The sequence below is a fragment of the Pistacia vera genome, unplaced genomic scaffold (assembly GCF_008641045.1).
Source record: "Pistacia vera cultivar Batoury unplaced genomic scaffold, PisVer_v2 Contig1101, whole genome shotgun sequence".
NCBI classification, from domain to species: Eukaryota; Viridiplantae; Streptophyta; class Magnoliopsida; order Sapindales; family Anacardiaceae; genus Pistacia; species Pistacia vera.
The window spans coordinates 1-64,066 of NW_022195140.1; the positions used below are offsets into that span (position 1 = coordinate 1).

The following is a 64,066-nucleotide window of genomic DNA, read 5'->3' on the forward strand; positions in this document are numbered from 1 at the left end:
TTTCTTGGACTCAAGCAAATTGTAGTAGAGCATTGAAACAATTAGAGGGTGGAGTTACAGTGTTGTAGAACATGGAGTGTTTTACATTGTTTTACTTAACTTAAACTATGTAATTGACTTGCAAGTAATTTCTATAGTGTTTGATCTGGAAGTGGTCCCGTGGATGTAGGGCTATTGACCGAACCACGTAAAAATCCTTGAGTGCTTTACTTTTGGTTCATTCATGATATTGTGTTGATGTTGAATGACCATTCCTCCGAGCACTAATGAACATAATCAACCTATTTCGCAAATGTTTAATGAACTAGATTAAACACAAACTTTCATGTCAAATAGAATATTTTCTGTTTTTTAACTTCCTTTTCATTTATATAATGTGAAGAGTTGTGGCTTGCAATAGCCTGAGCATTGAAGTAATGCTTCCAAAACTATATAAAACAACTTTGAATGGAAGCTAGATTTTGAACCACAACCTGTTTCGTGATTTTAGGAGTAATTTTATATATTATCATTTCTTTAATTTATTCAATTATATTTTTAGTTTGTTCAGATTCCTTGACTTGGCATATGGAAATTCAAGAGGAATCACTAGCTGTTCGTTCATCTGACCACCTCTTCATAGTCATTAAATTGTATATATCGAGCTCTAATGGTGTTTTCTTTTTCTTCTTTGTTAATTCTTTTTAATTTAATTCTCGATCTCACTACTAATATCTTATTTCCAAATTAACATAGTTTGTGGAAATTGATATTAGGCTTACTCTTTTGTTGATGCGTGATTTTGACACCAACTAAACACACGTGTGAAATATTGAGCTGACTCAGAGAACACACGCGATTGGGGGTATGATAATGGATAAAAGATGGAAAACGGTGTTTAAAGTGGTTCGGATGCTTCAACAAGCGATTCCTACATTCACTGATATTGTATTAATATACTGAGGTCAGGTCGCGCTTAGCGAGCTGACATACAAATGATTACAAAGAGAAAATAAGTAAACTATTACAGAGAGAAATTAGCTAATCCCACAAACGGGAGAGGAGCCCTCTATTTATAGTGGGATGAAATCACGTAATGATTACTAAATCTGTGAATGGGTCAGATTATTGTGCAAATCCTTCCTTGCGCCCCGTTATTCACCTGCTCGAGTAATTCACTCGAGTTTTGCAGAGATTGGACACGTGGATCACCTCTAGCCTTTCGCTAGCCTGACGCACACCTACTGCACTGGCATGAGCACGCCTCTTGTATCAGCGCGCGACGTGACTGCACCTGAACGGCACCTGGACTTACCTAAGCTTTGACCACTTGCGCTGATAGGGTCCTGTGTCAACCCTACTTTTCCAGGCATAACATCTTTAAAGCCCTATCCTTCATAAGTTGAAACCATAAGAGTAGTAAATAAAGTCTACGATTGATGCATATGAATCACTTGTAGCTTCTAATTTGAGCTCCGAAATGTATCACTTATGGTATTTTGCTAAGGGAAAATAATACAGCCATTGACGGTAGTGCACCGAATTTGTGTTTCGAATGACGTGGCAAAATCATGACCGTTGATTAATTTTAACTTAATATTAATCAACAGTCATAATTTTGTCACGTCATTCGGTGCACAAATTCGTTGCACTACCTCGGTGCACTACCTTCGGTGGCTGTAGCATTACTCTTTGCTAAGTTATTCTAATATTTTATATTGTTGAACATTAGTTCTCTCTTACGGATGTCTCAATTTTCTTAAAAGACCAAACCAAAACAAAAAACGTAGATTTCAGATGCTAAAAATTTGACTTTCAATTTGTCTGTTAGTGCTTCCTATTGTCAAGAATGTATGTTCAAATTTTCATTCAAAAATAAATAAGAATGTTTGCACTTGTTAATTTTCATATTGCTAAACTATCTTAATATGTCAATACACGTGGACATAAAATTTGCGGTTTTAATTGATATATTAGTAAATGGAAAATGCAGGTCATCAAAATGTATATTGCTAAGATTATGAGGGATCGATGGCTCCAAGAAGGTCAGGATGAGTTTATTTATTGCTTTTTTTAATTGATGTTAATTATTTAATTCAATACCTTCCACAACTTATTGGGTCTCATAATTGTGCATTCTTCCCTTGGCTTCACATTGCCATTAGGACTATCAACTATATGTTCATTTCACAATGCTTCAAACTTTTTTTTTTTTTTTTTTTAATCAAGGTGTTCAGACCAGTTTACATGTATCTCGACTAATCCTCTAGGGAAACTAGCATAGTAATCCACTGTCACGACCTCCTATTTAAATCGAGGATGCTCAGACGGGGAATCAAACTTGAGACTGTACGTTTATCTACACTATCTTCAATTTTCTCTAACCATCTGGGTTACCCCCAGATGTGTACGCTTTACATTGTTGTTTATACTCACTTTCCCATCTTTAGAAATCAATAATTTGATATATAATTTTATTGATCATGACAAGGATATGGTGGCAGCATATTTAATATTTTTCCCTATAGACAACTTAGGTTCTTTTAATATACATTTAAATTTGTTGATGGCTTGTAGAAGTAAATAGTAGATACAATTTTATTATTGGAAATTTTTGTGTGTATTTTCACCATTTAGCAAATACGGCAATTTAAGTTATTTTAAATGCAATTGGTAAATTAAAACATCCACATATCTTAATTATTATAATGCTCATGGCCTTCTAGTCTAAGGAATTTGGAAAAATTAAACCTCTTAGGCACAAAGAGATTTGTCAAGAGATATTAGAAAAATGTGGAGCCTGAAATTTATATACGATTGCACAATCTTGATTCATTGACTGAAATTTATTTATGATTGCATTATTCTATCACCTTTCTTAGCATGGAGGAATAGATGGGTTTTCAAGAACATGTAGTGTGATACTAGAGTTTGTTCATTTACAAAAATCATTTTGTGTTTCGTGATACTTGTAGACGTAAAAATCTACCTGTACGGGGGTCTGATCCCGTAAGGTTGAGGCCACTAGCAATCTGCTACACCTGCACACGTAGAGAAACACACGCGTGAAGCGAACGAAAAACACCGAGGTGATGTTTGCCATAGGCGCTCCGACGCTCAAGTCAGCAAGGCTGAGAGAGGCTAATATAGTGAGGGCTAGGGAGTAAAGGTTACCAGAAGTCTAGTCGGGGACTGTGACTAAGGCGATGATCTGAAGCTCTCAAGTCAGAGCTTTTAGTGTGAAGGTATAATGTAGTGTCCTTTGTGAGAGGGCTGGCCTCTGTTTATATAGTAACTGTCTGGTCTCCCAATCCTGGTGGGAGTAGGAGTCCTAATGTCACTCTGATGCAAACCCTAGAAGAATTAGGGCTGTGGTAAACCGTCTTACCAGTGTCCGGATAGGAAAGTGATTCTGATCAGGAAAGTAACTTCGAGTAGGAAAGTGTTCTGAACAAGAAAATGACTTCGAGTAGGAGATTGATCAAGAACAGGAATATGATCAGTGGGTCGTGGACTCGGAACTTGCCTATAGGCCCAGGAAGTGAACTGGAACTAGGAGGCCCGTGCCCAGATGGTTTGGGTAGGCCGTATCTCATGTCGAATGGGACTAATCTGGCTTGGGCCTCTTTGGGTTTCAAGCCTGGTCTTCTCTTCACAAATGGTCCTGCTTTCCTATTTGGGCCGAGGACGATTTTTGGCCCTAACAGTTTGTCCCCCACTCTCTGAGTTAAGAGTTTCTTAAGTCAGAGAGTAGGTAGCGATAGAGGCGAGCTCGGTCTTTCTTCGTGGATGAATGATTGTTGGCGTGGATAAACTGATTATTGCAGGTAGACTCCTGGTCGGGTGTCTTTCGGTATCCGTACATGATCCGAAGCAGGCCATCATTGCAAGGTGGTGTGCCAGATCGGTGTGAGGGGCCGAAGGGTAAGAGAACCAAGTTCCGGAGCTCACGGGATCATTCGGTACGTCCGACCAATTGGAGAGGAGAGATCATTCTATAGCCTGGATGCTCGCTTGGCATGCCGGGTTGAGTGAGGTAGGGAGTTTATTTATCTAAAAACATTCGCTCGGTCGGTATGCGTGGACGATCAAGTGGAAAGAATATGCGAGCCTCGACCTTTAGCTGTCCGTTCGTCCACTATGGAGGGATGAAAGGGCGAGGCCTCCTGCCTTTTCAATGTAGGGAGTTCGGGCCGGGTCATCCCAAGCTGGTTGACCAGGCCGGAGCAGTATGCTGGCTCGGTCAGGAAGATAGGGCGATTGAGTATGGCTCTCGTACGACATCGCGATCTCCTAGGTGCCACGGATGTTTGCCACGTGTTCGGTGGGGATTGACTCCTTGTTTTCGAGGCGGGAAAACGAAGAGTTGCTTTGACAATCAATCAATCGCGAGACACCACGTGTCTTTATCTGTCAGATTTCCCTTTAAAAAACGGAATAGCAGGCCGTTCTTCTCCCATTTGCATTTTTTCTCTGTTTTTCTGCAGAACAAAAGTTTTTTCTTCTGCGTTCAGAGTTTCTTCTCAACGACGATAGTTTTATCACGACAGACTTTGGCTCTTTTCACGGTAAATGTTTTATTTTCGTGATTGTTTCTACATTTCTTTGTGTCTATTTAGGTAAGTTTTGCTACTTTTTTAGAAAATCGGCTAAAGTTCGTGCAGTTTTGATCGGGTTTTGAGGTGTTTGGGGGTGTTGGGGTTCTGGTTTCGTAGAATAGGCTTGGATTTTTGGATTTTTTGGTGAGTTCTTGGCATCAAGACTGGTTTTTTGGTGTTTTTCCGGGTGTTTTGGATGGATTCTGGGAAGACGAAGTTGAAGTTGAGTTAGGCGTGAGTTCGTTTGTTCGGTCGGTTTGCCTGACCGAACAGGTTGCAATCTTGTTGGAATCGCAGGAGTTAGGTCGTCTGGTCCCTCCGACCGAGTAGAGCCGATTTCGTGCGGAGCGGAGTGAAGGAGTGGTCGGTCGTCCAGATCGAGAGGGTGACTTTGAGTTGATAGGTCGGTGAACAAAAGCGAGTAGACTATAGGTTGATCTTGAGGACGAGTCGGTCGTCCTAGGCGAGCGAGTGGGTACTTTGATCAGGGATTGGCTAAGTCGGTCACCCAGGGCGAGCCAAGGAAGGCTTGAATCTACAGCCGGGTCGGTCGACCTGGAGGGTCGACCAAGGTTTAGGGGAAATTGTTTCCGGATAGGTAGACCGATACTGAGGGGCGAGTGATAACTCTGTTTCTGATCTTGTTCGATCGGTGTCTCGGGTCGGGTAGTTACTTGACACTTAGCATTTTGGCAGCTAGGAGCGAGACTTAGGTCGATCTGTCGGGTTGGGCGATCAAGCCAACATGTCAGATTCTGAATTGGCTAGTTCGAGCGGGATTGTGGCAAACCCAGGGGATGAGTACGAGCATGCCCTGACTATAGTGATGATGCCTGAGAGGGGCGTTCCGGTGGGCGTGCCGACTGGAGTTAGTATAGCCGCTCCAGGGTTGAGTGAGGCTGGCCCGAGTGGCTCAGGCAGGCATGAGAGAAGTGGGGAAGACTCCGGAGGGGCCGGTAATCCATCTTCGCCCAGTAGTAGCTCTAAGGAAAAGCCGAGCCAGCTGGGTAGTGGGATTTTGACTAGAGATTACCCTCCCGTGCTGAAGGATAGTGATGTGTGGCGTATCCAGACCTTGTATCATATCCCCGGTTCAGTTGATATCCGGACGCCACGATCGTATGAGCGGGTTGACTGGGAGGCCCAGGGCTGGATTTGTGTTTATGAGAAGTGGTTTCACGACGGGTTGAGGTTGCCTGTGCCTCGCCTCGTCTGGGAGGTGCTGAACCACTTCATGATTGCCCCTTCCCAGGTTATGCCGAATGCTTGGAGATTGCTAATGGCCCTGGAGGATTTGTGTGTTCGGAACCAAGTTAGGTTCGGGTTGCATGAGCTACTGTACTCGTACTTCCTGAAGGAGAATGTTAAGGAGAAAGGTCGGTACTTGTTGAACTTGAGGCACGATCGGTCTCACCTGGTGACCGACCTGCAGTCCAGTGATAAGAATTGGAAAGACTGCTACTTCTTCCTGAGGGGTTAGGCCTTTTTTGGAGAGAGAGGGCAGGACGAGATCCCGGGCCGTTTGCGAGCCACTGGTGAGAATTTAGTAGTTTCTTTTGCGCTTTGATTACTAAATCTTGATTGTGTTTTTTGTTTGCAGAGCTTGAGTATAATCGGGCTGGGCAGAGCAGAGACGGCCTGGACGTTGCGACCTAGAGGGTGTTGGCCATTTCGTCGGAGCGGAGGGACTGGCGAGTGGTGCTGGCTGAGTCAAATTTGAGGACTAGCATTCTTTGGGCCGATGTAGAGGCGATCCAGCGAGGTACTCCCTTCCCGTCGTTGAAGCAGACTTGGGACGTTCTCCTGAGTCGATACTGCAATCAGCTGATTTTTGGTGAGTCCAGGCTGAACCCACTAACCGTTGGAGAGTTTGCACTTGCAGAGTCACTGATGAAGAAGTTGAGTGTCCCGAGTGAGAGCGACTCCATCGCCCGGCGTCGCAGGAAGAGGAAGAGGAAGAGGAAGAGGGAGTCGTTGGCCAGGGCGGACGTGAGGGTGGAGGATGTGTTGACGAAACCGCCAAGTCAGCAGCCTGCAGCCGGAGCCAGGTCGTCCCATGCTACAGTTGTGGATGACGAGGCCGGGACGATTACATTTACGATTTCAGCTACTGCATCGACTTATTCCGATGCGACTTTTATGAGCAAGCTTGTCGACTCTTTCTTGTTTCCGGCGGACGAGGCACGTCTGAACCAGATGGGTGCAGTTGCTGCCGCTGATTGGGGGGTATCTCGCGCCGTTCAGGTATGACAATATTGTTCGATATTCTCGTTCTTGAATTTTGTTCTGATGGCAATGTTTTGTTGTGTAGGTACTCACTAGCAGTCTTCATCTGAAGAAGTCTGTCATGGCGCAGGAGAAGCGGATACAGGACATATCCAAGGCCAATACTAGCTTGCGCCAGAAGGAGGCAGCATCCCGGAAGGCTGAGTAAGAGAGTCAGCAGCGCCTTAGGGATAGTGAGCATGAGGTTAAGAGATTGAGGCGTGAGTTGGCCGAGAGAACTGCAGAGGTCGAGTCTCTCAGAGAGCAATGCATCTCCATTACTGATGATGCTATCATTAAGGCCCGAGGTGAGCTCATGCTGGAGTTCAAGGAAAGATAGACCTCTCATTCGGATCCAGATGAAGACATCCTGCTCATGCAGAAGTTGCTGGAAGAGGGAGGTAGTCATCCGGGGGGGTAGGACGAGGAGCAGGTGCCTGACTTCAGCCAGTCGAGGCCATCGGGTGTTGATGATGTGAGCGGCCAGGCTGCTTGGCCGAGCGCTGGCAGTACGGACATGGCGACCGATTCGGCGGTGGAGGATGAGGCTCGTGCTGAGGATACTTAGCGTTTTTCTTTATTTATGTATTTTGGGGCCTGCGATGCCCTTTTGTCTAGCGTGTGTGCCACTTTTTGTATTCTAAACTGGGCCATTTGATGCTATATATATAACATTTGACCATTTTGACTTCTGGTGTTGTCTCCTTGGATGAATGAACTGTTCGTTGTTTCTTTACTTGTAGGTGCACTATGTCGTGTATGTTACTTTAGAGTGGCCTAGTGGCTAAGGCATGTAGGCCTTATGTTGGGCTGGGTTGGTCCTTTGCTTGTCAATGGTGTAAGGACCATTCATTCGGTCTGGTCGACCGAGTGTACATTCCCCTGGATGAACGAAGTCAAACTTGAGTTTAGTTCTTGGGTTGGATCGAGCCGACTGGGTGGTGTGAATCATAAGTCGTGCTGAGTTTCGTAGACCGGGTGGGGTTAATACGAAGGTGCAACTCGTGAATCGGGCAAGGTCAATCCGAGGATGTCATTGTGAATCGAACAGGGTCGATTCAAAGGTGTAAGTACGTTGTCGATTCGGAGGTGTAAGTACGTTTATCGGGCAAGGTCGATCTAAAGGTGTCATTGTGAATCGAGCATGGTCGATTCGAAGGTGTGAGTAAGTTTATCGGGCAGGGCCAATTTGAAGGTATCAGTATGTTTATTGGGCAGGGTCAATCTGAGGTGTCATCGTGAATCAAGCAGGGTTGATTCGAATGTATACGTACGTTTATCGGGCATGGCTGATTTGAAGGTGTCAGTACGTTTATCGGGCAGGGCCGATCTGAAGGTGTCATCGTGAATCGAGCAGGGTCGATTCGAAGGTGTACGTACGTTTATCGGGCAGGGTCGATTTGAAGGTGTCAGTACTTTTATCGGGCAGGGCCGATCTGAAGGTGTCATCGTGAATCGAGCAGGGTCGATTTGAAGGTGTTAGTATGTTTATCGGGCAGGGCCGATTTGAAGGTGTCATCGTGAATCGAGCAGGGTCAATTCGAAGGTGTACGTACGTTTATCAGGCAGGGCCGATTTGAAGGTGTCATCGTGAATCGAGCAGGGTCAATTCGAAGGTGTACGTACGTTTATCAGGCAGGGCCGATTTGAAGGTGTCAGTGCGTTTATCAGGCAGGGCCGATTTAAAGGTGTCAGTCATTCATCGACTAGGGTCGGTTTGGAGACGAAAAACTTCTGAATAGTACTTCATTAAATATTTGGCCATGAGGCCGACTGTCTAAGAGGAGGTGGATAGGCCCACTCATCTTTTTTAAAATGAAAAAAAGAAAAACAAAGTTCACCTAGTGGTAGTAGCGTTTGAGGTGAATGGCATTCCAACTGTTGTTGATGTCTTTGCCCTCAGGGGTCTGGAGTTTGTAGGCGCCCTTCCCTGCTGCTTTGATTATCTTGTAGGGGCCTTCCCAGGTAGGATCGAGTTTGCCAGAGTTGATCTCCTTGGTGTTTTGGAAGACCCTGCGGAGGACCCAGTCGCCTATATTGAAAGTACGGATCCTCACATTACGATTATAATGTCGGGTGGCCTGTTGCTGGTAAACTGCATTGCAGATGCTTGCCCGTTCCCAAAGCTCGTCCACGGTGTCTAGGTTCTGGCAGAGGTTGTGACCGTTTGATTCCTCGTCCGCCCATTGGAGCCTGGTGGACGGAACTGATACTTCAGCTGGGATGACTGCTTCAGAACTGTATGTGAGGGAGAACGGGGTTTTGCCCGTTGATGAGCGAGTCGTAGTTTGGTATGACCAGAGGACTTCGGGTAGCTCGTCTTCCCATGCACCCTTAGCTTTCTGCAATCGCTTATTCAATGTCTGTATGATGGTCTTGTTTGATGACTCGGCCTGGCCGTTAGACTGGGGGTTGCGGGGTGTTGAGAAGCTTAGTTTGATTCCCCACTGGTCACAATAATCCCTGGAGCCTAAGCTAATAAACTGGGATCCATTATCAGTGACGATCTCCTTCGGTATCCCGAACCTACAAATGACATTCTTCCAGATGAAGGCTTTTACCTCTAGATCTTTGACTTGTGCGAAGGCTTCGGCTTCGATCCACTTGGTAAATTAGTCTGTCACAACCAACATGAAGACTTGTTGCCCCGGTGCAGTAGGTAGCTTTCCCACGATGTCCATTCCCCACTTCATGAATGGCCAAGGTGTGAGGATGGAATGGAGTCGCTCTGGTAGGAGGTGCGAGACATGGGCAAACCTCTGACAGTTGTCGCACTTCTTCGCGTAAGCGATTGAATCGGTGCGTATGGTCGGCCAGTAATATCCAGCGGTGATCACCCGGTGTGCAAGACGGCCCCCTGCGTGGTTGCCGCATTCGCCTTCATGGAGTTCGGCTAGAACACTTTGGGCTTCTTCTGGGCTTATGCATTTGAGATAAGGGCCCGAGAATGACTTTCTGAGGAGTTGGCCCTTATGTATGGTGAATCTAGCGGCTCTTGCTTTCAGTCGGCGTGCTTCGTTCTTGTCAGCCGGGAGTTCATCGTTTTCCAGGTATCTTACTATCGGAGTCATCCAGCAGTCGGCTTGTTCAATGCCCATGGCTTCTACGGGAGACTTGCTTGGTGGTTGTTCCTTCCAGTCGGCTGGCCACTGCATGAATAAGAGAGGAATGGATGACTGGGAGGAACGTGGGAGTGCCAAACCAAGGTTGGCGAGGGCGTCGGCATGGTAGTTCTCAGCTCTGGGGATCTGTAAGATGGAGAACTCTTCGAATTGGGCCTGCAGCTCTTTGACCATGCTCAAATAGGATGTCATATTTGAATCGCGTGCTTGATACGTGCCTTGTAGTTGATTGACTACGAGTTGGGAATAGGACTTCACTTCTAGTCTCTTGGCTCCAATTTCTCTGGCCAAGGAAAGTCCAGCTAGGAACGCTTCATATTCAACCTCGTTATTCATGCACTTGAACCCACATCGGATTGCTCGCTGGATGATGTCTCCCTCTGGTGCGATCAGTACTATTCTGAGTCCGCTTCCATTGACATTACTTGATTCATCTACTAGGAGAGTCCACTTTGAGGGTGGTGCGCCATTCATGCATAGTAACTCTCTTTCAACCTGGGTGGTGGCGCTTGGTGTGAAGTCGGCAATGAAGTCTGCTAGTGCTTGGGACTTGACGGTAGTGCGGGATTGGTAGACTATGTCGAACTCACTGAGCTCTACTGTCCATTGCATGAGTCAGCCTAATAGTTCTGGTTTGTGCAATATCTTCTTGAGTGGGAAGGAGGTGATTACAACAATGGAGTAGCACTGAAAGTACGGCTTGAGCTTCTTGGATGCATGGATGATGGTGAGGGCCAGTTTCTCCAGTTGACCGTACCGAGTTTCTGCGTCGAGGACTGACTTGCTACATAGTAGACTGGTAACTGCTTTGATTCTTCTTCTCGAACTAGCACTGCTGAGATGGCTGTCTCTGAGACCGCTAGGTAAGAGTAGAGCTTCTTCCCGTCCACAGGTTTGGAAAGAAACGGCGGTGTGGTCAGATACCTCTTCAGCTGTTGTAGGGCTTCTTCGCAGGAAGGGTTCCAGTCGAACTTCTTGGACTTCTTGAGGGCATGGAAGAATAGGTGGCACTTATCAGCTGATCTGGAGATGAAGCGGCTCAGGGCGGCCACTCGTCCTGCAAGACGCTGGATATCTCTAATGCAAGTCGAGGATGGTATGTTGAGGATCACTCTGATCTGGTCAGGGTTTGCTTCTATCCCTCGCTGAGTAACCATGTAGCCCAAGAATTTACCTGATAAGACGTCGAATGAGCACTTGGCTGGATTCAGCTTCATGTTATACTTTCGGAGGATGGCGAATGCCTGGCTAAGGTGGTCAAGGTGTTGTTCGACAATCAGGGACTTGACGAGCATGTCATCGATGTAAATCTCCATAGTCTCTCCTAAGTGGTTGGAGAACATTTTGTTGACTAGCCGTTGGTAGATGGCCCCAGCGTTCTTCAGTCCAAACGACATTACTTTGTAGCAGTAGGTTCCCCTCTCTGTGATGAAGGCCATCTTCTCTTGGTCGTCCGAATGCATCAGGATCTGGTTATATCCCGATAAGACGTCCATGAAACTAAGGAGTTCATGCCCTGCGGTCGCATCTACCATCATGTCGATATGTGAGAGTGGGAAAGAATCCTTGGGGCAAGCTTTGTTCAAGTCAGTGAAGTCGATGCAGACTCTCCACTTCCCGTTCTTTTTCTTTACGACCACGACGTTTGCTAGCCATTCGGGGTAGTGGACCTCTCTGATCATGCCGTTGCTTAGGAGCTTTTCAATCTCTTCATTGAGGATCCGGTTTCGCTCAGGTGCGAATTTCCTCCTCCTCTGCTTCACTAGTGGGTGATTCGGATCTGCCTTGAGCTGGTGGACCATTGCGTCTGGACTGATTCCGGTCATGTCAGCGTGGGACCAGGCGAAGTAGTCTTCGTTTTGTTTGAGAAATTCTATCAGCTTCTCTCTTGTGTCGGGTTTGAGGCGGGAACCTATATGTGTCTTTCTCTTTGGGTCGTCCGGATGTATCTGCACTTCATCCAACTCCTCAATAGTCAGTTGGTCAGGCTCGATCCGAGGGGTTGGATGAGACTATAATTGCTATGAAGAGTTTCCTTTGCTCTTGAAGGCGTTCTTGTAGCAGTCTCTGGAAGCTTTGGGGTCGCCCTTGATCTCTTGTACCCCCCACTTGGTTGGAAACCTGATCGTCTAGTGGAAGGTAGATGGGACTGCCCGCATGTCGTGGATCCAAGGCCGGCCCAAAATGATGTTATAGGGAGATGGGCAGTCGATCACCAAGAAGATGGTCTGTTTGTTTACTTCGCCGGCGTAGATGGGAAGGACGATCTCTCCGATGGAGTATTTCTGCTCCGAGCTGAACCCAACCAGCAGTGTCGGCCGCCTGTTGATGTTTGCTGCTTCTAGTCCCATTGCCTTTACTGCTTCGAGGAACAGGATGTTTGCTGACGAACCTCTATCTACGAAAACCCTTTTCACTAGGATGTTGGCAATCTGCAGGGAGACAACTAAAGCATCGTGATGAGGAGCAGCCAGGGTGACCGGTTCGTCATCTTCAAACTGAATTACCTGATGAGAGTGTGATCGCGAGACCGGATGGATGGACTGGACTTCATGGTGGTGGTTGGCTCTAGCATACCGCTTGGCCGATGAGTAACTTACCCCACTGATCTCTGATCCTCTGGAGATGAGCGAACAGAAACCTTTTGGTGTGGTTCCCACGGAGGGGGTGACTGTTCTTTGGAGTTTTTCTGGCTAATGGTGTTCTTCCCCTTGTCAGTAAGCAGATCATGGAGATGTCCCTTTTTCAGAAGTGCGGCAACCTCGAGCCACAAGGCAATACAGTCTGCAGTGTTGTGCCCATGGTCGCTGTGGAACTCGCACCACTTGGTTGTGTCTCTTCTTGCCTCGGGATTGAGCTTGCCAGGCCACTTGACGGTGGATCCCAATCCTTTCATTATTGCTATGACCTGGGTTGGTTCGACGTTGAGGTTGTACTCCGGTATTTTGTGTCGGTTTGATCTGAACTGCCTGTTATCATTTCTCGCCGGTTGGCGATCATAAGGTTTCTTGACTCTGTCCATATTGCGTGCTGGAGGTTGGTAGTGGTGCTTTACCGGTCCAGGCTTTGGCTTCCTGTCACTCCGCCTTGATTCATATCTAGAATGAGCAGCTCGGTTCATCTAATCTTCCTCCCATCTTATCTGGTTAACCGCCCGGGCCAGAGTGTCTTCCATTGTGGTGCAACCCAGCTTTGTAAGTTCTTTGTACAGTTCTCCGTCCGGGAGGAGGCCTTTCTTGAAAGCGTCCACAGCAGTCTCGGGGTTACATGAGGGGATAGAGATCTTTTCTCTATTGAATCTGCTAACATATTCTCTCAATGGCTTTCCCCTTCTCTGGTATATTCGGTATAGGTCGGCCGATAGTTTCTCTAGTTTTTTGCTGCTGGCGAACTGTTTCACAAAGGTGTCGGTAAGTTGGGCGAATGAATCGATGGATCCGTTCAGGAGGTTTGTGTACCACTGGAGCGCCGGGCCGGACAAACTAGAACCGAAACTTTTGCACATGCAGGCTTCCCTAAGCGGTCGGGGTATTGAGACAGTGAACATCCGCTGCTTGTACGAGGCTATGTGGTCATCTGGGTCATTGGTACCACCGTACGGTTTCATGTTAGGGATGGTGAATTTCTGGGGCATGTCGGCCAGAGCGATCTCATCCACAAATGGTGAATCAGCGTAACAATGGGGTCTATTCTTCTTGGTTGGGATCGGCATTCCTGGAATGTGCCTCATCACTGCCTCGACATCGGCCAGTCTCTTGGCCAGTACTTGTTCCATAGGAGAGGGGGATACTACCGGGTCATCCCATCTTACTGGGTCTGCTACTGCATTCGTTCTCGGCACATTCCGTTAGGTCATCCCTCGGGGGGTAATCTGATAGATCATTCCATCGTGCATTCCTTGGTAGCATGGATCTTCATTCATCCCTTCCGGTTGGATGACTCCCATTGTCACTGTTCTATTATTCCGTCCTACATGAATGATCAGGGGAGTCGACTGGTAGTCGCTCGGTTTGTCAGGATGGATGAGCTCGAGTGCTGGAGTTGGTTTGGTTTGGCCATTCAACCTGCGAGGGTGAGCCGAGCCGAATGGGGTTTATGTTTGGGTTGTTGACTGGAGGTGGAGCGGGACGGTAAGGATGGGCTGGTCTTGCGGATGTGGGCTTTCTGTTATTGGATTGTCTTGGTCACGAGATTGGGATGGGTCGGCTGGATGGTGTTCTGCTGGCATATCTTTGTCTCCATTAGTCAAAACGGAGTCGTCGAGTGCTAGTGCTCTTAACGGATGTGGCCCTTTACTGGAGACCGAGGGTCGATGCTCTGGTGTGGAAAGAGGTTGCATGGATAGGATAGGGGCGCGGAACCGATTGGGGGGTACTTGGTTGGGCAAGAATTCAAGATCATAAAATTGACTCACCTTCTCTTTTAGAAACTGGTTTTCAGTCTTAATGGATGCGTTTTCGGTCCGGATTGCATTGTTCTCGGCTTCCAGTGCGGCCACCTTGTCTGAGTTTTGTTGCATGAGAGAGGTCAAAACCTCCAGTCTGGCCTCGAGGCCGGGGTTAACGTTATCGGGATTGTCAGCCATGGAATGTTCCTCTATGTAGCAAGGTTCGTCGAGCCGAATGATTGCTAGAGGCCCCACGGTGGGCGCCAAACTGTAGACGTAAAAATCTACCTATACGGAAGGGGGGTCTGATCCCGTGAGATTGAGACCACTAGCGATCTGCTGCACCTGCACACGTTGAGAAACACACGCGTGAAGCGAACGGGGTGTTTGCCGTAGGCACTCCGACGCTTAAGTCAGCAAGGCTGAGAGAGGCTAATATAGTGAGGGCTAAGGAGTAAAGGTTACCGGAAGTCTAGTCGGGGACTGTGACTACGGCGATGATGTGAAGCTCTCAAGTCAGAGCTTTCAGTGTGAAGGTATAATGTAGTGTCCTTTGTGAGAGGGCTGGCCTCTATTTATATAGTGACTGTCTGGTCTCCCAATCCTGGTGGGAGTAGGAGTCCTAATGTGACTCTGATGCAAACCCTAGAAGAATTAGAGCCATGGTAAGCCATCTTACCAGTGTCCGGATAGGAAAGTGATTCTGATCAAGAAAGTAACTTCGAGTAGGAAAGTGTTCTAAACAGGAAAATGACTTCGAGTAGGAGATTGATCAAGAATAGGAATATGATCAGTGGGTCGTGGGCTCGGAACTTGCCTATAGGCCCACGAAGTAAACTGGAACTGGGAGGCCCGTGCCCAGATGGTTTGGGTAGGCCGTATCTCGTATCAAATGGGACTAATCTGGCTTGGGCCTCTTTGGGGTTCAGGCCTGGTCTTCTCTTCACAAATGGTCCTACTTTCCTATTTGGGCCGAGGACGATTTTTGGCCCTAACAATACTATTGAAAATATTTTTAAAGTCTTAATTTAAATTATATGTATTCATTATCAAAACAATATTTTGATAATAAATAAATAAATGAAAACGTATCCAATATGTTTGTCAAACTTAAATAGAGCTTAAACATGGATCAAACGCCAACTTTGGTATCTTATTTAACCTTTTCAAAATACTCTTTCATTTGATGTAATTTTGTTTGAAACAAAAAGAGTTAAATAATTTTAAGCGGTGATCATATTGACTTTGTAAACTCTCAAAGAGAAAAAAGTTGCAGGCTTGTGTAATAAATAATATTTTATTTATTTATTTTTCTTAGTTAACACTTCAAGTAAATGCTTACCGAACATCTGCTTCACACTTTCCTTGATTAAAAAATGGAAAATGTGAGCATGAAATCGTAATGGAACAGCCCCTAAATGATCAAGAATTAATACAATTTAGATAAAGTTAAGTATAATATTTGCATTGTCCCTTAAGGGACTCAAGTTCATTTAGGGCATATTTGGTGTATCACATGTTGTATTGTATAATATAGTATTATATAACATCATTATATATATACGTTATACTATATATAATATAATAGTGTTCGATGTATTATTGTATTGTGTCAATTTATACAACTAAGTTTTTAAAATATTTGCATTTAATAAAACGTTTAAAATCCTTAAACTTACGCTAGTAAAAATTGTATTATTTTAAATCAATAATTTTAGTTTTTAAATAAAATTTTAATTTATTAGTTATAGTCCTAATTTAGAGTGTTGCAGACTATTACTTAAATGTGGAAATCATAGCTAAAAATTGTATTATTTTAAATCAGTAATTTTTGTTTCTTGGAGAAATTGTGGCTAATTAGTGCAAATATTCCGTAGTTCTTGTGGTGTACGGAGCAAACATAAACATCTAGATTAGTTTGGAAGAGACATAATGGATATAGTTCACTGAACTTCAATATTATCAGAATGCCAAACAAGCAGAAAGGAATTAAAAAACTTTACTGTGTATTAATACAGCGTACAATACAACTATTTAAATACATACAATTACTAGAATCATAACTCCGAACCTATGAAGCAAGTAGAACAAGATAAGAATATCTTTATTACATAATTGGGAGGAGAGCTTATCTTAAACAAAAACTGCTTTTACTATTTATTAATATATTAATGGTTGCTTTAAGGCTTAAGCCACTCCATATTCTCTTAATGAAATGACAATATATATACATGACACTGAACACAAGAAGGAGAAATTTTCGATCAACTAACTTGAGACGCTGAGGTAATTTTGTTTAGTTTACAAGAATAATAAATCTGATTTCTTTTAAATGTTAAAAAGGCTGTGTTTGTTATTTCAGATGGGGTGGGGAAACATTTACATAAGACGCATCAAAGTGTACAAGCTGGCTTTCAGAGTTTTCCTGGACTACAAGGTAATTAAGGTTGCGCTTAGTACCCTATTGTAACAATATCCTCTTCCACTATCTTATCCTAAAAAATGAAAAAATGAATTTGTTTTAATATTCTTCAAAATCTAATCCTATTCTATCTAACTTAAAATATTTAACAATTATTTTTCTCAATAAAAATTTTAAAATTAACAAAAATACCCCTACCCACCCAATAATTGTCGGCAGTTGGCCACCACGTTGGACGGTGGCTAGAAGTCGTCAGAATAACACACGATCGGCTAGATCTGGTCAGTTGTACGTCGATCTGTTTGTTTTCGACTAGATCCACCATGGATCTGGCTGGAAATAGTCAGATCTACAGTCAAAGATTTGGCCATTGATGGCCAAACGACGACCATATCTTGGCAGCCAAATGATGGAAATATCTTGGCCGTCGTTTGGCTATCGTCAATGGTCGGATCTTTGATCATAAACTTGACTGAAAAAGGCCAGATCCAGTCGGTCGTGCACAATTCTGGCAATTTCTGGCCACCGTTAGGCGGTGGTGGCCGACTGCCAACAATTATTGGGTGGGTGAGGGTGTTTTTGTTAATTTATAAACTTTTATTATATGGAGTGTTTAGCTAAATTAACAAATGTAGGGGGTTAAAAATAATCTAAATATTTTCAGAAAATGAACCAAATATATTCTTAGAATCCTATCATATTTTATTAAATCCTATTTTAGAATAGAATACTATTCTAAAAAACTAAACAAACGGAGCCTAAAATTGATTTATTTGTTATTGCAGCTTAATTACTTACTACTTTGATGTGAAATCTTATTGACTTATTTGGTGTTAATGTTAACTAAAGGTTGTACAGATAAAAGCGAAATGGATTGAAAAATCTAAAAGAGATGGTTTATGGGAGGAAGCTCATAACCGAAATGGTAAGCGTATTGTGAATCTGATAACAGAGTTGAACGGTTTATGGGTGAAACTTGGACAGTACTTATCAGGGCGTGCCGATGTGCTTCCGGTGGAGTACATAACTCTTCTCAAACAATTACAAGACTCACTTCCTCAACGTCCTGTACAAGAGGTGGTTCTTCTTCTACCTTTCAACTTAAACTTGCGTAGTAGAAGATTATGGAAGTCTCAATTTGATTTTGTTAGGCTAATTTCTATGAGCAGGCTGAATACTGAAGGATTAGAGATTACTTGTTTGCCTATATTATGAATTTCCTTTTGTTCATGAAGAATTTAACCTTAGTTTAGTCTTTATATTTATTAATAGGTTAGTTGATTATTTATAAAATAAAGTAATGAATTTATAATTTCATTTTAATATAATTCTATTATATTTCAATTTTATTATCTTAATTTTAATTACTTATATTAATGATTATGATATTTATATAATTAAATATTTATTTATATGAAATTGAATGGAAATATATTAATCATTAAAGCATTAATTTTAACTAAAAATTTAGCGTTTTGATAATTATTTTCATAATATGACCAAAACTATTTAAAATTACTCTATATAATTTTTTTAGTAGAAAATTAAAATGAAATGTTTTTAGGAATATTATTATTTTTAAATTAATTAATTAGGAATATATCATTAGCTAATATACTATTAATAATAAAATTTATATAAAATATATTTAATTTAACTTATTTAATATATAATATAAAAAGAAAAAAATTTATCCCTATTAAGACAAAGAGTCACTTGCTTCTCCACGACTCTTTATCTAAATCTGAACTAAACGCGGGACTGGACTATTAAAAAAAAAAAAAAAAAATAGTCTAATCCCACCTTTGGTCCAACGTCTCGAACATAGCCTACAGTATTAACCCTTTTCACAATCCATCCTATAAAGTTATCAAATTTTGTTCTTATTTAATAAGCAAAGTTCATCAAAGTATTCCCAAATTTCATCAATTGAACTCATCTTCCAACCTTCATCAAACACAAACCCTTTTAATTGACCAATCAAATCATCAAATTTCACGGATCTTTAGAAAATATCAAACAAAAGAATAATAATAAAAATAAAAATGAAAGATAAAAAATTGGTCTGCGGTGGCCACCGCCGTTGCTTGAGCCCCCACGCAGCTGGCCAGATTTGACCGCCGCGTGGGGGCTTCACGCCGACTAAATGTGGCCGACACTAAGGCCTCCGTTTTTCTCAGTTTGGGTATGTGCATATTTTTATTACATCTTCAGAATATCTAAGAGGTAAGTTTGCTTGCACAGGTTTGTCAGACCATAGAGAAAGAGTTGGGTGAATCTATGGATGATCTCTTCATGGATTTTGTCCAAAAACCTTTAGCCACAGCATCAGTAAGAGCCTCCAACTATAATTGGTAGTATGAGCCAATGAAATAGTTAGTACGTTATGGGATTTTCATGTTTTAAACCATACAGATTGCACAAGTCCACCGTGCCAAGCTGAGTGATGGGCAGGATGTGGTTGTCAAAGTTCAACATCAGGGCATCAAGAAAATTATCTTGGAGGTTTTACATCCTTTTTTTTTATAAGTATTTGATGCAAAGAAAAACCTGCAGTGATTAAACGGTTATTGAGTATGCTATAATTTTATAGGACTTAAAGGATGCAAAATCGATTATTGACTGGATAGCTTGGGTAGAACCGTTATATGATTTCAATCCAGTTTTAGACGAATGGTGCCGAGAAGCTTCAAAAGAACTTGACTTCAATCTTGAAGCTGGTATGATAAGTTTTCACTTCATCATATTTTTGGACAAAATATTAGTTGTCTTCTGTTCCTATTAGTGGGAAATGTAATACGCATGTGAGTTTTGATGAGATAATTGTTTCTATTGTGGAATTTGAAATGACAGGAAAAAAAGTCACAGATTTTGCACTTCCTAGTATGATAAATGCTTCCATTTCTGAAGTTATTTTTCTTATTGATGTTTGTTTTGTGTTTCTAGAAAATACTAGAACTGTGTCTAGAAATCTTGGCTGCAAAAACAGAGGCGAAGACAGCAGGCCTGCCAATAAAGTGGATGTTCTTGTTCCGGAAGTTATTCAGGCATGGTTTTAACTATTATTTTAAACTTAATGTGCTTAGTTTGCAATCTGGAGTTTAGGTTACTCGGTGCTATGTTTAAATTTGAAGGATGGGAAGTTTGGAATATTTTTATTGTTACTCTTGTTTTATCATAAGTTATCCCAGAAACTAAGTGAATATCTAGTGAAACAGAAACGTTTGTCCCGAAGAAACAAGTTCAAGTTTATTACTCAATATAAAACCCTTATATTTCAGGCATACACTTTTAACAAATGGGCTAATCTTTTGGCTATAACTGTTAGATTTGTCAATGTAAGCACTTCCTCGGATCTGATATGTTGTATATATGTCCTCCTTGGTAATTATGTAATGGGGAAGGAGTGCCCCCTTTTTTTTTTCAAGTTTGGATTGATAGGTTTACCTAATTATAACTGATGCTAGACTTTGATCTACTGTTTACCTTGGAAATTGACTTTCTTAGGACGCAGAACAATGCCTTTTTGGTTTTAAATAACAAAATGTATATCTTTTTTTTTTTTTTTTTTTTTTTTTTTTTTCAAATTGACAGTCAACTGAAGCTGTCCTGATTTTAGAGTATATGGATGGGATACGTATAAATGACTCTGAATCTCTGGAAGCTTTTGGTGTTGACAAGCAAAAGATTGTAGATGAAATTATACGTGCATTTGCCCATCAAATTTATGTTGATGGATTTTTCAATGGTGACCCTCATCCTGGTACTTGTTCTTACTCATTTCTTCTTTTTATCCTTGTTGTCTTGAAAATTTGTTTGGCCTTCAGAACAAGCCATAATACTAGGTTTACAATAAAAGATGGTTTTTTTCTGATAACATAATATGCTGCTTGTGCAACAATCAATTCCCTCTTTCTATTCCAATGTTTCTTGGGTGTTTTAATGCAGGAAATTTCCTTGTTAGCAAGGAGGCTCCTCATCGTCCAATTTTGCTCGACTTTGGGCTCACAAAGAAACTATCAAACTCTGTGAAACAAGCACTAGCAAAAATGTTGTTGGCAGCTGCAGAGGTTTGGGTTAACTTTTCGTTATCTTTTTCATCATAGAATAAATATTTTACAGAATTGTAGAAATTAGAAGAATTATCTGATGACTCAATGTCTTGATTGTGTGAGTGTCTATGAGTTAATTTCTCTAGCATGAGAGAGTTGTTTCTGTTTCTACTTTAGCAGTAATCTTTTACTTTCTCTTAGCCTAAATTATTTTGATTAAATGCATCAGGCTATAGCTTTATTATTTTATGTACTTTTGTTAAGTATTCATTGTAATGTTACTAGCTTGATTTAATAGGGGAGTTCTTAATTTCAGAATTGTAAATATCAGTCTTGTAGTGTTTGAATTGGTTTACCTTTGGTTGAGCTTAAATGCTATTGTTAGTTTCTTATCTATAAGCTTAAGCTTTGGAAGAAGTGGTTGCTTAACATGCTGTTAGAGTCAAGTTGACAAAATGGTCTTTTGTTGAAATCTCTATATTTAATAAAATTACGATAAGTTGTGTTTTTGATTGTGTAAGCTCCATATGCAAGTGCATGGAAGGGGGTGGTACAGCTTAGATACCATTGTCTGACCCTTACCTAAAAGCTTAAACTTTTAGGGCAAGTGATTTCTTAACAACCTTGTTTTGAATTTGATTTCTAACCCCTTTATTTATTGTTAATTTCTTTCTAGTTTCGACATCTCTTCAAATTATTTCTCTTTCCAGATTAAGAAATAATTATTTTTGTCTTTGTCAAAGGGAGACCATGTAGCTCTTTTGTCTGCCATGGCAGAAATGGGACTTACGCTACGTCTAGACTTGCCCGAGCAGGCAATGGAGGTTACAACATTATTCTTCCGTGCTTCCTCACCAGCAGATGAAGCTTTCGTAAGTTTACTCTCAGATTGTTTTCTCAACTTAGATTTTCTTTACCTCTTGCTAATGTCCCTGTGTACAGGATACCATGAAAAATATTGTTGATCAAAAGGAAAAAAGCATGAAGCTTATTCAGGAAAAGATGAAATTTAGCCAAAAAGAAATTAAACGCTTTAATCCTGTAAGGCCATATCATCTTCTTTCCTCTATATGTTTGTCTGAGACATTCATTAAAATTTCATTCATATTTCTAACATTGTTACACACTTTGGTTCCAGTTCGATGCCTTTCCTGGTGATTTTGTAATGTTTTCAAAAGTCCTTACTCTCCTTAGAGGTATGGTATAGAGACCTCCATTCTTTACCTTGTGTAAACCAACTGTCCATTGTTATCTCATTATCTAACATTGTTCAGGGCTTTCGTCCATTATGAATGTTTGTATAGTCTACCTGGATATTTTGAGACCATTTGCTGAATCTATTTTAGAAGGGTCAGTCCATTTTAACCTTTCATTGCTTTTGTTACTGGCTCATATCTGACTACAATATGATTTAACTTCTTAGAAACATGAATAAGGGACCAGCAGCAAATCCCCGGTGGATATATGATACTCCAATCCATTCTGAAGTAGAGGCCAAGCTGAGGGAATTCTTAGTTCAGTTGGGGCATGAGGACAGAATACTTGGAATTCAGGTCTGCACCAATTTTAGTTCAGTATCTTTCCAGTTATGTCATTTTAATAGCTTCTCATATTTTTTTCACTACTTTTTGTTTCTTTCCCTTCTACCTCTGAAGCCGTTAGTTTTCCATGCTATGGGTGTTGTAGCAGTCTCAGTTAATGGGGACTAGTTGATTGAGCTTATTGATTTTGTTACAAGCCTTCATTTTTCTTTTTCCATTATGTTGGAGGTAACCAGTTATTTGATAGAAAACTATATCTGCAAATTTATTGGATTGGAGACAGATTGTTGAGCTACTTGTATTTAGTATATGACAGACTTGGTTACATGGTATTTCTGTAATTGCAGCTTCACCCTTAAATTATGTTATCAAAAGGGACTTGGTTACGTGGTATTTCTGTAATTGCAGCATCACCCTTAAATTATGTTATCAAAAGTTTGTCCTTGTAGACAATCTCCCAAACATTGTGTATGTTTTAGATGGCTTCTACTAATGATATTGCTTTTCCAAGCACATTGCAACCTCCTTATTAATGACTGAACTTGTACAACTTAAATGATACACCTTTAGATTTATGAAGCCTAAGATCATTACAATATTTTGGTCTCAAAGATCTTGCTAACTATCAGTTATTATAGGATATTCCTTTTTAGATTTTCCACATTTCTTTTTGAAAAGTGTACATTGCATTTACTTCCCTAAGTAAATATATGAATTTCATCAGAATGGTTATTACACTTGTGACATGGAAGTCAAGATTTCACGAAGTTCGACCAATGCTTGACATTAAATGAGGAAAGGAATTTTCTGCACCAAGTGGGACAATTGTCATTAGCAACATAGGACAATACTTTATCAAACTTTGAGGGGTCTTCTGTTCTGCTAGAATATCCCAAGCAATTAGACCCAAAATTGAAACTCCATACAACTTTAAAAATAAGAATACATGTTGTCTTTATATTTGGGGATTCCTTTGGGACATTATGTGTTCATCCAAGACTGCTGAAAGTTTAGGTCTTATTGACTGACTAGTACAGCTAATCTCCAAGATCTTTAAATTCCTGAAAATCACCTTTATTGCTGAGGTCCGTAACAATCGTTACTATCGGAGTTACTTTGTTTAAGATACAGCCAACAAAAGCCTTTATCTACCACTTTAAGATTAAAGTGGAGAGTGCTTAAAATAGCATGTTTATACTATTTGACATTGAGGGAAGTGTCATTTGGATTGCTATTTTTAGTGAATTTTGAACAAAGAGATGTATCGTGTCCAATAAATGAAATTAGGTGGTATCACAAAACGGAATTATTTTCTTCCAGTTTCTGTACCATTAGTTGGTTCACCTTTATTTGTTTTAACTTTTAGTTTGAAATTCATATTAACAATTTTGGATGATTAATAAGCTATTTCTCTATTTTTGAATGCCAAACTATGAAAATGCAAAACTGTGGCTATGATTATTCTTGACTTCTTATGAGATTTAATTTATGTTTTAAGGTTTGTGCGTACAAAGATGGTGAGGTCATTATAGATACTGCTGCTGGAGTGCTTGGTAGATATGATCCTCGTCCTGTTCAGCCTGATAGTCTTTTTAATGTTTTTCGGTAACCAAGGGCATCACAGCAGGCATGGTGCATTGGCTGTTGACAATGGGTAAATGTTCCTGCTTTGCTGTGCAAAAGTTCTATTTTGCCTCGTTATATGTATCCATTAATAGCTGTTCCCTGCAATTTAACAGCAAAGCTCTTCAAGTTCTAATTTAAGTTGTTGAGGTTGGCTAGACATTGTTTGGAAGTTTTAAAAATTTGAACAACATGTTATGCTGATGTTTTTGATGGTCCTCATCAACTGCATGTTAGAGGACATTGTCAAAAGGAGCACTTAATTCATTATGATCCAGCAGAATTAAATTATGAAGTGGATAGAGATTTAGCTGCATGACCTTTTTGAAAATTTGGTCATTTTCCTGTGGTTTTTTTTTTTCTCCTTTTTTGGAAATAAAGCAAATATAGTTCATTTGAATCATGGAATTTTGTAATAGTTGGACACAGCCCAAAATATTGTTCCCTGGACTCAGATTTATTCCTCTTGTTTTGGAAGAAAGTAGAATTTTTTCGGTTATGGGTAAATGAAGAACAGATGACTCGTGATATATTGGTGAGAACCTTTAAACTATTATGTTGTGCATTTGTAAAGGCCCTAACTGCATCAAACCTTGAGTTTCTTGTGACTACCTATCACTTTGGTTCGTGTAGGAAATTAAAAATTAAAGAAAAAAAAGCAAAAAGATTTGGCTACGAAAATGTCCTTGCAACCTTGCCTCTAGTTTATTGATGTTGTTACTCACAGAACTCAATATTTTAAATATATTTGTGCATTCATATCTTCTTCTTGCATAAAATAACAGAAATCATTATGTTAGCGGCACAAAGATGTGAGAGACAAGTAATACATTTTTACAAAGTGAAACAGTGGATATTCAGAAATTCTTATTCCAGTTCATAGAAAATCTAATTCAATTTTGGATTTTGGAGCTTCTTCATTATGTCCATGGTGTACTCTGAGATATTTACTTAGTTGGAGTTTAAATAATATATGCCTTAGTTCACTCATAGTTATTCAATAATACCCCTGTAGTATTTAAGAAGATTCATCAATTGTTAGATTTTAACTTAGCTGAAAGAGCAAATTGATGAATAAGATTACTAGATTAGTGGATACTTTGGTACCCCCGCAGACCATTGTGTGATCTAAGATGTCAATGTTTCTTTAACGTTTGTGCAATTTAACAAATCGAGGCGTTGTCTCGTAGAAAACTCAAGCTTGAGGGAGAATGTTGCTAAGATTTGGCCAGAATTTGGATCAAACGGAAAGATTCATAAAGGTGTAAATTATTACTATGACCTTTGAACACATCCTTTGGTTAGCCATAGTTTTATGTCAGGAACTCAATACAACTTGGTGTTTTGACTTTAGGTCATCATGTGCTTAACCATACAAGTGGTTTGCACAATGCTTTGGTTGAGTTTGGATCAGAAAATCCTATGGAAATTGGGACTGGGATGAATGTTTGAGGCAGATTGCCATGTCAAACCTGAACCTGAAACTGAATGGGCCAACAGCAAGTCTATCACTATCTGACTTTCGGCTGGCTGGTGGTGGAATATCGAGGTATTATAACATATGTTAATGTTGCTTTCAGTGATTATAAGTGGTTGACTATGATTAAAGTATGAAACTTATGAACCCTGAAATCTGTAGATGGCAAATATTTTGCCATATTTATATGGTGCTATGTCTAGGTATGCCAGGTTGATTGATTGTGAGTTGATCTTTTGCTGGCCTTCAGAAGATCAAAGAATTTGACTATATTCTCATCTTCTCTATGTACTCCCCTATCTATAAATATGTTTGGATGAAACAGCGTGCATCTGGGAAGAAATTTCAGGAGATACTTGAAGAAGCATTCATTCGACCGCTAAATATTGAAGGCGAGCTATATGTTGGAATTCCACCAGGTACTTGTCAAACTTCACTTTTTTAATATTCTCATGTCACTTAGTACAGCAAATATAAGTTTGCATGAATATGTGCACACAATCGTGTTCTATAAAAAAGAACAGAATTATGTAGTCTACTATAACTATGAACTGAAGTAGCTTCTCAAATGGAATTATCATGCCTTTCAATGGCTACCCTCCAGGTGTGGAATCTCGACTGCAACTCTTACAATAGATGAATATGATCTCAGGAGTACCAAAACAGAGTTACCATCCTGACGTACCCACTACTTACCGTCTTGACCAAATTGCAGAGCTCATCACCACCTTGCCTGTTTCTTTAACATGCTGAACATTCGGCGTGCCATCTTACTGCTACTAATGGACATTGCTCAGCCCGTGCAGTTGCACGCTACTATGCAGCCCTAGCTGATGGGGGAGTGATCCCACCCCACATTCGTCTCTATCCAAGCCAATGCTGTGTAGTCACCCCAATCCCCCAATTTCTTCAAAGGAGAAGTCAAAAAAGCCAAAGGTAGTAAAGAAAAGGAGGTAACTGCTGCTGAAAGGAAACGACAACAAACAAAGGTAAAGATGGTGTTGATGGTAACTCGACTCACAAATAATGGTAGCAAGATTTTAGTAACCCTAAAATCCTGATGTGCATCTTGGGTGTGGGTGATTATGAGAATTTGACCTTTCCAAATGGGCCATTTGGACTGGGGTTTAAGAGGAATAAAGCTGCAGATGGATCGAAATTGGTTATGGGCACTCGGGCATCGGTGGATCAACAGGTTTCTGTGACATAAAAAACAGGTTTGCTATCTCGGTGTCCTTGAACAAAATGTCATATGGTGCTACAACTGCAAAAATCGTTGACTTTGTTTGTTCAGAGCTAAATATCCCACTGCCGGTTGAGTTTTCATTTTAAGGACTTTGAGAAGCCTTCATTTCGCTGAAAATGAGTATATCATAGCCCCTTTGTATATACCATATCCAAATCATATGTCTCCATAGAGGTGAATTATCAAACATTTCATGAAGGAATTATATTGAAAATGACATGGTTTACTCCATGTCAATTTGTTAACTTTATTATTATTATTTTTTGAATTAATTATATAACAAATGATCAACGAATGTCATAAAATTCGAATCTGTATTCAGAAAATTAAATTAAATCTGCCAAATTGATAGATTGTTTATATATTTGTATTAGTATTATTCTATTAAAGCATTATTAATAGAAGTATGAATGATTAGACGAATATTTTCACCTCAAAATAATATCTGCTTGTTTATATTAATTTTCACATTTTCTCTCTTCTTATTTATATTAAATTCAAATGACTGGAAAATCAATTAATGTTTCAAATATAAATTGAGATATAGAGTAAGTTGGGCATTAAAAAAAAAAAAAAAAAAAGAATCAAAATTACAAAACTTGAACTTACCATCAAGATTTTTGGGTTTGGTGATCCGTACGCATAGAAGTCCATTTATCAGTACAAAATTATATTGCAGTGAAATACAATAATAATTTGTAATTGTGTTTATTGAGTGGTTGATAAAGTGAAAAAAGATATTAAATTTCATATTTTAATTATTGTAATAAATTAGGTTTGAAATCAAAATAAAGCATGTATAATAGTTAAAACTCAAAATACAAAAAGTAAACAGAAAATATAAAAATTAGATGAAAGTACAAAATTAGGTTACAAATACGTATTAAAAATTATGGCTTGTGTGAACCCTCCACCTGCAAAACGCAGCCCAACCTAACCCATTCTAACATCTTGAAGATTGAGTAGGGCCCAACCCAACTATACCCGCATTTTTGCCGTCCTATATCTATACACGCAATGAGGCTCAAGGGTGGTTACCCAGATTTTGAAAAAAATCGGTCCATTGCCTATAGCCCTTGGATAATCCAAGGGGCTGAGAATAAATATCTGTAAGAAAAAAATGAAAAACATTTATAATAATGAAAATGTTTTTTTTTTTTTTTCACACCCGAGTTTTAGCAAAATCTATGGGTGCATTTATCTATATTCCACCCTTAAACTAAAACATATCCTTTATTTTAACACGTTGAACGGTAAAAGAGTCAAAATACCCTGGTTTCTAGCCTAATTGCTAATTTTTGCCGTAAGTACCGACACCACCATCGGTAGCCGATTCAAGTAGATTTAGCTGGTTTTGACTGAAACTGACCAAAATCAACTCCTTGCCAGTCCAACCCTTTCCCACCTTGAATAGCGAATTCCACTGTTTTCGTGTCACCAACCATTTTTCGCTGGCCGCCTCTTGTCTTTCTAAGTCAAATTCTGGTAGCCAAAATCAATTTCCACCACCCTCTTAACGGTTGGCCTCCACTCTCAAACCTTGTCAACTGGTTTCCCTCTAAACATGATCGTGAAACGTTGCCTTCTTGTTGTTGGGTTTTGCGATTTGCTCGTTTTAGAGCTTTTTGGAGGCTATTTTTTGTAGTTTTTGTGGTTGGTTGTTGCTATTAGAGTGTTGTGTTGCGTTTGTAGTATGATTGTGGTGTTTTCTGGGTTTCCACCATCCTAAACATTCTCAACTCTCCTCTTCTGGGGGGCATACCAAGTGTCGAGGAAAAGACCCAGACAACACCTACACGAGTTGCCTCTGTGCGCTTTGCCTGCCAATGCGCCCACCTGCAACAAACACCCTTCCACTACATGACTGCACTTTAGGCTAACCGGTCGTTCCCAACGCCAAAAACTCCACCTGCCCACCATCAGCACCACTGACATCTCCTTAAGAAAACCCCCCCATCTATAGGTGATGGTGCTCACTGATCACCGTTTGCCACCCACCCCGCGGCCTCTCGTTTCCTGGTCGAATCTTGATGTTCCTTATGCTAAAACTCCACCTTCCTCCACCATCAACATCTCTTACAAAAACCCCTATCTACCGAACGGTGGTTGCTCACCATCGTCATCCCACTCAGCCTAAGTGGGTGGTTTAAGGGCGTTTGGTGATTGTAGTTGCTGCATTTGTGTCAAACCTAACAGTCCCTAGCAGTGTGTTTAAGGGTTGAAATTAGGAATATAATGCATCAAATGTATCAACTTAGGATTTGCTAAACCTTGAGTGGGAGCATGTCGTTTACTCTTTTTTATTATTATTTAAAATGCAATTTTATATCATTTCCTTCTTCACACTATTCATTCTCTCCATCGTTTTACTTTTAGATTACATTTCTCTGAACTTTCCATTAGTTAAGAAAATCGGCTTAAATTACATACTCGTGAGGTTTGGAAGGCAAAGGTAGAATTAATCGAAAAAAAAAAAAAACAAAAAAAGGGATCATTGGACGCTTGAAATAAGGATTTGAAGCTAGATTGCATTGATATGTTGTACAGGTTCTTGTCATCGTAATTTTTATTTTGATAAATCTAGATCATAAATAGGGATGTAAAAAAACCAGCCCAAACCCAGGGTAGCTCGGCCTAGGTATATATAAACCCTAAGCCTAGAAATCAGGCCCACGGTACACTAAGGCCTAGCCCGAGTAGATTATATAAGATTTAAAAATTACCATGAGCCCCCTTTGTATAAACATAAACTCCCTAAAAAGTTTATGAAAGCCCTACAATTACTTCAGCTTAGCCTGGCAAAATAATCAGGTGGGCCGAGTACGGAGGCCAGGCCCAATGGATACAGGCCGAAAAGGATCGATTCTAAATGAGTCCAATATTTGGATCGGACCTACCCTATACAGTAGGAATGGACCCTTGGATACAGGTACTGTTCACTCCAATTTTCAACTTACAGTTACATCCCCATAATTCTTGCAGTTTTCATTTTTACCAATAGCACAATCAACTACTCCAAATTCAATCAATTGAGTAATTCACCCAAAAGTTACAACCAACTCATTTTCTCATCAATTTAAGGCCAGTAAGCATATAGTCCATAGAAACAAATACATAAAACACTAAAACACAAGTACAAACATATGTAATTTAAAGAAAATCTCAAGCCCAATCTCCATCCAGGGCAGTTATAGCAAAATGCAGTTACATGGTACACTCAAAGTTAACTTACTGGATGTGAATGAATCTTGTCGTATGTTACACCTACCATCCTTATAATAGGAGTCTCAGTGCCCATAATTAACAGCAACATTTTCAACTCTCAATAGGTACCATTTTGATGACAATGAATCTTATTCATGTTAAGAATTTTAAAACCCACAAAACCACTAAAAAGTAGCACACCTAGGCATAAGATCATAAACATAGTCATCGAATACAAAATCGAAATTTCGTTTAACATTTAAGCATTGACCAATTCAATCAATCTCCAAACCACTCCCTTTATTACCACTAAAACAAAAATAACCATTGGAAACAAAAACTACAATTAAACTCAACCGTGAATTATAGATAAGGATTTTAAGTTCAACCAAGACCCCTATGATCTCTTGACAATCTATTCAACTCCTTCAAAACTACAATAGAAACAAAATATTAGAAAATTTCAACCAACCTAGCGAGATAAGCATTTGTTAACATGTAAATCCAAAAACAAGCACGGATAGGAACAAAATCACATTCAGTTACAAGTAAATAGAGCAAACCCTCCAAACATCACAATATTTACCAGAAACTCAAAGCAAATACGAAAGTCTTAAACTTTGAAGAAACCCAGATCAAAGAATACAACTTTTGTCAATTTCTAACAAACAAGAGAAGAAACATAATCAACATATTTAAACACAGTAAAATCTCTAAGTCTACAAACTCCAACATATCCCATCAAAAATACTCATAAAAGCTCATTTTTTTAGTCTAATTGAGAGTGAAAGAGAAGGAGTGCTCTCGTGTCGGCAGCGGGGGGTCTGTCTCTATGTGTTGTGTGAATGTTGATTAAAAAATAAAGAAGATTGAAAAGATGAAAAACCCTAGAAATAGAAAAGTATAAATCGTTTTTTTTTTAAATACGGTCAGTAAGTGTACCTAGACCACCCGACCAAAAAGGGGTTAGGATGGGTACAGGTAAAAAAATACGGACCCAATTTTATGGATCGTACCTTATATTTTTTTTGACAGGTACGGGTTCACCGTGGGAACATACCCGTTTTGCCAGTCTTGTTAGCTACTCTCCAATGTAAAGGTTCCAATACACCCTCTTAAATTACTCGGACCCCACCTATAAAGTAAAATTACAAAAAATCCCTTGTTGTTGATGTTAACAAAACAGCCTGGGTAAGCCCGACCGGGTTTATAAAACTCAGCTTTTTCTCAAGCCGAACTTGGATTAACAAAAAACATGGGCTAAGCGGGGGTGAGGTCGACTTGGGCTAGTGTTTTTACATCCCTAATTCATGATGTATTGTATATAGAAATAAAACTCTTATCTATTATTTCTCTTATTTATTATTTACTTGTAATAACATTAACCAAAATGAAACTCTACCTATTTCCAGATCGTGACAACCTCAACCATCAAAGCATTTCACATCATGTCACAAAAGCATAAGAGGAAACAAAAGTTGCATGTTTTACGAGATATTGCGTTCAGAGAGATAAGATCGAGCTTCTTATGAATAAACGAAAAGTTTAGTAAGGATTCTAACCATAAAACAAAAGACAAATGGTGAAGAGAACCATGATACGGTATGTATATACCTTCAAACTCCCGCGGTGGGTAGCAATGTTGTAAGACGGACCGAGCCTTACTCTGTGAAGGGGTTGGTTCTGGATCGACCGGTTCATAGGTGACATTTAAATATGATGACAACATGGCATAATAAAATTTCAAAACAACAACAATCAATCCAAAAGCTCCAACAATTAAATTCAAACGTCCAATAATCTTAAAGTAATTGTTGGAAATTAAATAGATAAAATATATCCTAACATAATCCCAAGATCATAGTCACCTTGCAATCACATTTGTATATAATGAAATACAAGAATTTAAACAGCATAAATACCTCCTTTCCCTGTCTCTGAAGCAACAAAGTATCTGGAAGAAAAACCACAAATCGTTTTCCAAATTCTAGAGAGAGAGGAGCGTATATTTTCTTGCGTTTTCTTGAATAACAGGTTCGTAACCTTTTCTAAAAGGAAAAGGTTTTCCTTTTATATGGCAGCGGTTAGAGAGAAACTGCATTTGGTAGTTTCATTCACACACGGCGCTTGGGGTAACCCATCATGGGTGTACCCCTTATCCAATATCTCCCACTCACACATGATGGGACTATCTCTTCTATGCTTCTTTAAGGTTCATACTTTAGTAAATATGCCGTGTGAACATGCATACTTCGAGAGCACGTTAGTCATATATTGTTAGGAATATATAACTTCTCGAATTGTGAAACTCAGGTTGTATGTTGTATGCAATACCCAGATTACTTATCACTTTTTCTAACAATCTCATTTACAAAAAAAAATATCCGTTGTATCATAATTATGTTCTATCTTTACATAAAAGTAAAACATAATTGGTCGACCAATGATACACGTGATTATAATGTGATAATTCAAAAAAGTAATCTTCCTCTTTCTCGATTCCTGCAACTTTTATTTGCTTGCTTTCTAGAAATGTCCCAGCAGATGATTTTATTTAATCCTTTGGTAACACTCAAGATAGCAATCATTAAATGAAGTTTTAAGAACAGAATAGAGTAATAAGGGTGATTCTTGAGATTCTATTCTTAAAAAAATCCAGGGTCTCACACAATGTTAAAGTTGAGATTTTGACTTTCATTACCTCTTTGGTCAAGTTTTGCACATGTGGTATGAATCAAACGCTACAGCATTCCTCCTTTCCATGGAGTGCATGTCTCTTTTCTTGTAAATGCTGTACAGTTTAGTTCAGACATGCCTAATGTCTAACTTGAGTTTACTTTACTTTTAATTCATCAGAATTCTAACTGACAATTAGACAGATAAAGTGATCATTTATCACTTGTGGTCACATTTCATTATGACTTATTTTAATTCTCGTTTTAGGCGACGTCAAACACATTTAAGCTTGGCTCTCTATTATCAATAGATAATAAGCTTAAAATCGTCTCATCTCCATTCCTACGAAGTAAGGAGGCGATTGCCTGTGTGAGAAGGCCAATTTTTAGCTGTCCGACATGCTTTTCAAAATAGACATATATAATATTACATAACTAATATGTATATATATGCTCCTTCATGTATGTTCCATAATAATCGAAATTGAGCACTTGACAATATTGTTATTTAATATTGATAAGACAAATGTGAACAATTTGGGAAATCTCAAAGTATGAGTACATTCAACACCTACATAAGCCTAGAGATCTAACATGTCTATTGAAAGTATCTCGGTATAGGCTTGTGAATGGATCCGCAACCATGTCATGCGTAGATATGTACTTCATGTTTACCTCCTTTTGTGCCACCAAGTCTCGCACAAAATTAATTGATATCTATGTGTTTTGTTTTACCATGATATTGGGACCTTAGTGTATGCTATTGCTGCTTGACTATCACAGTTTATTCTTACTGGTTCAATAGCAACATTAATATTCCCAGATGATTCATGAACGTCTCAACCAAACGGCTTCTTGCACTGTAGCTGAAAATGCTACAAACTCAGCCTCCATGTAGATAAGGCTATGCATGATTGTGTTTACTGCTCCAAGATATGGCCCCGCCATTAGTAAGAAAACATATCGATGAGTAGATTTCCTCTCATCTAAATCTCCTCCCCAATCAGTACGGTGTAGCCTCTCAGTGTAAATCATTTCCTTGATAACATAATGAGTAATCAGCTGTCCCTTTAGATATCTTAAGATTCTCTTCACTGCTTTCCAATGGCTTGTGGGTCGGACTGGTACTTACTACCAACCCAACAGCATAACAGATGTCGGCTCTAGTGCACATCATGGCGTACATGAGACTTCCAACAGCACTTATAAAGGAACATTCTTCATTTGTTCTTTTTCTTGTGGAGTCTTCGGACACATTTAGACTTAAAGTCCGCCTTTGCAATAGGGTTGTCTATGGGTTTACAATCTTGCATATGAATCGTTCAAGAATTTTCTTAATGTATGGTTCTTGTGAAAGAGATACTAATTTTCTTGAGCGATCTTTGAAATCTTGACTCCAAGAATATATGTAGCTTCACCTATATCTTTCATCTCAAATGAGATGATAACCATCTTTGTTTCATTGACAAATCCCTTATCATTTCAGCTATAAGTATATCATCAACATATAGATAATAAACAAATTTGTTATTGGATCTCTTTGTATATACACAATGATTCATTTATCATTTGAATCATACGACATTATCGCATTATGAAATCGAATATACCACTGTCTTGAGGACTGCTTGAGGCCATAAATTGACTTTAAAGTACACACTTTGTATTCTTGACCTTCTCTAATAAAACCTATTGGTTGATCCATATAGATCTTCTTGTAATTCTCCATTGAGAAAAGCAGTCTTTACATCCATTTGATGCAATTCAAGATCATGCTAGCAACTATAGCTAGAATAAGTCGAATTGAAGTAAACCGTACAACAGGTGAAAAGTTTCTTCATAATCTATTCCTTCTTGTTGTGTAACCCCTTCGCGACTAAGCGAGCTTTGTATCTTTCAATACTGCCATCAGCTTTACGCTTGATTTTGAGAACCCACTTGTTCCCAATGGCTTTGCGTCCTTTAGGTAAATCACAAATCCCATACTTGGTTTGATTTCATAGACTCCAATTCTTTCTCCATTGCTTTATCCATTTTTCCTTAGAAGGGCAATTGAGAGCCTCATTTACATTCCTTGGCTCTTTGTCATCTTGTGGAGTAGCTAGAAAAATTTCCCCCTCAATCTCAAATCGTCGACGTGGAACTTGTTTCCTATTTGATCGATGTATTGGAGATTGATTTGTGTTACTCCCACTTGGACCAGTATCATAGTTGATCACCAGTAGGGAATGATGGAGGATCGAAACGTATGTCTCTTTTCCATATGTCCCACTGGGATGTAGTATAACTAATGATTGCGGCAACAGAATTGCCTTGGTCTTGTGTTTTATTAGAAACAAGTCTTTACCTATTTCGCCTTCTTAGGAAAATCAGTTTCTAAAAATGTGACATCTCGTGATTCAAACTCAGTGATACTACCACTTTCTTGTTCTCCTATGAAGACGTATCCCTTTGAATGTTCTGAATATTATAAAGATACATTTCTTCCCCCTTGGACTAATTTGCCATATTTATGGGAAGGATCATGAACATAGGCAGATATCCCCATGGCTTTAAGAGACTCAAATCGGGTTTCCGATTGTGCATAACTCATTGGTGTAGTAGTAATAGATTTGGATGGTACTCGATTGAGGATATATGTGGCAGTCAATAAGGCATCACTCCAAAAGGTGATGGGCAAGTTTGCTTGTGCCATCATAGACCTACCATTCAAGTAGGGTTCTGTTTCTTGTTCTGTAACACCATTTTGTTGCGGAGTTCTGGGAATAGGTAATTGACTATTCCATTTCATCACAAAAATTTCTGAACTGATCAGATAAATATTCACGTCCTCGATCGGTTCGTAGAACTTTTACTTTATCTAATTGATTCTCAACTAAGTTTTTAAACTTTTGAAAGCATTCTAAAGCTTCTGATTTTTGAGAAATCAAGAAAACATAACCATATCGAGTGAAATCATCTATAAATGGATGAAATAAACAGCCCCATGTCTAGCCTCCATTCATTGGACCACATATGTCAGAATGAATTAGTTGCAATGGAACTTCAGCTCTTATCGCTTTTCCAAATGGTTTTCGGCTGTTTTCCAGCTAGGCAATGTTCACAAGTAGTCAAGTCTATTTGTTAAGGATCCTAACAAGCCTTTCTGCTAGTATATCATTCAGTTGTTGGCCAATATGGCCAAGCCTTGTATGCCATACATTCACATCATCATTATAGAAGATGTAATAAGAAAAAAACAAAATTACTATATTATAAGTAACTCAAGTATAAAACCATCAGAAAAATAACACAACCATAGTATGTTGTGTCAAAAATAAATGGACACCAGTACTGGAAAAATTTAATTAAAACCAAGTTTAACAGTTCTAACACGGAAATCAAATTTCGACGAATATCGGGTGCATATAACCCGTCAGTAGGTATAGGATTCGACCTCCACATGATCAATTTGCATGTGCCGATCCTTAACTTCCACTTTGAATTGTTATCTACATATCCATTTTGTTTGTGGTATTCGTCGAAATTCCACGAAAGCATCCTGTCTTTCGCTATGGGTCGTTGCTGCTAAATCTACAGTCTACAAAGGATGGAGACTCAGTTAGAAAAACAGAACTGGAAACATTTAATAACTACTTGTGCAAACAAGTAATTTATTTTGCGCTCGCTACAATCGAGAGCAAATGTCCCTGTTACCAAATTATAGCATTCACCTGTGCATATTCTCTTCCTGGAGGATGCTTTCCTTTTCCGTGTTTGAAGAACTTTCTCTTCTTCCCTTGAGCCTTTTCAGTATTGCCTTTTCTTGGGATCCACCTCGGAATTTATGTTTAAATCCCTTCCCACCCATGTGAACTGGAACCAGCCATACACATCAGTATTTGTCTTACTCGCATTAAGGCGATCTTTTCTAGTTCCAAATGGCGTATGGCATCTTCTAAATTTCTGATGCGTCATTGTGGGTAAGGTTATTTCATAGTTCCCAATTTGAGGCAATGATCTTATGACAGCTTGAACCTGTTGTTCATCTGTTAGGACATGACCTGCATCTCTTAACTCACTATTATGTTTGACAAATGCCGTAAATGTACTCTCATAGTATGTTCAGGCTTTTTCTTATATGTGTCAAACTTGATAGTGAGTGACCGGAGTTTGGTAATGGACGTACCGCCAAACTTTGTAGCAAGTGCGAACCACATGTCCTTTGCTAATTCATAATCCCGGACTTCTTCATGAGATCATTGGCCATGCTGTCAACAAAGTAATGCGAGCAGTGGAATTCTTCTTTCCATATGTCATAAGTGGCACGGTCTCGTCTATGTTGAGCCGTGACCCCTCTTCAAGCTTTTCCATGGTTGTAGTAAGAGCTTCAGAACTCTTGTTTCTAAAACATATTGGATTTTCATGCTCCATATTTCATAATTGTCGCCGTTAAATTTTCTCCTTTGTTAAGTTCGGCGCCCAATGTTCTTAGATGCAGATGCCATTTCTAAACAAAATTACACGTTGGATAGCATGTTATTCAATGCCCGGAACATACATGTCATTATTAATTATACCAATATAATTGTATATTAGATTTGGAATCAAAAGTTAACAATGTCAACAATCACCATCCAAAATTCCAATTTCCAATTATCATAGAATAATTAATTGCAATTCTAAAATATTTTTAGACACAATATATAATATAAATCAACATCAATTCACATAATTTAAATTTTAATAAACAAAATTAATTTCATTATGTAAATAGATTCAAATGTAATAAAATTAAAACAAACAAATTCCAAAACAACAGAAGGAAAAATTAAGTGTACAGCCACATTCTAAAACTGGGAAGGATCTGATAATCCTTATCTAAGGTTTTTATCTAACTTGTAATACCTAGGCAGGGGACTCCCAGTTTCTTGTGATGTCCTTTACGAGTGGAGACTCCTATAGATGCACAACTGTCTTTTTTGCACCCATCTATGTAATCTTTGATATAGTGTTGACCAAACGTCTATAATTTTTATTGTCATCTTTAAAGTTATGAACTTTCAGCTTGCTCCAAACCATATCAAGGAGACCAACGAGATTAAGGTAACCAAGAGTCTCTCTTAGAACTTGGAATTTTGACTCATCTTCCTTACTACCCTATCCAGACAATTTCCTGAATCTTTTCATTACATGAAAATGTTTATGAGTTGCACCAACATCATCCTTGTGTCTCTTAAAATCATGTGTGAGTTTGTAGAGTTCTAATCATGTTCATAACCCTTTCCTTTGAGGGGTGTTCTAGCAACCATGCACGTCTATAACGTAACATTTTTCTGTAACAAATACAAAAAAAACTATTTATTATCAATAAAGGTTGACTTATTGATAAATAAACACGTGTTTATGGTTTAATAACAAAATTAGACTGATAACAAAATACCAAGTATGCATTTTTATTCTTACATCAAAAGAAAAAAAATTTACAATACTTCCGGCCCCCACGCGCGGCAGAAGCTGTCATGCGCCCCCACGCGCCGCCAGAAGCGGCAACGCGCCAACAGGATCCCCACGCTCCACGATCGGGAGGAGCTTCCACGCGCTCACAACATAGGGTCGGGTCAACGTTCATACTAAATCGGCTCTATCCGACCCGAGTTGAACGTGACTTTTGGGTCAGGTGTGACCAAGTTTGACTGACCGTTGACTTAGGGTGGGTGTGACCAGAATTGACTGACCCGTTTGACTTTACGGGTCGGGTTTGACTAACCCGTTTGGCCATATGGGTCGGGTCCACGAGTCAATTTGACCCATTTATTTATTTGGATTATGGGTTGGGCCGGATAGGAATATAACGGGTTTGTGAATATGGTTAAAACAAAAACAGAAATGTCCAATGGTTAAAGTATTGGGTTTCCACATGGAGACTTGGGTTCAAGTCTCACCACCCAGCCTATTTCAATTTTTTCCAAAAAAACTAACAGGATAAATCATTCAAGGGGTGGATAAAAAACGACGTGTCGGTTTGTGTCGTCTTCAACCTCTGTCCGGGTCTGTAACTGGGTACCGACCCGGAAATCACCCAATCAAAACCCGAAACTTCAAGAGGCATATATAGTCATTTTAACTCCATTTTTTATGATTCAAAACCATTCTTTCATAATTTCATAAGGAATTTAATGGTCTAAGAACATTACCAAAAAGACAACTTTTTACGTACAAAAATTGGAAAAATCAGAACTGCATTTGAAAAAAATAACATGCTTCAACATTACAGTATGAATTTCAAACAATATGAACCACGGCTCTGATACCAATGTTGGAAATTAAATAGAATAACATATATCCTAACATATCCCAAGATCTAGTCACCATTGCAATCACATTTGTATATAAAGAACTACAAATGAATTTACACAGCATAAATACATTTCCCTATCTCTAAAGCAACAAAGTATCTAGAAGAAAAACACACAATTGTTTTCCAAATTTTAGAGAGAGAGGCGTATTTTTCTTGCGTTTTCTTGAATAACAGTGTTCGTAACCTTTTCTAAAGGAAAAAAGTTTTCCTTTTATATGGCAGCGGTTAGAGAGAAACTGCATTTGGCATTCATCATACACGTCGCTTGGGGTAACCCATCATGGGTGTACCCCTATCCAATAGTAATCTATCTTTTTGTTATATAACATCCCCTATATAAAATATTATATGATTCAAACGCCCCCTTGAGTAAATGCTTACCGAACATCTTCTTCACACTTTTCTTGACTAAAAAGGGAGAATGTGAAAATGAATCATAATCGAAGGCCCCTAAATGATCTAGAATACAAGTTGGATAAAGCTAAGTTTAATATTGTATTATCCTTTAAGGTACTCAAGTTCGTTTAGGGCATATTTGGTGGATCACATATTGCATTGTGCGTTGTATGATATTAGTATTATATAACGTCGTATATGTATATATATATAATAATAGTGTGTAATTTAATATATTTTACAATTAAGTTTTAAATTATTTACATTAATAATACATTTAAAAATTTTAATTTTTGTTTTACCTTTAATTTAAATTTAAATCAATTATTTAAAAAATGAAAGTAAAATTTTATTATTAATCCTTAAACTTAGCTAGTAAAAATTTTTTTAAAAAAAAAACTAATTTTATTAATATTAATTAAATCAATAATTATTTATTTTTAAATAAAATTTTTAATTTATTAATTGTAGTCCTAATTTAGAGTGTTGCAGACTATTACTTAAATGTGGAAATGGTATTTTGTTTCTTGGAGAAATTGTGGCTAATTAGTGGAAATCAATTTTTTAAGTCATCTCATATTATAATTTATCATCATCAAATGATGGATCTGTCGATAAATAGCGAGATTAGAAAAGAATTAAAAGAAAATTAATTCATGGTTTATAACAATTGTTCAGACCATATATCCAAATCTTAATCAAAGTACAATATTTAATAAAATATTGCTCAAAATAAAAGCATAGCAGTTGTGATAGACTTTCTAATCTTTATATGTCGTCATAACCAGAAAGCTACTAAAATAAAACACGCAATATTATAACATCATCTTATACCGACGCCATTGTTGCAGTAAGAGATCCCTTGGTTATTAAGTCGATTCTGTATGGGGTTCGTAGCTTTTTTCTATCTTCTTGTGTGTTTAAGGAGTAAATTAATAAGAAGTCGGATTTTATCAAAGAGAAAACATAAACATCTTGGAAGAGATATAGTTCAGTCAGGCTACTAGGAAAAGTTCAACTGAACTTCAATATTATAAGACTGCAGAGACCAAGGCAAACAAACAAGCTGAAAGGAATAATTTTTTTTACTGTGTATACTTAGCCTAATTAAACAGCGTACTGTTTAAAATTAAATATATACAAATTGGTAGGAATACTAACTTGGAAGGAACTACAACAAGAAGGTAAGAATATCTTTATTACATGATTTGGTTATCTTAAACAAAAACTACTTTACATTTACTAGTTTATTAACATATATGATAGCTTTAATTAAGGCTTAAGCCACCCCATATTCCTTAATGATGACACTCATGAAGAGAAGAAGGATAAATTTTCGTTTGATCGATCAAAACTTGAGACGTGGGTAATTTGTTTGTTTACAAGAATAATAAATCTGATTCTTTTAAATGGTAAAAAGGCTGTGTTTGTTATTTCAGATGGGGTGGGAAACATTTACATAAGACGCATCAAAGTATACAAGCTGGCTTCAAAGTTTTCCTGGACTACAAGGTAATTAAAATTATTTCTTTGTTAAATATTTACTTACTATTTGGTGTTAATGTTACTAAAGGCTTACAAATAAAGCGAAATGGACTGACAAATCTAAAAGAGATGGGTTATGGGAGAAACGTCATAACGAAATGGTAAGCGTATTGTGAATTTGATAACATAGTTGAACGGTTATAGGTGAAACTTGGACAATACTTATCGGGGCGTGCTGATGTGCGTCCTGCGGAGTACATAACTCTTCTCAAACAGTACAGGACTCACTTCCTCCTCATCCTTACAAGAGGTCTACCTTCAACTTAAATTTGTATAGTATAAGATTATGAGGTGGCTAAATTTGATTTTGTTAGGCTAATTACTATGATCATGGCTGAATATTGAAGGATTTGGGAATGTTTGTTTGCCTGCATTTGAATTTCCTCAAGTTAAGAATATAAAGGTTAAGGTTAATTAGTCTTTCTATTAATTAATAGGGTAGTTGATATTTATTAAAGAAGTAATGAATTTATAATTTTATTTTAATAATAATTCTATTATATCTCAATTTTATACCTAATTTCAATTACAATAATTTCAATTATTTATATTAATAATTATTGTTATTCCCTTTTCACATTCATCTTACAAAGTTATCAAATTTTTAATCGAAATGTTCCAACATTTCCCAACCAAGGTTTAGCAAATGCCAAGTTCCCACCCTAGTTTCATAAATTTCATTTCCACCCTTAAAGTAATACCGTTGCTTAATTTTAACTTTTACTATAGTGCGGGTGCGTTAGTAAACTATCAGTGATCGATGCTTTTTTGGCTCACGTTAGCAAGAAGCAGATCATGTTAGCATCGCCCAAACTGCAATTTTTGGTTTTTTTCGATCGATCCCGAACTCTAAAATAATTTTAGACCAATGTTAGACTCTCCACAATCCCTCTACAAAAATCATACCCCCACTTGCCGTCATCACTACATTTTAGCCACCCCACACTTGCCACCTTGTGATTTTGGGTATCTTTTCTATCATTTTTGTTTCGATCAAAGAGCAACCAGTGTCATCAGACTACACCAAGAAACTCTTCTTATGTTTTAGTTTGTGTGGGCATGCTTTTTGGGTCTTTGTCTTTCTGTTTGCCGGAAATTGAAGGCCAAAGTCAGGGCCGCCACCTGCTTGATAAAGGCTTGAGTCATTTTCCAGATTCCACATAGTTGAACAGTCATTGACGGTGTTTAATTTAGGGTGGAAATCTAGAATAAATGAAACTTAGGGAGGGAGGCTTCTATGTCCCTAAATCTTGGTGGGAACACGTTTACTCAATTTCATATTTTAAACTCATCTTCAAACTTCATCAAACACAATCGTTTTCATTAACCAACCAATAAAAATTTCATGGATCTTTAAAAATAGCAATAAAATAAAATAAATAAATAATGAAAAGATAGAACATTTGTCTGCGTGGGGGCTGCGGTGGCCACCGCCGTCGCAGATTTGACCGCCGCGTGGGGACTTATCCGGCTAAATGTGGCCGACGCTAAGGGCCCCGTATTTCTCAGTTTGGGTATGTGCGTATTTTGCTACATCTCAGGATATCTAAGTGGTAATTTGCCTGCACAGGTTTGTCAGACCATAGAGAAGAGTGGGTAAATCCATGGATGATCTCTTCATGGATTTTGTCCAAAAACCGTTGGCCACAATCAGTGATTCCTCCAACTATAATGGTTGTATGAGCTATTGAAATAGTTAGTACATTATGGGGTTTTCATCTTTAAGCTATGCAGATTGCACAAGTCCACCGTGCCAAGCTAAGTGATGGGCAGGATGTGGTTGTCAAAGTTCAACATCAGGGCATCAAGAAAATACTTGGAGGTTTACATACTTTTTTTAGTATTTGATGCAAGAAAATCCTGGAGTGATTTAACGGTTATTGAGTATGCTATAATTTTATAGGACTAAAGGATGCAAAATCGGTATTGACTGGATAGCTTGGGCAGAACGTTATATGTTTCAATCCAGTTTTGGACGAATGGTGCCGAGAAGCTCCGAAAGAACTTGACTTCAATCTTGAAGCTGGTATGATAAGTTTTTACTGTTCTTATAGTTGTATTCTGTTCCTATTGCGGGAATGTGAAATGTGATACGCACGTGAGTTTGATAAGGTAATTGGTTTGTGGTGGAATTTGAAATGACCGGAAAAAAAGTCACAGATTTTGCATTCCGTAGTATGATAAGCTTTAATTTCCGAACTTATTTTTCTCATTGATGTTTGTTTTGTGTTTGCAGAAAATACTAGAACTGTGTTAGAAATCTTGGCTGCAAAAACAGGGCGAAGACAGCAGGCCTGCCAATAAAGTGGATGTTCTTGTTCCGGAAGTTATTCAGGCCTGCTTTTAACTATTATTTTAAACTTTATGTGCTTAGTTTGCAATCTTGAGTTAGGTTACTCGTGATATGTTTAAATTTGAAGGATGGGAAGTTTGGAATATTTTATTGTTACTCGTGTTTTATCATAAGTTATCAGAGAAATCTAAGTGAATATCTAGTGAAACAGGAAATTTTGTGCCGAAGAAACAAGTTCAAGTTTATTACTCGATATGAAACCCTTATATTTCAGGATACTCTTTTAACAAATGGGCTAATCTTTTGGCTATAACTGTTAGATTTGTCAATGTAAGCACTTCCCTGGATCTGATATGTTGTATATATGTCCTCCTCCTTGGTCGTTATGTAATGGGGAAGGAGTGCCCCCCTTTTGTTTTTTTTTTTTTTTTTAAAGTTTGGATTGGTAGGTTTACCAAATGTTACTAAGCTAGACTTTGATCTACTGTTTGCCTTGGAAATTGACTTTCTTAGAATAGAGAAAACTGCCTTTTTGATTTCAAATAACAAAATTTGCATTTTTTTTTTCAAATTGACAGTCAACTGAAGCTGTCCTGATTTTAGAGTATATGGATGGGATACGTATAAATGACTCTGATCTCTGGAAGCTTTTGGTGTTGACAAGCAAAAGATTGTAGATGAAATTATACGTGCATTTGCCCATCAAATTTATGTTGATGGATTTTTCAATGGTGACCCTCATCCTGGTACTTGTTCTTACTCATTTCTTCTTTTTATCCTTGTTGTCTTGAAAATTTGTTTGGCCTTCGAAACAAGCCATAATACTAGGTTACAATAAAAGATGGTTTTTTTCTTGATAACAAATATGCTGCTTGTGCAACAATCAATTCCCTCTTTCTATTCCAATGTTCTTGGGTGTTTAATGCAGGAAATTTCCTTGTAGCAAGGAGGCTCCTCATCGTCCAATTTTGCTCGACTTTGGGCTCACAAGAAAACTATCAAACTCTGTGAAACAAGCACTAGCAAAAATGTTGTTGGCAGCTGCAGAGGTTTGGGTTAACTTTTGTTATCTTTTCATCATGAATAAATATTTTACAGAATTGTAGAAATTAGAAGAATTATCTGTGACTCAATGTCTTGATTGTGTAAGTGTCTGAGTTAATGTCTCGAGCATGAGAGAGCTGTGCCTGTTTCTACTTGGGCAGTAATCTTTTACTTTCTCTAGCCAAATTATTTTGATTAAAGCTAAGGCATCTCTTATTATTTATGTACTTAGCTTGTTAAGTATTCATCGTAATGTTACTAGCTTGATTTAATAGGGGAGTTCTTTTTTCAGAACTGTAACTATCAGTCTGTAGTGTTTGATTGGTTTTCCTCTGGTTGAGCTTAAATACTATTGTTAATTTTCTTATCATAAGCTTGAGCTTTTGAGAGAAGTGGTTGCTTAACATGCGTCAGAGTCAAGTTGACAAAATGGCCTTTTGTTGAAAACTATGATAAGTTGTGTTTTGATTGTGTATGCTCCATAATAAGGGTGAAACAAGCCGAGCCAAGCCGAGCAGAGTATATGGCCGCTTGAGCTCGGTCGGCTGCTAAAGTGTTGAACTCGAGCTCGGCCAAGAAAAGGTGAGCTTGAGCTTGGTTCGGGCTCGGGTCAAATAACACCTACTCGAGCTTGAGCCAAGATATTCCATCAAGCCACCATCTCCCAGCCACCGTCATCGTGTCCCACCATCTCCCAGCCACCATCCAACATCTCCCTCCACCTAAAATCTAGCATAACTCACAACAAAAGCCACCATAAAACCATTCTAAAACCATCATAAACTCAAAACTCACCACATTGTCGAGCAGAAACTGGCCGCTGGCATGTCACATGTGGGCAGTCAGATCTAGCCAGCCACAGGGCTACACGTTGACTAGATTTGGCCGGCATTGTAGCCACATGGCCATCCATATTTGGCCACCTTTATGGCCTTAGTCAGACATGGCAGCCATGGTAAACCAAGAAAAAAATGAAAGAGAGAGAAAAGTGAGAGAAGAAAGAATAGGGGGAGAGAAAATAAAAGAAAGAAAGGAAGAGGGAATAAAAAAAAAGAAAGGAAGATAATAGAATGAGGAGCAAAACTGGAGAAGATGAAAAAAGAAAAGACGAAGAAGAAGAAGAAGAGATGAGTGAAGAAGAGGGGTAAAAGAGAGAAAGAAGAGATAAGGGGAAAATAGTTATAATATGTCGAGCTCGGTTCGGTCACGAGCTTGTTGATGAGTACTGGCTGTGTTCGAATTCGCCTCGACACTATAGCGCGAGCGGCTCGGCTCGGCAACACCCCTACTCTTATGCAAGTGCAGGAAGGGGGATGGTACAACTTAAATACAATTGTCTGACCTTTACCTAAAAGCTTAATCTTTTAGGTAAGTGATTCTTAACAACCTTGTTTTGAATTCGATTTCTACCCTTTTATTTATGTTTATCTACTTCTAGTTCGACATCTCTTTAAATTGTTTCTCTTTCCAGATTAAGAAATAATTATTTTTGTCTTTGTCAAAGGGGGACACCGTAGCTCTTTTGTCTGCCATGGCAGAAATGGGACTTACGCTACGTCTGACTTGCCCGAGCAGGCTATGGAAGCTATAACTTTTTCTTCGTGATTCCACACCAGCAGATAAAGCTTTCGTAGGTTTACTGTCAGATTGTTTTCTCATCTTACATTTCTTTAGAGCTAATGTCCCTGTGTACAGGATATCAGGAAAAATATGTTGATCAAAAGGAAAAAGCATGAAGCTTATACAGGAAAAGATGAAATTTAGCCAAAAAGAAATTAAACGTTTTAATCCTGTAAGGCCATATCGTCTCCTATTCTCTATGTCTGTCTGAGACACATTTAAAATTTCATTTATATTCTAACATTGTTACACACTTTTGTTCCAGTTCGATGCCTTTCCTGGTGATTTTGTAATGTTCTCAAAAGTCCTTACTCTCCTTAGAGGTATGGTATAGAGACCTCCATTCTTTACCTTGTGTAAACCAACTGTCCATTTTTATCTCATTATCTAACATTTTCAGGGCTTTCGTCCATGATGAAAGTTCGTACGGTCTATCTGGATATTTTGAGACCATTTGCCGAATCTGTTTTAGAAGGGTCGGTCCATTGTAACCTTGATCTTTTGTTTCATTGCTTTTGTTACTAGCTCATATCTGACTACAATGTGATTTAACTTATTAGAAACAAGAACAAGGGACCAGCAGAAAATCCCCAGTGGATATACGATACTCCAATCCATTCTGAAGTGGAAGCCAAGCTGAGGGAATTTTTAGTTCAGCTGGGGAATGAGGACAGAATACTTGGAATTCAGGTCTGCACCAATTTTAGTTCAGTATCTTTCCAGTTATGTCATTTTAATAGCTTGTCATATTTTTTTCGTTACTTTTTGTTTCTTTCCCTTCTACCTCTGAAGCTGTTAGTTTTCCATGCTATGGGTGTTGTAGCAGTCTCAGTCAATGGGGAACTAGTTGATTGAGCTTATTGATTTTGTTAGAAGCCTTCATTTTTTTTTTCCATTATGTTGGAGGTAACCAGTTATTAGATAGAAAAATATATCTGCAAATTTATTGGATTGGAGACAGATTATTGAGCTACTTATATTTAATATATGATGGACTTGGTTACCTGGTATTTCTGTAACTGCAGCATCACCCTTAAATTATGTTATCAAAAGTTCATCCTTGTAGACAATCTCCCAAACAAATCTTGTATGTTTTAGATGGCTTCTACTAATGATATTGCTTTTTGCAAGCACATTGCAACCTCCTTATTAATGCCTGAACTTATACAACTTAAATAGTACACCTTTGGATTTATGAAACCTAAGATCATTACAATATTTTGGTCTCAAAGATCTTGCTAACTATCAATTATTATAGGATAATCCTGTTTAGATTTTTCCACATTTCTTTTTGAAAACTGTACATTGCATTTACTCCACTAAGTAAATATACGAATTTCATCAGAATGGTGATTAATCTTCTGACGTGGAAGTCAGGGTTTCACAAAGTTTGACCTATGCTTGACATTAAATGAGGAAAGTAATTTTCTGCACCAAATGGGACAATTGTCATTTTCATACCATAGACAATCACTTTATCAAACTTTGAGGATCTGTCTCTTGCTAGAATATCCCAAGCAATTAGACCACAAAATTGAAACTCGATACGACTTTAAAAATAACAATACATATTGTCTTTATATTTGGGGATTCCTTTAGGGCATTTATGTGGTTCATCCAAGACCGCTGAAAGTTTAGGTCTTTATTGACTGGCTAGTACAGCTAATCTCCAAGATCTTTAAATTCCTGAAAATTACCTTTATTGCTCCCAGGAGGTCAGTAACAATGGTTACTATCTGAGATTTACTTTTATTTAAGACATGGCCAACAAAAGCCTTTATCTACCACTCTAAGATTAAAGTGGAGAGTACTTAAAATAGTATGTTTATACTATTTTGATATTGAGTGAAAGTGTAATAGAATAGGTATTTTTAGTGAATTTTGAACACAGAGACGTATCGTGTCCAATAAATGAAATTAGGTGGGATCACAAAACGCAATTATTTTCTTCTAGTTTCTGCACCATTAGTTGGTTTATCTTAATTTTTTATTTAACTTTTAGCCTGAAATTCATATTAACAATTGTAGAATGATTAATAAGCTTATTTCTCTATTTTTGAATGCCAAAATATGAAAATGCAAAACTGTATATTCTTGACTTCTTATGAGATTTTAATTACTGATGTTTTAAGGTTTGTGTGTACAAAGATGGTGAGGTCATTATAGATACCGCTGCTGGAGTGCTTGGTAGATATGATCCTCGTCCTGTTCAGGTTGATAGTCTTTTTAGTGTTTCTTCGGTAACAAAGGGCATCACAGCAGGCATGGTACATTGGCTTGTTGACAATGGGTATGTTATTGTTCTCATGCTACTAAGCTTTATTTTCATAAATGTTCCTGCTTTGCTGTGCAAAAGTTCTATTTTGACTAGTTATATGTATGCCCGTTAATAGCTGTTCCCTGCAATTTAACAGGAAACTCATAAGTTTCTAATTTAGGTTGTTGAGGTCTGGCTAGACATTATTTGAGAAGTTTTATTACATTTTGAACAATGTATTATGCTGATGTTTTGGATGGTCTGCATCAACTGCATGTTGAAGGACACTGTCAAAATGAGCACTTAATTCATTATGATCCAGCAGAATTAAATTATGACATGGATAGAGATTTAGCTGCATGACATTTTTGGAAATTTTGGTCACTCCTCCCCCCCCCTCCCTTTTTTCTTTTACCTTTTCTGGAAATAAAGCAAATATATTTCATTTAGAATCATGGCATTTTATAACACAGTTGGACATGGCCCAAAATATTGTTCCCTTGACTCAGATATATTCCTCTTGTTATTGGAAGAAATGTAGAATTTTTTCCGTTAATTGGGTAAATGAAGAACAAATGACCTTGTAATATATTAATCGAGAACCTTTAAACTAATAATGTTGTGCATTTGTACTGTCATCAAACCTTGAGTTTCTTGTGACATACTTATCACTTTGGTTTCGTGTAAGAAATTAAAAACTAAAGAAAAAAAAATCAAAAGATTTGGCTACGAAAATGTCCCTACCGACCTTCCCTCTTGTTTTATTGATTGTTGTTACTCACAGTAACTCAATATTTCAAATATATTTGTGCATTTCATATCATTCTTCTTGCACAAAATAACAGAAATCATTATGTTAGAGGCACAAAGGTGTGAGAGACAAATAATACATTTTTACCCAGTGAAATAGTGGAGATTCAAAATTTCTTCATTCCTGTTTATAGAACATGTAATTCATATTTTGTGTTTTGGAGCTTCTTTCATTCTGTCCCAATGGTGTACTCTGAGATATTTACTTAGGTAGAGTTTAAAATCTTATGCCTTTAGTTCACTACATAATTATTCAATAATACCCCTGTAGTATTTAAGTAAGATTCACTCAATTTGTCAACGATCTGTAACTTAGCTGAAATGAGCTAATTTATCCATAAAGATTATTAGATTAATGGATACTTTGGTACCCAAGAGACCATTGTGTGAGCTAAGATGTCAATGTTTCTTTAACTGTTTGTGCAATTTAACAAATTGACGCATGTTGTCTTGTAGAAAACTCAAGCTTGAGGAGAATGTTGCTAAGATTTGGTCAGAATTTGGATCAAACGGAAAAGATATCATAAAGGTGTAAATCTTATCCCATAACCTTTTGAACACATCCTTTGGTTAGCCATAGTTTTTATGTCAGTAGCTCAATATAACTTGGTTTTTATTTTAGGTCCATCATGTGCTTAACCATAAAAGTGGTTTGCACAATGCTTTGGTTGATTTTGGAGCAGAAAATCCTATGGAAATTGCTGACTGGGATGAATGTTTGAGGCTGATTGCCATGTCAGAACCTGAACCTGAATGGGGCCAACAGCAAGTCTATCACCATACGTCTTTCGGCTGGCTGTGTGGTGGAATAATTGAGGTATTATAGCATATGCTAATGTTGCTTTCAATTGAATATAAGACTATAAGTTGTTGACTATGATTAAAGTATGAAGCTTTATGAACCCTGAAATCTGTAGATGACAAATATTTTGCCTATATTTATATGGTGCTGTGCCTAGGTATGCCAGGTTGATTGATTGTGAGTTTGATTTTTTTTGCTGGCCTTCAGACTGATCAAAGATTTGACTATATTCTCATATTCTCTATGTACTTCCCTATTCTAATATTTTGTTTGGATGAAACAGCATGCATCTGGGAAGAAATTTCAGGAGATACTTGAAGAAGCATTCATTCGACCGCTAAATATTGAAGGCGAGCTATATGTTGGAATTCCACCAGGTACTTGTCAAACTTCACTTTTTTAATCTTCTCATGTCACTTGGTACAGCAAATATAGGTCTACATGAATATGTACACACAATAATGTTCTATTAAAAAGAACAGATATTATGTAGTCTACTGTAACTATGAAACTGAAGTAGCTGTCATCAATGGCATTATCATGCCTTTCAAATGGCTACCCTCCAGGTGTGGAATCTCGACTTGCAACTCTTACAATAGATGAATATGATCTCAAAAAATACGCAGACAAATCTTATCATTCTGACCTACCCCCTGAGTTCCAGCTCAACAAAGTTGCAGAGCTCATCACCACCTTGCCGGTTTTCTTTAACATGCTGAACATTCGTCGTGCCATCTTACCTGCTACTAATGGACATTGCTCAGCCCGTGCAGTTGCACGCTACTATGCAGCCCTAGCTGATGGGGGAGCAATCCCACCCCCACATTCCTCTCTGTCCAAGCCAACGCTTGGTAGTCACACCCACATCCCCAAATTTCCTTCACAGAAGTCACAAAAGCCAAAAGGTAAGAAAAGCAAGGAGGTACCTGCTGCTTCAAAGGAAAACACAAACAGCAAAGGTAAAGATGCTAGTGTTGATGATTACACTCGACTCAGAAATCATGGTAGCAAGATTTTTAGTAACCCTAAAATCCATGATGCATTCTTGGGTGTGGGTGATTATGAGAATTTGACCTTTCCGAATGGGCCATTTGGACTGGGATTTAAGAGGTATAAAGCTGCAGATGGATCAATTATTGGTTATGGGCACTCAGGCATCGGTGGATCAACAGGTTTCTGTGACATAAAAAACAGGTTTGCTATCTCGGTGTCCTTGAATAAAATGTCATATGGTGCTACAACTGCAAAAATCATTGACTTAGTTTGTTCAGAGCTAGATATCCCACTGCCGGTTGAGTTTTTATTTGTTAAGGACTTTGAGAAGCCTCTCTTTAGCTGAAAATGAGTAATCTCATATCCCATTTGTATAAATTATATCCAAGTCAAATATTGGTTCCATAGAGGATGAATTACCAAACATTTCGTAAAGGAATTATATTGAACATGAGAAGGCACAGTGAGCTGTTTCTTTGCCATCTTTGTTTTGTTTATAGGGGGTGGCGATTCAGAATTTGATCATCTAGTGATGATATGTTGATAGATAGTACTTCATGCTCAAGCTTATGCATTTGTACAAAGTGAAGTGTTTTAAGATGATTTTATGTTTTTAAATTAAACAAGTTAAAGAAAAATTATGTCAAACATGGAGGTATATTTGTAGAGATAGTTTGTGTCAATAATTTATATATAACAATACTGTATATTGATATATTTTGACGACCTAAGTGGTGATTTCACCTCAAAAAAGAGATTAAATTTATCATTTATTTTTCAGATATACATATAATTTCATTGCAATTATATGTATATTTTAAAAAATGTGAACTTTTACTAATGAATTTTATTACTTCAAGAGTTCAATAAAAATAAAAAGTTGGGGAAAGTTGATTGAAACAATTAATTTTGAAAGTTTAGTGTAATGAATAGTTGATCAGTAATGTAAGAGAACCTTAGTATCATACTATGGTTCCAGTGCGAAAGTCTTCTAGAATATTAAAACCTCCAGAAAGATATGAGTTCCTACATGAGCAAGATTTTGAATCTTATTTAGCAGGAGTAGATGATCATAGTGATCATCCTAGAAGCTACGAAGAAGCAATACTGGATAGAGATTCAGGAAAATGGCTAGAAGCGATGGATTTTGAGATAGAATCAATGGATGCCAATTAAGTATGTTCACTTGTGGATCCACCCAAGTGAATAGTTTCTATAGGTTACAAATGGGTCTACAAGAGAAAAGTTGGCAAGGATGGGGAGGTAGAGACCTTCAAAGCTCGACTAGTAGCGAAAGGTTATACTCAAGAACAAGGATTGGATTATAAGGAAACCTTCTCGTCTGTAGCCATGATTAAATCCATTCGTATAATGCTAGTCATCGCAGCATACCATGATTATGAAATTTGGCAGATGGATGTCGAAATGACTTTCCTTAATGGGTTTATTGACGAAAACGTCTATATGGAACAACTGCTGAAAAACATAAGGTATGCAAATTGTATCGATTCATTTATGGATTGAAACAAGCTTCAAGAAGCTAAAACATTCGATTTGACGACATAATCAAATCGTTTGGTTTTTGCCAAGAATCCGGATGAGTCCTGTGTATACAAATGGGTTAAAGATCATGCCATCACGTTTCTCATATTATATGTAGATGACATACTTTTGATGGGAAATGACGTAGGCATGATGATAGAGGTTAAAGTCTGGTTATCCAAAACCTTTTCAATGAAAGGCTTAAGAGAAGCGACCTATGTCCATGGCATTCGTGTCTATAGAGATTGAACAAAACGGGTAATTGGATTATCCTAGAAATTGTACATAGAGAAAATGCTGAAAAGATTTAGCATGGAGAACTCTAAGAGAGGTCTCTTGCCTTTCACTCATGGTTTTCATCTTTCCAAAGAGATGGGTCCAAAGACCGATGAAGAGTGACAGCATATGCGTAATGTGCCTTATGCCTCTGCCGTAGGCAACTTAATGTACACAATGCTATGTACGAAACCTGATAAAGCTTATGTTGTAAGTGTTACAAGCAGATATCAGTAAAATCCAGGGGCGAAACATTGGTCAGTTGTAAAATTGACCCTTAAGTACTTAAGAAGAACTAAGGATCTAGTTCTGAGTTAGGGATGTTCAGAATTAAATGTTCAAGGATACTCAGATTCTGATTTCCAATCAGATATTGACGATAGAAAGTCTACGTTAGGTTATAAGGAATGGAGGTGTTGTTAGTTGGAAAAGTTCCAAACAGACAACTACAGCAGACTCCACTACAAAAGCTGAATACATTGCTATTTCAGAAGCAGCAAATGAGGTTGTTTAGATGAGAAAGTTCGCAATTAAACTTGGTGTGGTTCCGAACATGGCTTACCATGTTCTATGACAATACTAGAGCTATTGCACATGCAAAGGAACCAAGGGCACGCCAAAAATCCAAACACATTTAGTGCAAGTATCACATTTTGAGAGAATTCGTTGGAGCTGGAGAGATTATGATTCTGAAGACACCTTCAGTAGAAAATGTAGTTGATCCACTGACTAAGGCAATGACACTGAAGCAATTGGACCATCATCTTGAGAAAATGGGTATGAGATACAACATCGAATGGCTTTAGTGCAAGTGAGAGTTTGTTAGTGTATGTTAGTGTATGCCCTAGAAACCATTTGTGCTGTCGGTTTCAGAGTATTTTGTCTTGTATCAATATATCATAAATAATAGAAGAAGCTTTCTTCAATTCATATATATAAATTGCTTCCTTTATTCAGTCATGCATTTAAAATAAAATATGTATATGAATTGTCCAAATGATTCATTTAGTTGGTAAATAAATTTATCAAAAGGTTCCCTACGGAAGCAATATAATTTGGGCAACTATATTGCATAGTAGGGATACTGATGCTTCCCAAAGATATCATGAGTTAATACAAGTACGGATGACGACGATAGTCATGTCATTGGGGCATTAGTATGGATTAGTAGTTGGTGAACTATTTTTCGAACGTGACCAAATAACAACAAATCACTTGGAAAAGCATGTAGTCAATGATTTATCGTTTGATTATATCAGTACACGATGTAGTCCTTTGACCTGAGACATTGTGGTCGGATTCGATACGGATGTGTATGGTTCATACGGTGTATAAGTATAAGACTAGTCATGTTTCGTATGATAAAGCCTATTTGATCATGCGTTATTCATATGTGGAAACGAACGACGATCAAGAAGGGATCCATTGACTCGGAAATATAGGATCAGGAGTATCGCTAACTACATCCGGATTCAAGTTCCTAAAAGAACGTCAATAATGTCGAAAATTAGAATCTCTAGCCAAAGTCTATTATTAGTCATACGAAAGCAAGTTCGTGATGACAAGTTCCGGACATATTAATCGACGATTTGGTAGAAGATCGAGTTTAGGATTTTAACGTTCCATGAATCCATACTCGATTAGGATCTATCAATGGAGGAACTTCACCTGCATGGTACATATGATCTGAAAAGGGTTCGATGAAGTATTTCTTCATCGTGGTTTAGGGACTATGGCACATTGCTAGATGTTTACCATAGTCGTTGGGCCTCTGGACAGGTTTCCGGATTCATCCAGAACTGGCTCACGGCTAATCCACAGTGGACCTACATGGTCACACCAATAGCCTTGAGAAGTTAGAGAAGGATAAGAGAGAGAAATGATTATCCGAAGAGGGCTAGCACCTTCCAAGGGTAATGACAGGATTTCTATGGTAATAGTTACACAGAAAATTATTTTTGACACTTTAAAGGTTAAAAATGGTCAATCAATAATTAATTGTATTTATTATTATATCTTAAAGCGTTAAGATAAATGAGATGAACTAAAATAACCTTTTAATAGTTAAAGGGCAAAAGGGTAAACTTATGGGTTGTTAATGTAAACTAGTTTAGTTTACATGAGCCCTTGAATAATATTGATTATACAAAGGACAAATTAATCAATACTTTGGCTCTTTTTAAAATAAGATTTTATTGGGACATGCAAGTGAAAAACAAGTAATTACAAAATGACTCATCTATATATAAATGCAAATGGTTGCATTTTAGGTTAAGTGTTCATTATTCAATCAAAAGAAAAAAAACTCTCTCTTAGGTTCGGCCACTCTCTCCTTCTCTCAAGATGGTGTTAAAGTGTGGAGGGTTCATAGCTTTGAATCTTGGCTTCATCAAACCTAAGCTTTAAGAAGATGATATAACTTTAATTTATGCTTTATTTAAAGTTTTTGCCTGTTATAATCCATATCTTAGCTTGCATGTCTTGTTTACATGCTTTCCATCAATTTTCCCGCCACCTCTTCATGGTTTCTTCTTCAGTAATAAGTACAATGTCGAGTCTGCTTCCATTCACATTGCTTTAGCCATCCACTGAGAGAGTCACTTTGAAGACAACCTGCTATTTATGCCTAATAGCTCTTTTTTCGTCTGGACGATAGTGTTAGGAGTGAAATCAGCAATGAAGTCTGCCAACACTTGGAATTTGATGGCGGTGCATGGTTGGAAGGATATATCGCACTCACTAAGCTCTACTGTCTATTGGTGAGTTGACTTAATAAGTGTGGCTTATGAAGTATCTTCTTGAGTGGGATGGAGATGAGGACGACTAAAGAGTGGCATTGAAAATATGGTTTGAGCTTCCTAGATGCATGGATGAGGGCGAGTACCAATTTTTCTAGCTGGCTATATCATGTCTCGGCATCAAGGAGTGATTTACTTACATAGTAAACGGGTAGCTGCTTCACATTGTCTTCTCGAACTAACACTGCTGAGATGGCGGTCTCCGAGACTACCAGATAGGTGTAGAGTTTTTCCCCAATCACGAGTTTAGAAAGAAGTGGGAGAGAGGTTAGGTACCTCTTTAGTTGCTACAGGGCCTCCTCACAGGTGGGGGTCTACTCAAACTTCTTGGATTTCCTGAGTGCGGTGAAGAAGAGGTGACACTTGTCAGCAGATCTGGAGATGAAACAGCTTAAAGCAGCCACACACCCCACAAGGTGTTGGACATCTTTGATGAAGTTGGTGATGGTATGTTCAAACCACCTAGATTTGGTCAAGACTGACTTCTATCCCATGCTAAGTCACCATGTACCCTAAGAATTTTCCTGGCGAGACCCCGAACGAACACTAGCTAGGTTTAGCTTCATATTGTATTTCCTTAAGATAGCAAATACTTGGCTGAAGTGGTTGAGGTGCTGCTCGACCATAAGGGACTTGATGAGCATGTCGTCAATGTATATTTCCATGATGTCTCCAGGGTGTTCGACAAACATTCTGTTGACCAGCCGCTGGTAGGTGGCCTTGGTGTTCTTAAGACCAAAACGCATTACTTGTAGCAATAGGTTCCCCTCTCTGTGATGAAAGACCGCTGGTTAGGATTGGCACTCCAGGTATATGCCTCATCATTGTCTCTATGTCGGCCAATCTTTTGGCCAATATTTGTTCCATGGGTGAGGCGAACGCCACCCAGTCGGCTTGGTTTGTCATATGACTTGCACTTGGCATGTTTCATTGGGTCAAGTCATGTGGGGTAGTTTGGTAAATCGTTCCATCGTGTGCCGCTTTGTAATTTGGATCTCTATTCATTCCCTCAGGTTGGATGGTTCCCACTGTGACTGATTGGGTGTGTCGACCTGCATGGATGATGAGAGGGGTTATTTGGGTGTCACTCGATCCATGGGGATGGATGGACTCGTGCAGGGTGGACTGCAGGTGAGGGAGTCCACTCAACCCGCGAGGGTGAGTCGGGCCGAGTAGGTTTTGGGTAGAAGTGATTGGTTGGAGGTGAGGCGAGATGGTGACAGTGGGTGGTTCCTGTTGTGGTAGACTTTGTGCTACTTGGATGCCTTGATCTTGTGCCTAAGGTGGGTTAGCCGAGTGCGGCTCTGTTTGTTATCCCAATTCAGTTGGACTTTGGGCTGGGCCACCTACTAGTTTTGAATGGAGTTGACGCGATTGAGTATTCGGAGTGGCCAATCTGTTATCCAGAGTCTGGAGAGATTGCATGGATGGAATTGATGCGCAGAAACTATTGGGTTGTATCTAGCAAGGCTTAAGCTCAAAGTCATAAAATTGACTCACCTTTTCTTTCAGGGATTGGGTTTCAACCCGAATGGAGGTGTTTTTGGTCGGGATGGCAGCGTTCTTGACTTCCAGTGCTGCCACCTTGTCTAAGTGTTGTTGCATAAGGGTAGTTAGAGCTTCGAGTCTAGCCTCGAAAACAGGATTGGTGTTATCTGAATTTTCAGCCATAGGGAGTTTCCTTAGGAAGCAAGGTTTGAAAGACGAATGATTGTCAGAAGCCCCATGGTGGGCGTTAAACTGTAGATGCAAAAAATCTACCGTTACGGAAATAGGGTCTAATCTGTGAGGTTGAGGCCACCCCCAATCTGCTGTATCTGAGTACACAAGAAAACAAGTGTGAAGCTTACGGAATGCACTGGGGTGGTGTTTGCTCAAGTCAGTAAGGCTGGGTGAGGCTAATTTAGAGAGGGTTAGGGAAAGAGAATGTTACCAGAAAGTTAGTCAAAGACAAAGGCAACGATAGCGAAGTAAAGCTCTCGAGAGTAAGAAGTACAGGGTTAGAAGGCGTAATGTTCCGTGCGAGTAAGAGGGTTGGCCTCTTGTTTAAATAGTAGTTGTAAGATCTTCAAGTCCTAGTAGGACTGTGAGTCCTTGGGAGTTGAGGTTTATTAAAGAAGGAGAGCCTTTGACTCCCTTACCTTAGTGGGAAAGGGAGTCCCAGCGGGTCTAAGATATGGATCTTAGACGAATTAGGATAATAGTGTATCTCTTCGATAGAGTTCGGATAGTGCCGAAGTAAGTAGGCAACCCTGGGCTCCAAGTAGACCCAAAGTCCAGTAGGTGGTCTAGGATCAATGGGCCTGGACCCAGGCAAGTTGATGATGAGGTCCAAACTAATCGGAGCCTTTTATTGATTGGGCTTAAGTAGTGATCAACATGGCAAGTGTAATGAGCAGGCCTAATGTGCGAACTCTATTGCTAGCCCAATCAGAATTGGGCTATGGCTCCGAGCTTTGTTGAAAGTGTCTTCGTCTTTGAGCCTATTTGGGCCGAAGACATTTTTTGGCCCTAACACTCAACAAACATTTTACTCATTAAATTTTTGTGTATGTGTTTATATATATATAAACCTTTACTGTATCTTCATGTTCATTATTTTCTTCTATCCTATTCTTAACATTGGAATAAATTGCTTATTGTCATGCTCGTTCTGGTTACCTATTTTTTCATACATCAATCGATATCTTATCAAGCTTATTAAAATTAGCCGTGTCATTACCAGATATCATGGTTTGTAATGAGATAATAAATAAATAAATAAACTTGGATGTAGAATTGAAAGCCAAAAGTCTGAAGTTGACAAATTAGATTTTGAAAGAGTTAATTGAAATTTCTCTCTTGAAGTATCATATATGAGATTATATTTTACCTTTAGTCTGTTAAATTGAACATCAAAATCTTAATAGAATAATACTACTCACAAAAATTAAATTATTATTTTAAATATCTGAGCAGAAAATGTTATTTAATGATTTAAAAAAAAAAATTATATACTCTTACTCTTTTTTCACATGTTTCCCATTTGCTGTTGAAATACATGAGCACATAACCAACATAATCATATCACTAATTTTGACCTAATATAGGATTAATGATTCTTTGATGGAGTATAATTTAGGTTTAATTATTGATAATACATAGTATAAGACATTAAAATAAGTATAATTAATTTAGGTTTAATTATTGATAATATATAGTATAAGACGTTAAAATAACAATATAATTTTACAACACAGCAGTCTTTGTCTGCCACTAGACTTATATTTATTATAGCTCCAACTCCTTAAATTCTATGGGTGTCTAGAGCGAAGTAAAGATTAAAATATTTAAGAAAAACTGATTCCCAGATCCAGTCCAATAAAAGGGTGGCATCAGGATATCTTTTAATAAAGATGATTTTACTGTCTAATGAATAGAATAAAGTTCATTTATCTTACCAGGTTTAAACACAAATTCCCTTTGATTTGAAAAATAGGTCAGGATCTCCCTTCTAAAGTAAGCTTCTAAGAAGTATCATATATACTGCTAGATTATCACATCCTCTATTTCAATTTATTCTAACTTCCACATAGTCGATTTTATTACATAACATTTTTTCATATAAAAATAGTTTCTACATATAGTATTTATTCATTTATCAAACCAGAAAATAATTTCATTGACGCGATTCTCTTTATCAAAAGGAGAATTGTAGCCAGCAATCGTATAAGTCATTGCATTCCCATTACTTTTCTTGACAATTGATGATTCCCATTTTGTACCATTGAGACTTTTCTCCAATGCCAAAACTTGAAGAGGGATTTCATTGTCAGAAATGAAGCCACCAAATCTTCTCACGGCTGCATAATTTTGTTTGGGAAGCTCCACAGGGTGAGCTAGGGTTGAAGGAGGAGGATTTTTCTGATAATTGTTGGGAAGCAAGAAGTTTACAACAAATGTTGAGTTGGAGAGAGGGTCTTTTGATGGAATTATACCAACAAAAACTGGCGCTGTCATGTTGAGTTGTGCTGCTTCCTCATTGTTGCCTTGTATGTATGAGAACAAGCTGATCATAATAAGAAAGATAAACCATTTAGTTAATTCTATGGTTTAGTTTATAAAATAATGATAACCTGATTTAGTTTAGTATACAAAGTTTGTATCTCAAACTGATTTAGTCTTTACATCGACTCTTAAGTTGGCGTCTAGACACATTGTCCCGAATAATGATGGCCAACCAAAATACTAGCACCTTATTTTACGCCAATGAAGGTTCGCCTCAATGTAAAACTTTTGTTTTCCAATTTTGGTTCTACATCGGGGTAAGATATAATTTTAGTAGCATTTTATTACATTACTGTGTCATAAATATATTGTTGTCACATTAATATCTCATTACTTTGAAATTTCAACCGGGTACATGTTGGAGAATATAATCACTCTAAAATATGAATATAAATATATATATTAAAGTGTAAATCAAAGACAAACTATTAATCCTTTGAAAATCTGCATAGAAACTTAAAAGGTGAAGATTTCTGTTTTTCTAACCATAAGTAATTTTTATACTTGTAATTATGAAATATTAATTTGTTTTTATAAGCGTTGAAAAAAAAAAAAAAAAAAAAAAGATTTCGATTTTCAGTCCGATAAATGCTTATTAGTGGGTTAAAAAATGATTAGTCCTTGAAACTTTTAAAAAAGCAACATTGACTTTAGCCTTAGAAGACTAAGTTAAGAGGATTGTGTGGTTACTTTCACAATTAATAAGATACAATCAAAGCTTGAATAAATTTAAAGTAAACTTAAACTTTAATTAATTCCATAAAACCTTAAACAAAAATAAAAAATTTAAAGAGTAGAAAGAGAGAGACTTACATGTTAAAGCCCTTGTAAGCTCCATCTTCATATGAACTAGAATTGATAGGAAGAGCAGAAACCCACATAGCTTTTTTATATTCTCTGATTTCGTACTCCTTTTGGCTGTCAATAACCTCATAGGAAGCACACTCAACCTTCTTACAATTCAATGGCATCTCATATCCCTTCTCTTCACTTGCCCTAATTGAAATACCCATTGACATACACACAATCACCACCAAAACAAACAAACCAATCCAACCCATTTTGATCGAAAGTTGCCTTAAAAAAAAAAATAAAAAAAAATTAATAACCCTTAATTACAGTTGGATTAATACTATTATACTAATGGAAATGCTAATTTATCGATATGATAACTTAACAACTCTTTAGTACTCTTGTTATGTTAAATTTGGAAAATTGATATAAGAGAGCCTGGAAGGCTATTTGTGGTGGGAATTCTCTTGCTTTCATCTTTATTTTAGTGGCAAAATGAATTGCAACGTTGCATGTGCTTTCTTGCACTTTCTCCTTTTAATCTTTTTGACTAATTAACGTTGAGAGAAAGAGAAATATTAATTGACCCATTGATCATTTCTACTCATTCCTTTACCATATGTGAGAAAATAAAGAATAATGGTTTGTTGGTCCCTAGCCTGTGCAATATTCTAAGAAAAATATTATCCTTACAAAGACCTATACAAAGAATGTTACAAAGTGACATCATCCAAAAGAAAAAAACAAAGAAAAAACGGAAAAAGAGAGAGAGAGAGAGAAATCATGAAAATCAAGAGTGGAGATTGTCTTTGTATGCCCCATTTATATGTGTCTTTGTAAAACTAGTATTGCTCATATTCTAATTAGGTTTACTTATAGCCTTAAAATACTACTTTGATGAGATCCAATCTGGGGTATATTTGTAATTATTGTTGCCACAAAGGTGGTCCTAGAGATATCAAAAGGAGAGCAAAAGTATGACCCGACCCGACGCAAGTCCATGCTAATGGGCGGTGTATACGGCCTACGAATAGAATCCAATGGGCCCATCAAACAAGCTAGGTTTTGTAGGAAGGTCAATTCTAAAAGATGACAATAAATTGCCTTGATCTATAAGTAGGATTATTTAAATCCCATTTATTTTTTGCATTTAAATTAGGATGGAAATTGTAAGATTTTATAACCATTATCAACAATAACTCTAAAATTATTAAAATCAAAGGGATATTTGCAGAAAACCCCCATATGTTTGCTGCTTTGGACATTTTTGGAAATACTGACCATTAGGTTAACATTTTATATGTGAAGGGAAAACCAGTAATTCACACAAGGCATAAAAATATTTTGGATTTAAATAATAATTTAATAAAAAAAAAAAAAAGAATATTTACTACTTAGCACCGAAAAATAATTCCATTTCCATTAATTTGTCCACTTAATGAGCGATTAGCTCAAAGTAATGAGTGCTTATTTGTATGAGGTAACCACCTAAGTAGTGAGTGGTCACATACATGACAGTCATTGAAGGTTGGGCAAGTGTCCAACTATGAGTAAATTTTTCCATATTAACCTCAAATGTTAGGCTGTTGGGTTAATCATTTCGCCTTGAGCTTGAAATTGAAGCTGACCCGTGACCCATTCCCTAGCTTATCTAGCCTACTTTCGCCGCCATAGGACCCATTTGACCTATTTTCTTAGAATAGTGTTATTTAAGCCCCACTTTGAAGCCCTATATTCATTAAAAATATATATATTTAAAGAGATTTTAAATTATTCCAAAATTCTTCTCTTTAATCTTTTAACCTATTCTTTTCTTTTTAATCAGTGTGAAAACAGAAAACAAATAATAAGACTTCATTAAAAATAAATCATCATCATACTTTATTCTTATCTTTTTTTCTGTTGTGATTACTTTTTGAAAAGCAAATGAAATTTTACTCAAATAAATAGTTGTTTTAGATGCAAACGTAAAAACCCATAAAAGAAAACAAAACCGGTAATTTGAAATGGTTTACTTAAACCAAAAGTTTTAAACAAAGGAGATCAAACTAGAGGTAAAAGATTTTGGTAGAGTTTCTTAAAAATTCTATAAAGTTTACGTAATTTTTAAAATATTTATATTTTTATCTTAGAATTCTATTATGTTTAAAAGTTTCAAAAACTGAAAAAACGTGGTCAGAGTTATTTATATGAATAGTAATGATAATCCCAATTTATATAATAATTTTGCATTAGATTTTAATAGGATTTAGAGTACTATTCATTCATTTTGGGGTGAAATGGGTACTTAATTCACTTTGTTTTTATTTGCAGGCTTATATATTGATTTGGAGCGGAAACAACAATTTTGAACTTGTCAATCTCCGGGTGGCTTGAATTCTAAAGAACTAGAGAGTCGGAGCTAATTTGATACATTTGGAATAAAGACTTGGTCATATTCTAGCAAGAAGACATGAATTTTCGCAATGAAGTTGATCTTGTATTGAATCTCCCTTTTGTCCTTTACTTGATCTTATGAGCCCTGTAACTCCTCCTAAATCAAAAGTTATGATTGTTTTAAGTAGGCATGCTCGTGTTTGGGCTCCTGACACTTGACCCTCTCTAGAAATTCATTTACTAGACATTTTACACCAATAAGGAATTCCAAAGATCTCTTCTCTTTATACGACCATTTGCCACATAAACAACTGAACATAAAAAAGAACCTCCCCCATTAATTAGCCTAACATCACATAACACACTTTGATCTATCATCCCAACCACACAAACATTGACCACATCCGGATCCCGCCCAATCACAATATGAAAACCTCTACTCCCACACTCCACATTAGACACCCAATGCCATCTTCGGACACCCCATTAAAAACACACTCACAATTAGCTCTAGCCACTCTAGTTTCCAGAACAGCACACATAACAGTATTCTTCTCTTCCAAAAAAATATGCATTTCCTTCTGCTTACTATTATGATTTACATGATAAATAAACATTATTACAAAGAGTCAATATTACAAAATTGACTATCTCTAAGGCACCTACTCTAACATTAATAATTCAAATGATGTGATTAGATATAATTGGTAAGGGCATTCTAGTAAACTTAATGTGCGTATTCTGTGGGCCGAGCGTTGGGACAATGGTTGTCTTGACCGCGACCTATCCTTGGGGTTGGGTCCTAAAACCGTACCCAGGCTCGTGCCCATCCCCGCGATCAGTAGTGAATGCCTAGCCCATACAAGCTAGGTCGGGTTGGGTACCTAAAAATCCGGGTACAATTGTCATCTCTAATAGCCACTGGAGCTCTTACCCGACTGGTAATTCTCGGGTTTCAAATGATTAGTTAAGGTGCATGTAAGTTGACCCGAATATCCTCAATCATCAGAAAAAAAAAAAAAAAAAAAAAAGACAGGAAAGGGAAAGATATAGGGAGTAAGGGAATTCGACAATATCAAGTTGTAATTAGCTAATTATTAAAATTATCTCGTCAAAATAAATGTTCTTTAATGAGTAAACATGAGAATCGTTTTCACTCCCTATTCAATCAATACACTTACATAACTTTCAGATTGTTCTCTTATTTTCTCTCCACATGATATTTTTTTTTTTTTTTTTTTTTGTGCAAGCAATTTGAATTAACGAATACTTGAGAAATAAAAACTGCCCCAATCATCTACATGTCAATAAATAAGAGACATGTTAAAGAGAAATTATAAAGCACAAAAAATGGAAAAATCTTTTATACAATATTATTAATATTAAATGCAAAAATTATCCTTCTGGATTCTATGATTTATTATCAATTCAAATACTTGCCATTCCTAATTTGGGACTCATTCAATTCTATAAATTCAAAATTCTTCATCCATTCAATTTTAAAAATCAGGAGGCATTTATGAATCTCGTTTGAAAAAAAAAAA

At 37.9% G+C, this 64,066-nt stretch overlaps 4 protein-coding genes across 11 annotated transcripts; 3 read left to right on the top strand and 1 right to left on the bottom strand.

Annotated features, from left to right (window-relative positions):
• Positions 1 to 16,543: 16,543 nt before the first annotated feature.
• On the top strand, positions 16,544 to 17,988 carry LOC116139619 (probable serine/threonine-protein kinase abkD). Its single transcript, XM_031425299.1, has 3 exons — positions 16,544 to 16,637; positions 16,714 to 16,788; positions 17,623 to 17,988. The coding sequence occupies exons 2-3, from the start codon at positions 16,714 to 16,716 to the stop codon at positions 17,986 to 17,988; spliced, it is 441 nt and encodes a 146-aa protein (XP_031281159.1). The 5' UTR covers positions 16,544 to 16,637.
• A 616-nt stretch (positions 17,989 to 18,604) lies between these two features.
• LOC116139565 lies at positions 18,605 to 51,171 on the top strand. Of its 8 annotated transcripts, XM_031425252.1 has the most exons (17): positions 18,609 to 19,104; positions 19,189 to 19,278; positions 19,367 to 19,493; positions 19,720 to 19,820; positions 20,368 to 20,536; positions 20,722 to 20,843; positions 21,569 to 21,697; positions 21,768 to 21,866; positions 21,964 to 22,021; positions 46,230 to 46,305; positions 46,390 to 46,519; positions 47,962 to 48,119; positions 49,353 to 49,425; positions 49,519 to 49,713; positions 49,982 to 50,075; positions 50,265 to 50,864; positions 50,937 to 51,171. In XM_031425252.1, exons 1-17 carry the CDS (start codon positions 19,054 to 19,056, stop codon positions 51,035 to 51,037), a joined length of 2,373 nt encoding a protein of 790 aa, XP_031281112.1. In that variant the 5' UTR covers positions 18,609 to 19,053; the 3' UTR covers positions 51,038 to 51,171. The 8 variants fall into 8 exon arrangements, with proteins under 8 accessions (XP_031281135.1, XP_031281106.1, XP_031281121.1 ...); XM_031425246.1 differs by having other exon boundaries at positions 18,607 to 19,104; positions 20,368 to 20,521; positions 50,265 to 51,171; XM_031425240.1 differs by having other exon boundaries at positions 50,265 to 51,171.
• On the top strand, positions 22,028 to 26,234 carry LOC116139610. Its single transcript, XM_031425290.1, has 4 exons — positions 22,028 to 22,175; positions 22,249 to 22,378; positions 25,792 to 25,885; positions 26,071 to 26,234. The coding sequence occupies exons 1-4, from the start codon at positions 22,114 to 22,116 to the stop codon at positions 26,100 to 26,102; spliced, it is 318 nt and encodes a 105-aa protein (XP_031281150.1). The 5' UTR covers positions 22,028 to 22,113; the 3' UTR covers positions 26,103 to 26,234.
• Positions 51,172 to 58,836: 7,665 nt separating the features above from the next.
• On the bottom strand, positions 58,837 to 60,397 carry LOC116139628 (heme-binding protein 2-like). Its single transcript, XM_031425307.1, has 2 exons — positions 60,168 to 60,397; positions 58,837 to 59,355 (listed from the first exon to the last, which is right to left on the bottom strand). Exons 1-2 carry the CDS (start codon positions 60,371 to 60,373, stop codon positions 58,941 to 58,943), a joined length of 621 nt encoding a protein of 206 aa, XP_031281167.1. The 5' UTR covers positions 60,374 to 60,397; the 3' UTR covers positions 58,837 to 58,940.
• Between the last annotated feature and the right edge of the window lie 3,669 nt (positions 60,398 to 64,066).

What these genes read in the sequence shown, in the direction of transcription:
- LOC116139619 (XM_031425299.1), top strand. Translation starts at nt 16,714, where the DNA reads ATGGGGTGGGGAAACATTTACATAAGACGCATCAAAGTGTACAAGCTG. An exon ending in GAGTTTTCCTGGACTACAAG is followed by an intron (nt 16,789 to 17,622) that starts GTAATTAAGGTT and finishes TGTTAACTAAAG; the next exon opens with GTTGTACAGATAAAAGCGAA.
- LOC116139610 (XM_031425290.1), top strand. Translation starts at nt 22,114, where the DNA reads ATGAATGTTTGTATAGTCTACCTGGATATTTTGAGACCATTTGCTGAA. An exon ending in GCTGAATCTATTTTAGAAGG is followed by an intron (nt 22,176 to 22,248) that starts GTCAGTCCATTT and finishes TTAACTTCTTAG; the next exon opens with AAACATGAATAAGGGACCAG. An exon ending in ACAGAATACTTGGAATTCAG is followed by an intron (nt 22,379 to 25,791) that starts GTCTGCACCAAT and finishes TGGATGAAACAG; the next exon opens with CGTGCATCTGGGAAGAAATT.
- LOC116139565 (XM_031425240.1), top strand. Translation starts at nt 19,054, where the DNA reads ATGGATGATCTCTTCATGGATTTTGTCCAAAAACCTTTAGCCACAGCA. An exon ending in ACAGAATACTTGGAATTCAG is followed by an intron (nt 46,520 to 47,961) that starts GTCTGCACCAAT and finishes TGATGTTTTAAG; the next exon opens with GTTTGTGTGTACAAAGATGG. An exon ending in ACGGAAAAGATATCATAAAG is followed by an intron (nt 49,426 to 49,518) that starts GTGTAAATCTTA and finishes TTTTTATTTTAG; the next exon opens with GTCCATCATGTGCTTAACCA.
- LOC116139628 (XM_031425307.1), bottom strand. Translation starts at nt 60,373, where the DNA reads ATGTCAATGGGTATTTCAATTAGGGCAAGTGAAGAGAAGGGATATGAG. An exon ending in GCTTACAAGGGCTTTAACAT is followed by an intron (nt 59,356 to 60,167) that starts GTAAGTCTCTCT and finishes TATTATGATCAG; the next exon opens with CTTGTTCTCATACATACAAG.